The following is a 72,089-nucleotide window of genomic DNA, read 5'->3' on the forward strand; positions in this document are numbered from 1 at the left end:
ATCTTTTATTAATGAAAATATCGTACCTATGGTTGAAAACGAGAGCCCGAGAGTAACGAACTTTCGAGTGCAAGTAGATGACAATGCGAACTGCAGCTATGAGCTTACGGTATCCGATACTCCCGCGCATAAATGCATCATTCAGAAAAGAAGAAAAAGGAAAAAGCTGGATATAACGACGATACGGCAACGAGACAGCTGGCAAGACACACGAGAGGCTCTCTAACTTACGAGGGGAGAGAAAAAAAGAATCGTTGACGTGAACAAAGTCGTCGGGAACAGCATAGGCACGTAACGAGAAACTCGCGAAGTAGGTAGCAGAAAACGCTGAGTACTTTAGGATGAGGGTAGCGACCGTCGCGAATAAAAATGTTTAATTGATATTTCTCAATGGAAATTTCTTTATTGTCTCTTTTTAAAGGAAAAGTCAAAGTTTTGCTGGTGAATTGAATACTGCATTTGATAATCTGTTTCACGATAATCGTTTAAGAACGTAAATTCGCATTTGTAATCACTATTGAAGGTGAGTTTAAGACAAATGTACCATTGGATTGAAGAAGCAAAACGAGATAATTTTGGTTTTGATGGATTCTCATTGCAATTATTATCGTAGATAATTTTTGGAATAATTACCACACATCCAACAAAGTTTCCCTATTTTTCTTCTGTAACAGTTTTATTTACCCAATTAAATATGTTCTCATTAAAGACAGAATTATTTTCAACAATTATTTTTTCAGGCTAGCTTCAGTTGTTTAAGGCAATTATATGCGAAATTCTAAAAAAGTCTCACGGAGTAATGAGTGCTTGGACATTGATTCGACTTGCTGTAAAAAAAGAAACGTCGGTTCTATTAAAATGTAGAAAAAACAGACATTACATAGATTAAAAGTAAAATGAAACATATGCTGCATAAAGAACAAGCGCCGTATGAATCGTAAATTGCTAGATCGACATATAGCTGATCACGTGTGTTTGCAATCAAAATGAAAACCGATTGCTTCCGCATTCTAATGATTTTTTCTACTTGAATAATTTTTCGATCAGAAATTGTTCTCTAGCATTTGAATTCTCATCACGAGAACACTTTATATGCAATGATTAAAACTTCATGGTTAAAACTGGCTACAAATGAATCTATTAATAACTTGTTATGTCAAACTCTTGTAAAAACGTTTTCCATTATTTTCTTTTAATTAAGGTAGCCATTTACAAATATCAAAACAATAATTATAAAGCTCACCCTTCAAGTGAAAACGTTCGTCATTGATTTTATCGATTCAATCGAGTAGCACTAAATAACTGGAAAACTTTAACGAACTATCCGAGACTTTTATTAGACAAACTCCCTGTCTCGCTCGCGAAAGACATTTATTAAGCCGGCACATCGTGACAAAAGATTTATTCCTTCGAGCAGCTTGCCTCCTTCCTCTGCAATGGAATTAAAACACAAACGATGCTTAGTTTCGCGTCGCATTGCCTCAAGGCAGCGTGAGCAAGATGACAAATCAGCGAGGAAGAGGCTTTCTCTCTCTCTCTCTCGCTCTCTTTCTCTTTCTCTCTCTCTCTCTCTCTCTCTCTCTCTCTCTCTCTCTTTCTTCTGTTGTTTTTTTTTTCTTGGTCTTCCTTTTCGTCGAATACGTGCTTTCGCATCGGATATTCGGGCTGAACGCCCTGGCGATAAATCCATCGGTAGAAAATAAGGTTGCCACCGCGATTTTCTCTCTTTGCCCGAACGCCGCTCTTCCGTCTTTTGTCCCCTTTTCCGGCGCGACGTGGCTGCTTTCGTTCGCTCGAGGGATGTTTTTTTCTCCCCGTTTGAAGGGAATGTTCGGGAAGTGACAATTTTAATCTGTGGTGATAATCGAATTTGCGATTGACAACATTGCTAAAAGATGTAGATATCATAGGGGAAACGAATCAATTTGGTTGATTAAATTATTAGGTAAATCTAGAACCAATTTTCAAGTGATTTTCCGAAGTAAGAGAATGCATAAATATAAAGTCCAATATCTGCATAAAAATAAGATTTAATCGATTCTTCCATTAGGGACATTGGTGTAATTTGATCTCGCAAAGTCCTCTTAATTAACTGCTTCGATGATCTCTTAAAATACTGTTCTCAGTTCTTGGTAAGATCCTTTAATATACAGCATGTCAGATTGATGTATAACTTAATCTTATAATCAGGAAAATCAAAGTGATGACCATTAATAAATTAAATATTCACTTGCTTTACTTGAGAAGGTAATATTTGCTTTATTCTTATTTAATATAATTTAGCTATACTCGATTTGTTTATAATTTAATAGTTTCTCTGCAATATTATTAGTTAATTTTCATCTACTTTACATTTCGCTCATAATAAGACTTACACTTATTCTCTAGTATTTTCCTACCTTTATCCAACATCTTCGACAACCGATCGTACAGTTCAGAAACGCAATGAATACTTGCATAGAATAAAGATGATTAAAAGGTATTTCTTACGTAGCTTACAGATTATTTCTTATGCAAAAAGCAATAGAATTTCAATAGAAATGTAAATAAATTATTCAATAAGTGTATTTGAATAATTAAATGAATCTGAAGTACAAAAATATAATAATTATATTTCCGAATGCTTCAGTTAAACGTAAATGATCAAGAGTTATTCAGCATTAAAATCAAAGTTTTTCAACTTGTTAAAATAATTACGACTCATGCTCGAACTTCAAAAATAGCACTTTCATTCCTTTCTAAAAGTTAATTCCTTTTCAAATAATTCTCCAAGTACTATAAAAAAGGAAAAGAGTAATCTTCAGAAATCACGCTCTATTAAACTTTCACAGGCAGTCCATCTTTGGATATTAAAAAAAATCGTAATAATCCAAGGGAAAGAGCCGATAAGTGCTTCGAGACAATGATAGTAGAATCTAAGTGTGCATGTGTGTGTCGTGAAAATCGACTCTCGAGACGCCCCAGCGTATCGCTTGCGATTTATGGCCTATAAAACTCGCAACATTAAGTAGCGATCGTAAAATGGTAACACGGGCAACGTTTAGTACATTAAAACCATACGGGAAATCCAGGTGTACTCATGTGAGTGCACTTGTGTGTGTGTTTTCCCTCCGGGGATTTCAGCACTCGTGCAACCAGAGAAAGTATTTCTACGGTGAATTTATTACATTCGCCCATTCTTTTACATTTTCTAGATAATATATTATTCTTTCAATAACCCGTATCTGTATTCATTCATCTAAATGTTTTTCTAATAAAAGATGTAATTCGTGATTTTTCCAGTTACTCTATAATATCAACTTCGTCTCTGAGATTGGAAATATATATCAAGTGGTTTATCGAGGAAAAATTTGCACGCCAACCATTCCGTAAGCTATAGAACTAACAACGTTTACAGAGCCGCAAAACAAGCACGATCCCTTCGCTTTTCCCCGCTTGTCGTCACTGTTATTGAACGTGATAGTAGCTAAACGTTATGGCTTGTTAAACGGCGTCACATCTGATAAAGCATAATGGCCAGACTTGTAATTGAGTTATACTCTTTCCAAGCACTTTACTCAAAATTAACACTGATCGATGAAAAAGCAATGCTCTCGTGTATTTCAAAATACAATTTTTATTAAGTTAATCTCCTCGTAGAGAAACACAAAGCACCAAGCAGTATTTTTTCGATGCTTAACGTCAAATTATTGATTCCCTATTCCCTATTATCATATCATCTCCAGCTATACGTATTCATGAATTATACATAAGAAGAAAACTACTTAATCGTCATCTATAAATCTTTCATGATAACAAAATATATGCAGCTTCAGTCATACGAGTGCATTCCTAAGGAGTAATAATTGGATTAATAAATTGCAAGTTTTTGTTAAAATAAATGCAGTTTCGAAAAGGCACCAATAATTGTGATAAATTCATTTCTTCACCTGCATGATGATACAGTTTATAAGAAAGTGAGTTGTTTTTAAAATGCTTTTATTATCCTTTTCAAAATAATAATTAATCCTATTTGAAGGATTTGATATCCAGATCACTTAATAGATAATTAATATATATTTTTATAAAGTAACACTATTCAATTGTGACATTAGAATGGATTTTTTATCATGATGCAACATTGATATAATAATATTTTATTATTTCCAACTATAGATGATATTTCTCAAGCATCGTAATATCACTATGCAATTATATAAATTTTGTGTAATAATTAAAAAATAAAATATCATAATAAGATTTACTGATATTAAGTTCCTAACGAACGACCGTTGAGATTTGCTAAACGAATCTATGCAATAATAATAAATATTTACTTTTTATACAATAATATGCTATAATCAAAATGTCAAGATTAATATAATAAAACTTTACCCTTCGTGCTGAAGTTCATAAACTGAATAAAAGCCTATATCAAAATCCTCTTGAAAAGCAGTGAAAGGAACTAACGAACCGTATGGTTTTTCACGTGCGAAAAAGTAAGTAACTCAGAGAAAAAAAAGACATAAGAAAGGGCGGGAAACAATAAAAATGAAAGATAATACATAAAATCAAGCGTATTTACTTTTTCATGCCTATGCCATCTTCTCTTTGTCGTTTTTTCCTGCGAAAACGGCACAAAGAAAGAGAAAGACACCTCTTCAGCGACAGTGAAAAATGAACGTGACGGATGAATACATACGACAAGATCAAAGACTTCCTTACGTATTTTCTCGCTGGTTTTCCTTTCCTTGCACAAACCGAATGAATCATTCACAGCCTTTATGCCCTTTGCATCTTTCGCGATATTTATTATTAATATATCTAATGTCATCAGAGAATCTCTCGGAGATACGATTGGCTATTACTTTTTAGGTGGTATGAAAGTTGGTTTTATAATGTATCATACATCTCAAAAAGTGTGTCGATTGAAACGTTATAACCCAGAATTGAATTTTCAAAAAGCCCTTCAGTTAGTGTTTTACAATATAGTATTTACACTTTTAATAAATTATGACCCAATTATTTATCAATGAGAAAAAAACAATTTCTTTCTTTTAACAGTTACTGATACTTTGAAAGATTGATAGTCTCAAAAACGTTCGCTTTTAGTATTTTCTCTAGAAAAAAAAATTAATTAAAAGAATCAAAACTTTATCCTGGAACTCATTTGCCCCAATTTGCATTCGTCGAATTCTCCTTCTCCCTCCCTCTCGCCCATTCTGTGCCCTTTAAGATAAGGTAACCTCACGGAAACTTCGATTTTCCGATACATCAAGCAAGCCTTTCACTCAGCAAGAAAGTCTTTTGAAAATTCTTGTGAGTGTATTTTAGTCTCATGGAATAAGGTTAAAAATCACTGAAACGTGAAACACGTGTTCGATCAAGATTTTAGGTCATTTTATTAACTTAAATTCTTTGAATTCCGTACGTATGTTTGCTTTTAAGTTTACAAATCTGTCAATTACTCCCGGGCATGACTTAGTACGAGTATCCCTTCTGATATTTACTATTGAAATTTTCGACGGCTTGAATAATTTTTTTTTATTACCAGACAATATTAATTGGTAGTCAAACTGTTAAGCATGAATTTAGATTTATTAAATACTAATACCACTCCATCTCTATTAAAGTACAGTTGAAAATCTCGTATAAATTTTAGTATAATTTATTAAAAATATTTAAATGTGATATCGCAATGAAAATTTTATGAAAAAAATGAATTATTGCTTTATTAATTCGTAGACGAACATACGTTTAATATAAAGTTATAAAGATCCATAAAAAAAACGTTACTGCTGCAATAAAGCTCTTGTGCGACATAAAATGAAGAAGGTACATCCATATTTAAATTTTAGTTATTAAAACGAGAAAAAAAATATTGCTTCCAGGGCTCACAGGTTGTTCTCTGAAATTTTTCATCCCTGCTTGAAAAAGAGGTCTTTGTGAAATATATGAAAAAAAATTTCAAATGCCTTTTTTTAAATAAAATTAATGCTCCTTTAGGAAAAAACTATTAATGCTTGAATATCCTAGAAATACAATTGTAAAAAATCATATCTGACCTGTATAATTGAAATTCTCGCACGTATCCGTACAACAAAGCTAAAACACCATTCCACAATGCAAACACGTAACAAAGCAAATGGTGAGGTCAAAGTTCTCTATCCGTAGAGGAAATACTCATCAAAGAACGAAGCTCGCATAAACCTAAACTGAAGGGCTTGTGAGCTTTGGCTTGCGATCAATTGCAGCAGCACGAAATCAGGGTGGACGTAATAAGACGCCAACGTTGGTTATTGTTAGCGCTTGCAGTATCGTTCGTCTCGGAGAGTTAGAGAAATAGAAACGGAAAGAGAGAGAGAGAGAGACAAAAGGTAATACGACTTTGAAGATACGTGACAGATGCGAGGGTCGTTGTGTGATAGCGAGATGAGGGTTTCAGCTTTTGGCATGGGATTAATCTTGAAATTTCGAATGGTCTTGCTCGACAAAGCTGGCACAACGTGCATATCTCACTGTTGGTTGAAATGCCATTGTCATAGGTTATTAATTATATTTTATAGCAAAATTTTTTTATTTCTGGTAATGCTGTCATAAATAGCAAAGTAACTAATTTTTTTCTTCGATTTATAAATAATATAACGTCTCTTGCTAGATCATTTATTTCGAGACCAAATTGCTTTAGTCTAATGTACTAAAAGCATCAATATAAATCCATTTATCTATAGTCGGAAATGGCACTTGAGATTTTAGTCGATTCCGCGAACGTAGTTGATCTGCTAATATTACACTAGATGACGAGAAATTCGAAATTGATCGACAAAAAAAACTTTGTTTGAGAAACTCATTCGATTCAGTCTTTGATTTAACCTAAACGTAAATATGTATTGAAATCGAGCAAGGTTGGTATAGATCTGTTGGAAATCGATCGACAATTGTTGACCACATTCTCACGGCACTTCATTTCTCAGTCCATTGTATCAGTTGAATTGAGTCGCTATCGATGCCACGTTTTATGTTGATTTATTATAATGTCCACATGCACTCTCCCGTGACTTTAATATCATACGACATTTGTTAATCGAATACAATGAAATTTCTGTTCATTCGATCGGTGCGTTCTTATCTTTTCGGATCGTTTTTTACGAAAAAAGAGAACTCTATCTGACAGTGTCGATGTAAATGGGTATTTATGTTTAAAAAGTGTTCAAATTAATTTAGAGTAAGTAAACAATTGTTTATTAAATTAAATAAGATTATATTAAAACATTTCTTTCAATCATGTTAAAATTAAGTATGAATCCTAACGTTTTATCGACGTTTACGAACAGCACAAACATACAGTCAATGACCTCTTTAACTCATAACTCACCGTCTACGTGAATACCCGTCTGCATGCAGTCGTTTATAGAATAGAATAGATAATGTGGTCTAACGTCGGTGCGATGCAAATCAATATTACACAATGCATATGGGAATTAATTAACATTTTTATTGCAATATTATGAAAATTCAATGATACAAACATTTTATTTTTGCATTTATAAAGTGATAAGGTAAGATAACTCAATGTACATAGATCAATGAGCTACTGAAGATGGAAAGCAACGAACGTAGTAATGAGTGTAGCAATGTTGCGGAATTCTTTAGTGGTTGCAACGTATTAATCACTGATGCATCTGACTTTATTAATAAACTTATAATTGAGAAACTACTTCGGTAAAAGTACTCTATATGAATAACTTTAACCTTCAGAATATAAATTTATTTTACTTTCTTAAATTAATTCATCAGGTGTTGTCCAAAAATCGGAAAATTATACATAATAGTAAAGCCGAGATTGGGAATAACATACAAAGACAGATTAAAATCAATGTTCGCCGATCAGGCAAGTGTATATGCGTCAACAAAAAGAAAATGGATAAAAAACGTAACAAATCGTTTATACACGTACAGTTGTACGAGCGACTTGAGCGAGAGCAGCCTGATTTAAAAAACCATGTGACATTGATCGAAGGCGATACAACTGAGAGCCAGTTGGGCTTGTCTTCGACGTCGCGAGACTTCCTACAGAAAAATACCAACGTCGTGATTCACAAGCCAGCTGCCATTCGTTGTGACGAGAGCCTTCGTCGGGCCGTCAACATCAACGTCAAGGCCGCCAAACTGATATTGCAACTTGCCGCTGAAATGCCAAATCTCAAGGTATACTACTTGGCGTAACGTCATCATATTTTCTTTTTACATCATTGTCATTAAATTAATTTCAATTGGTATCTCATTGCAACGATATTTATGAGGTAATATTAGAAAAAATAATGGGTGTTGAAGATGTAACGGTATTTTATTTTTATTTATATGTTTAGGAATTTATACTACGAAATAAATTTCGTTTTCTTTAGGCATTTGTATACGTTTCCTCGGCATTTTCACACTATACAAACCAGTACATAAACGAAAGATTCTACAAGCCGAGAGCGAGCGTGGAAAAAGTTTTACCGCTCATCGAAATTCTCGCCGATAATATACTGGACGATCTCTCACACAAGTAATGAAAAGAGCATCATTCTATTCAAACCCATATCAAAAATAATTATAACAATGTTTCTCTCAAGCATCATTAGCAGATTTCCCAATGCAAACACATTCTCTCAATCTCTAGCTGAAGAAGTAGTACAAATCTACGGTAGAAGATTGCCAACTTGCATCGTTCGATCGCCCATTACTTTATCGACCTATAAAGAACCTTTGTGCGGATACATTGACGACTCGCACGAAATTACAAAATCTTTAGCTAGCGTTGCACTTGGTATAGTTCACGTTTTGCATATCAATGGGCAATGTACTGCTGAAGTTATGCCTGCTGATTACGTCGTTAATAATATTCTGGCTGCTGCTTGGAATATTCATAAAACCTGGTATGATTAGATTAGTTTCTAATTATCTGAAAGCAATAATTTATCATGATTTCTTGTAGGAGTAATTTTAATTTCGAAAAGCTAATAGACGAAGTAGATCCAGTAATATATAATTGCGTGTCGTCTTGTCAAAATGCAATAAATTGGAATTCCTTTATAAGCATCAACAATAATTTGGCTAGTGTAGAACCAACTATAATGACTCTTTGGTATAATTATTTGGTTCTTGTTAACCATAAATGGTTATACAAAACTTACAAAATATTACTACATTTGTTGCCGGCGACTATCATTGATGCACTTATCCAACCAATATATCCAAATCTCAAGTAAGGAAATTGTAATTAAAGTAAAGCCACGGTGAGCAATAGTTCTTATTGCAATTTCCAGATTTTGTACGGTCTATGAAAAAATTCATAAAGTAAACGATACGCTTACTTATTACGGTGCAAAACAGTGGATTTTTAGTAACAATAATGTATTAAAACTGTGGAACGAAATGAATCTTGTCGATAGAGAAAAATTTAACTTTAACATTACCGACTTCGACTGGAAAGAGTACATGAGGTACTATACTAGAAGTCAACGTGTCTATCTTTTTAAAGATACAATGTCTTCATTGAAAAAAGCTCGTAGAAAACATAGCAAGTAAGAGGAAACTTCTCATTAAATGTATTTTGAATTGACAATTGTAAAAGTTGTGGTTATTATTTCAGATTGAAATTTGTTCATTACACATTGATGGCTTCCCTTTGTTTTTTCTTCGCTTATATTTTTCAAGCGCTAATTAACAAATCATTTTATGGTATACTATAACAATTTATTATAGTTAATATATAATGTTATTAATTATCATTTACACTTTATCATTGATTAATAAAAAATACAGAGCATGAAAAGAATACAAACTAATTTCGTCATTGAAAAGAATAAATGTTTTTAAATATATATTATCACTAAAATTCTGTAACAGTGCAAATACCATGAAAACTTTAATAAATATTATGATTATGAATATTACAGATTGAGTCATCAATTATCTGCGTTTTTTCCACTGACAGTGTTGCTCAATCCTCCGATATATTCGTTCATATTTCGTACTTTATTATCTTGGCTTCAAAGTATTTTACGACATCGACCACAACAGATCTGCTGCTGCTCGTCGAGAAAAGTTATTCAAATACGTAAGAACATACATTTTATTGTGCAGTATAATATTATGTGTTAATCAGAATTTTTTCAAAAGTTTTTACAATCTTTACTCGTTGAGTACAAAAATATTTTATAAAATTTATTAAGTAAATTAAATATCATAATTTTTATTAGGTTCTTCATGAAAATAAAACAATGAAAAAATTAATTATAATTTTTCATATATTGTGTATACGAATACTACAAGTAACAGCTAGGAAACATCGTTTACCTCCGAATTATTACGAACAATTCAGAATAAATTATACAGATCACGATAGAAACTACACTCAAGAAGTAGATTACAAATCATCAGATGGGCATAAAACGTATATATTATCGAAAAATGAGTCGCATGTATTCGTCAACTCGACCGATGAATATTTCACCCCGTGCGTTATGCCATTCAAAAATCTCAGTTATGGTTTCCAAACAACTTTATTGAACAATAAAACAATCATTCTTTGGGATTTACAAACTGAATCATTCAATGTCGTCGGGATGACATTATTATTAATAAATCCCCAAGATTGTAATTACAAAAGTTTGGATGTACCTGCAGATGTGATACCCAAGAATCAGTCTCCCTATAAACCACAAGTGTTGACGTACAATAGTAAAGATCACTTTGATATATTCTACGGTGGTCGACAAGCTTGTATGCCATGCAGATTTACAAATCAGGGAGAGAAGATAATAATGGATCACCAGCTCACAACTATAACCAATCAGATTGCACGCCCTTATTTGATTCAGCGATACGGTGAAAAAGGTTTAAACATCACTTATTTACTTATTTATAGCTTTTACAATGGATCGCTTCGAACTGCCGTCAATAAACTTGATGATCATTTCAACGTTCTGGAAAAAAAATTGGTTGACCATCCCATCGATGCAATCGCGACTGTAAGTATTTCCTCGTATAAAATAAAGGAAAGGTCCAAGTGGAATGTTGTAAGCATTTTTCAATCAACAGGGTCAACATGGCGTCGCAGTGTGCTATAAACTGGAATATCATAAAAAGCATGCACAAGAGACTGATGTTTATTGTGACCATTATCTGACCGATTTTAGACGCATTAGACACACGAAATTGGATATACCAAGATATGAATACGTCAATGAAATCGCCATTAAAGTGAATAGTCTAGGATCCTTATGCGTCGCCGTACCTCACATATCATATGAACGTCAAGGAAATAAGTATTCATTGACTTTCTTTCAATATGCCAATTGGGATTCAAAAGACAGATATGGTCCAAATTCTCATTTAGAAAATAACGTCGATGATGAGAGTGGTAGCCATTTGAAAACGAGAACCTTAAAATCCATTCGCGAGCACTGCGGTTAATAATGTTTTCACTTATGCTTACGATACATCAAGATGTAAATACTATGTACATAATCTTTATGAAGAGCTGGAAAAATACATTATAAGTGATATAATACATTTCTACTTTTGTCTAATAATTCGAGTACCCAACACAAAATGATGTAGAATTAATATTTCAATGATATTTTTAGTTTCAGGCACTTATAATCGCCTTTTTTGTTTTGTAATCCGCATAATTAATTTAATAGAGACCTGCAATGACTCGGTCAGTTCGATTCCTAGTCCCTGCTGATTGATACAAGCACCATTGAAAAGTTTCACGTGCTTTGTTCTTAAACACATTGCAAGCCTCCGTCGCTGATTAGCACTGATGGAGCATAAATAGAGCGACGTTAAATAAAAAAAAATTATATTTAATTTTCTTTGAACTTTCTATTCAAAACTGATGTACATGGGTCACGTCACATTGATATACATGTTATCTGATTCGCTAATATAAACTTATGAATAGCAATGTTACACGACATTCTAAATGGCTTTCAATGTAAATGATAATAATTGACAAGCTCAAATAGTAAAACTTTATATTAACTCGGATTATTTATAGTTTCACTTTTATTAGGTTTACTAATTTATATTTTTAACTTATATAAACCAAATAAAAGTCCATCGTTGACCCTTTCAGTAATTTCTTACTATATTCCGTACGATAAGTCGATATAATTGGTTTTCGTACTTTTTATTGCTTTTTCTTTAATGAGTTCAAATAGGTATGAATCTTAGCAGTCACGAATGTTTTATAAATATTTAATAAAGTATATGCGTGACGATTTCAGGATATTGGAAATTATTGAGAAAATTGAAAAAATTATAATTTAATAAAAGCATGTTCCATATTAGAGCCAGATGTTTTTACAACGGTGATGTTTTTCCAACCTTTCTTGAGAGTTTTTAATTTGCCTTGTTTGTTAAAAACTATAAGTTAACACCGAAATAGAATTCATAGATTTTCTTTTTCACTTCTAAAATGAGAACGCGATAAAATCTCGATACGAAGGTCAAGTTATTGTTAGACTGAAAAAATCATAGCTAAGTTCATTGATATTTCAATTATACATTTCTATTCAATTGTTTTAACAACAAAAGACGCTTATCGTTTGCGCGCGAAAGCAAAAAAATATTTGTCATCGCGTCTCTTTTCATTCGTGCAACGTAAATCTCCATCCGAGCTTCGCACTGTATGCGTACTGGCCTTTCAATCAACGTACACACTCGATTTTATTTTTTCCTCTCTTACAGTCAAACCAAACCAACGATTTGAATATTTGATGGGCATCGTTAAACATTGAAATAAGCTTGCGGGGCGTTTGGCCACCACCACCGCGAAAATGTTGTCGGCTAAATACACAAGGATCCATGGCATGCGTAATGAGCGCTGGACTACACGCGAGAAGATACTTCAGTACCGCAGCATTCTTAAACTTCATGGTTAGTTTTGTACTAACTCTTCTTTTTATCGAGGTTATTTTACCCAAGGAAAATGCTTTTTTCATATATGAGTGTTTTGCGTGGACGTTAGTTTTTGTTTTTTAAATTGAAAGGGTGTTTTTACGATGCCACTATAAATTATTTATCCGTTGATTTAAGTTGAAATGTTTGAAATATTCATATTTACTTGAGTGAGAATAGAGAAGCGTAACATCTATTTGATATTCAATATTGGAAAAGGCAAAACAGGATACTTTTTAATTTATTATTTTGGCTCTATGAATCGTCAATTGCTTTTGTCTGTATTTGCAAATCAATTTAGCCACATAAATGATGTCAGGTTGGCATCTAAAAATAATATTGTTTTTTTTTAACAGCTCGCGACAAAAATTTACAAGGGATCAACGGAGAAAAATTCAAGCGAAAAAATCATCGTGATCTGAAAGAATTAACGAAAGACACAAGTAGCTACCGTGAAATTTTGAAAGATGTCATATTCGGAGATAAGCGATTACTCCGATCGATATTTCAAACTGAAAAAGATTTCAAAATTCTATTACAAGACGCCGTTCCATTGGTAATGTGAATCAATTCGCTTTTCTTTTCACACTGCAGTTATTAACAACAAATTAGGAGGCTTACAGAGCGGTGTTTCAAGATTATAACTTCCATCGTAAACAACTGGATAAACTGCAGTATCTCAAAGCAAAAAAACGAAAGGATTACTGCTTCTGGCAGGTAATTCAGCTGGAACAAAAACGTTCATTTTTGTCTTATTTGTTAACCGGAAAACTTGATGCTCGCAAAGTCAGAGTACGCAAGGCTGAGTGACGCGCTCGAGCATAAAGACGAGATCACTAAAAGTGAGGAACAACAGCTTAAACGTCAGCAGCAACTATTTGCTCGCTATCAAGTTGCACTTGCCAAGCGACATGCTGCTAAAGCCATCTCCGATACTTATCAAGAGATTCTTGATATTTTGAAAAAGGTAGGACGATTTTTTTGAGATCCATCAAAGATGAAATTTAAATCAAGTTACCGACGGTATTCAATTTTAATTAAAAGTTAAAAACGTCCCTGATATATTTTAATAAAACTTTGTAACTAACGACTGGTCCTCATTATCCTTTTTTTTAATTAACGTCGCATCGATAGTCATTAGTAGATTCAAGCGTATCACGGATATTCCTCGTTAACGAGTAAGATTATAACGTTGATTAAACAAACACTTTCTCTTCCTTAGATTTCATATAACAAAGTTTGCGTACTTCGCTCCATCACTGTAAAGTAAATGTGTAAAGTACGAAGTTTATCATCTGGCAACTTCTGCACTTGTAAAACGAAGTTGAACGGTCAGACTGACGAATACATTTTAATTATCCTTGTACGTATATACTTTGCAGAAAGTTCTTTTCTTCGACAAGCTACAGTTTTAGTTTTGCAAAGTAAAGAGATAAAAATGTGTCAGTTAGTGCAGCTTCTTCTATATAAAAGCATTCAATCGCGACGATATCACGATTGGTTGATCATTCCATTACCGGACATCAAATCACGACTACAGACACTACCCCCTTCGCCGTAATCCGACTAATTTCGGGGCTAGCCGCGATCCAATCGCTGTTTAATCATGCGCCCATTAACGAAATTAGAGGCGAGTCTCTCATCAACGTTTAATTATTTTGTCGCATCGGGCGTGTTGTTGAAAACTTTGCGTGACTGCAGTTGAATTTAACTTTTTGTTCGGTGGTAAACCAATTATTTTCCTGCAGTACCGTGGAAAATTTTAGCGAGGGAGTCGAAGAAAGTGGGTCATAACCATTTTCGTGACGATATGTAAATATTATCGTCCAAAAATTATGATTTTTACTCAGAGTTGGAAAACAAATAGAAAGCACGCAAAAAAAATAGGTAAATAATTAAAAGCATCCGAATAAAGTGAAAAAATAAGGAGCGTAATTAAAAGCGAGAGTAAGCAACAATAAAAGTGGATAATTTACTGTTCGGGAATCGATAAAAACCCAAGGATTCGATGTACTTCGACGGTGTGCTGAACGCTTTACGCGCAGACCAACGTGACCAATGTCGAGTGATTTATAAGACGACTCTGATGGGTCAACTTGCCATTGAGAACCTCGACGACATACGGCAGAAGTACAAGGCCATTGCAAAGGACGTCTGGATTAACATGAAGGAACGCGAAAAGGATCTCGAGCTCGCTAGGAACAGAGCTGAGGACGTTTGGGAATATGCAAAGTCACTTGTTAGAATGGAGGTAAACGCTGTTGATAAGACAATCGAAAAAGTTTTCTACAGCCGTTTCTATTTCAGAGTGATCCTAATCTAACAACGAAAAAGGATACTTCGGCAGAAGAAGCCAAGCTGAAACAACAAATTGAGAACCTCGAGAAAATTTTCGACAAAATGAAAGATGCAATGCTGATACGATCCTACAAAGAATTGTTTACTAGGTACAAAAAATAAACCGAACTATACTTCCGCAGCATTTAAAAATTAAAACATTTTTACATTGCAGATTGGAAGACCAGGTGAAGCATAGAGAGAGTTTGTCGAATCTTTATCAGCGCAGCGTGAAAGAGAGAAATTGGATAATGAACAAAAAAAATCACGCCGAGTTGGTTTTACAAAATTTAGAGCACTCGGTCGTCTCGACCACTACCAAGTAATAATTATTTCTTTACCTTTCCTATACAGAATTAGCAGTGTTTAGTTTTTTAATTATTTTCGAGACATCACTGTGTGTGTGAAAACTCTGAATATTTTGTAGATACAGATCAGAAAAGAAAGGAATGCTTGATAAAATCAAAGAAGAGAAAAAGCGTTTGAAAGATAACAACGAAATGATCAAATCGCGAGGTGAATTGTTGATGAACATAAGAGTGGCGTTACAAAGTATGTCGTCAATGTTGATTTGCGTGAATCCTGCGACTGCGAAACCATATGGAAAAGTTAAAGAGAAGAGAACTGCTAAAGAAGCTAGAGAAGCTAAAGAGAGAGAGGCTAAAGAAGCCGAAGAGCAGTTGGAAGCGAATAGCGAGGATGATAAGTCGAAAAAAGTTTGCGGTGATACTATTGAAACTGAAGGTACGAAAGAAATATTTGGGCAATTGCCAAGTGAACAATTATAATCAAATGGTTAATGTAGGATTGGCAGTGCTTACGCAAGTGTCTCGTAAAGCAAATGCTTTGTTCATGATGACAAACTTCCCGATGAACAAAGCGAGAGAAGAAAAATCTAGAAATGAATACGCTGATTATATCACTGAGTGTCGTGCGAGAATGAAATTCGGTGATGGAGATGTTGAACAATCGGGTAACGTATTCTATTAGTAGTATTCATTTCGTGTGTAAATCGGCAGTTACATACATTTTTTATTTTTAATTTATTGCATAGGCATATTCTTTGAACATGAAGCAGTAGATCCAACTGTACCAACCCGAGCTCAAATCAAAATGCAAAGTAAAAATCTGGTCGAAGCGCATGCCAGTAAGGACGACTAATATGAGTCACGACTCATCATGAAGAACAAAGATTTTTAACAACGATTCTGTATTTTATTTGTACAATAATTATTTTTTTAAAATGTCTACAAAAATCACACAAAGTCGAATACTCGAATATAAATAAGCTATGTAGTATGTTTATTTACAATCAAGTATTCGACCTTGATTAAGCCGTTCCTTTTGAATCTCTGTTTTTAACCACGACGGAACATATCCTCTAATAGGATGGGCATTGGGATATTTTAGTGGTGGATCTGGAAATTTGAATGGATGTTCTTTCTTCAGTTTTTTCAGTAAAAACTCTTTGTTGATCTGTTTTGGATCTCTGTATCTGTCCAGATATTTATTGAATGCTTCTTTGAGAGGAAACCATACTTGAGGTTTGACGAAAGGTTTAGGAAAATCATATTCATATATTGGTAATTCCATTTCTGTACAAAAGACCAGAATAAATAGTGAGTCATAGACTAATAATATGAACCTAAAAGAAATTTATAAATGAACAACTTGAAACATTACTTACCTAGTGTTTTATGATAGAATTCTTTTAAAGAGGGATCATAATCAGTTTGGAAAAATGCAAGACCACTTGGTGTAACATAATCTTGATGCTTACGAATAAAATCATACGTTTTCCAATTACGATCAACAAGGTTTAAACTATAACAAAAATGGATCATTGAGTTGCAAAGATAAAGAGAAAAAAAGTATACATTTTACTATGTAGAAAATTACCATGGTTTGTCTTTTTTATATTCTGAAAAGTCTATCTTCTTATCTTGCTTATATAATACAAATATGTATCTACAAAAGCCTATACCCTTTGCTGGAATTGGCCTTAAATAATCTATTATTTCTTCTCCTTTGCTAACATCATTTCCTGGTATGTTACCACTAATAAACACAAGATATCTTTAGTACTCATTCACATCTCAATGCAAAAATTATTCAACTTGAAAACAAACATTCTACTTACATAAACCAATGGCAATACTCAAATTCTGGATTGGAGTAATTACCATCAGGTGTTGTTAGAAGAAGCGTATAAAAAGAATTGGAATCTGCCTCATATGAAACATTTGGAGCTTTTTCAGCTTCGAATGATTTAATTAGATTTCCTGTATAAACTCTTGCTAAAAGTTCTTCGTGTCCAAAATCATAATCTATGGTTAAGGGAATAACAGGATAAAAATATGCATCTTCATATAAATCATCAAATATTCCATAATGCTTGGCTACCCTATGAATATCATAGGGAGCATCTGTTAATAACCAAACTTCTCTAATTTTGTCCATGTCAATGGATACTAAAATTATTAAAAGAAAAAATTTATTATGGTCGTATACATTTGTATCACTTTTATGACAGTATATCAATACTAAATCTTCCTTGAAAATAACTATTCATTTGTATCCACTAATTGTATTGTTACTTACGTTGATTGAGCAAAGCTTTCTTTTCTAATTCAGGATTTTCTCTACAGGCTTTAACTTCTTCGATCCACTGTTTTCTTAGATTGGATATTTGATTTTTTTGTAATGGGAAGCCAATATCTACTTTGTAATATAGGTTTGGATCTTTGTATTCCATTTCTAAAAACGAACAACGTACATTTAATAGTTAATAATAATTTTTCAAGTAATGTTTCATGTGAAAAATAGTGATGATAACCTGCAATCCTTTGCTCCAAATTGCGAGCAATTAGTGGTGGCTTTCCTCTAGAAAATTTATACCGAACCTGTGTCGTGATCACAGAATCAGCTGATAAGAGTTTAAAAATCCGACTTGTCATTTTTGACAATCCTTATTTACTAAATTAAACAAATATTTTTTAATAAATAGTACATTAAAGAATGCAAATTAAATTGTGACTTTCATGCTGATAGCCGCATCAAGCCATATCCAGTCGCACAGCAGTAAGAGACAGTCAACAGAGAATCATAAAAACGAACAATGCCGATAAATTAGGAAATGATTGATCAGTTGAAAAAGCGACATCTTATTGAATAACTATGTACTATCCATTTTCATGATAATTATCATTGCAAGGTATCGAGAATGTAACACGACGCGATGACGAAATTTTAAATCGGTAAAAATCGTTTGAGCAGAGAAAAAAGCATAAATTATTGAGTAATATAAAGTAATGATTACTTTTACAGTGCATTTGATTGTTATACTATCATAATTAATATTAGATCGGATTTTGTCAACATTTCAGATTAAAAAAAATGCCATTTCTTACAAGTTAAATATTTGAATAGTAAAATAATGAAAAAAAAAGATAGTGAACTACTTAAGTATATAAATGTGAGAAAAAGAATTCCTAATTCATTCTTTTAATTTGAAAGAAGATATATTTCTATATAAATATGTTACTTATACAAATTGATATTTTTGATGAACTAAAACAATTAACAAGCAATCGCTTAAGTTGAATGATTTGTGTACGTTACAACGAAGCGTCTATATTAAATTATCAACTGAAGAAGTATCCAAGTATAAATTTGACCTTTAATATTGTCAGCAGCCTTGTGATAAGATAAATGTCATTAGAAATCGTTGATAAATGTCATACCAGGGTATAAAAATAAATTGACCAAAATAACTGCACATATTTTATTGAAAATACCGTTATATGAACGTGTAAACAAAATTATTGATATCAATACATTTATACGGCATTTCCCCCTTTCACCATATAAAGTCATTTAAAAATCAAAAACTTCGTACCATTCTTAAAATTATCATTTTAGCGAAAAGAATGAGGTATTTTATAAAAGCACTCTCACTGAGTAACAAACCCCACAGTTTTAGAAAATATCTGATTCAATGAAACTCCAAAGAAAAACACGGTTTTTATTGCCAAACACGCGAAAGCAAATTGCCAGACAAATCTACCAGTGGCAGATAGTATATGTCATGTCAAAGCAATAAACAGTTTCCTCTTGCGGTACATGACCGTCACAGATGGTGGTTATAACCGAACAAGGAACAAATAATAAAGAAACTATTTTCTCCCTTGTTTATCCAAATCTTTTTCCGGGAACATCTTAAGAAAAAACAGGTTATTTACAGTAAAATTTTCGAAAATTTGACCTACGCTCGCACGGTTTTTTAGGAAAAACCATTTATTGTAGTTAACAAAATATATTAATAAAAATTAATTTATCGAAAAGAATTCGTTTATCAAGTGAAAGTCACTTTTTTACCAAGAATATTCGTTATCATAATTAACTGGTTCGTCAATCGCTGATATCGCGACTTAATGAGACAAACAGGTTTTAGCGCTTCTTATCATAATTGTAAAATATTTATACATTGATCGAGAGAGAGAAAAATCAATTATCGATGTACTCCATTTTCAATAAACTTTAATTTTTAAGTCTCTAACTTTCTCCTGTCAATAAGAAAAACGTTCAACCTCATAATTATTTAAAACTGAAACTTAACCTACACAATTAACTAATTAAAGCTTACCAAAAAAAACCAAGAAAATTAGCAATTGAATGTGCATCAGCCTTAACATACTCGTTGAGAGGCCAAACAACGGGCGAGAAAAAGACAAGAGACGCGCGGTAGGTATCGGCATGGCAGCACAGACACTGTCGAGCGATTGTTGACGCGGCCTCTCACTCCCTCCGCTTCGTTCTAGCACGCGGCAGTTGTCAGGTAGGCACCGACCAAGTCGGAGCTTCTGCGTGATAAGAGCGACAACATTCGATCGCGTTCTTGCCAGAAAGAGCGAGCGAGAGCACTTTAGTGCGCGTGTCTGCCCAGGGAGTACTGTTTATCGACCGCTACGGTGATCCTTTATTTGCGAAAAGGGCGTCGGTTATTTCTAATTGAATAGTGGCTTTTATATTAATAGAAATATATATATATATATATATATATATATATATATATATATATATATACACACACACACACATCATATCAATCCCAAGTACTGGTGCCAGCAAAACAGACCGAAAGTGGTAAATTTGGGAGCGGAGGAGAGTCAGTGAACATAACCTCCGATGCACCAAGGATACTAAGGAGGCCATAAATAACACCATCAATCATGACAGACCTACTGATAGGCTTATCAACATCACCGACGTTTAGTCCTAAAACAGAAGTAGTATTTCGTGCTCCCGGTGGCGCCGGTCAGCTGTTTCGTAATTCCGAAATGAGACATTCGCGTAGCGAGGATTTGCTCGGGCCGCCAACTCGTACGCCTTCTCCGCCAGCTACGATACTTGCTGCTGCAGCTTCGGAAGATGATCTCGTTGCCGCGAGTGCATTGAGTGCTGGTGCAAGTGCGAATAGCAAACCAAGCTATAGCTTGTTAACGCCAAGACCTCCTGGCTCGCCTCACATGAATCCTGACAGAGTCGACCCTGAAGATTCTATCAGAGATATCGTCACGGAGAATGACCTTTATAGGTAAGCCTTAGTGTGTGTTTGTATTCAAATGCTTTCTCTCTCTCACTCTCCCTCTAGGTCACAGGGTCATTCAAATTTATTCCAGTTAATGCTTCCAAATATTATTATTTTGTATTGAAATATTTTTCTTTCTGAAATAGGATAACATCTATTTTGGACATACGTCTGAACGTAAAATGGCCATTTAATGCAAGTTTACATAACAGTAAGAGCTAGAAAGATATTTTATTTTGCATTACGCAATGAAATTCATTACGCTTGATAGATAACAAACCAGCAATTCTCTGCTCTACAATATATATGTATAAGCGTTTATATCGAATTCATACATCATCGTTTATGCAAACGATAGTTATGCCAGGGCACGTGTACACGCAATATGTACACGACCGTTTAATTAAACTTAGATCAAATTTATATTTCGCTACAGCGATGTTGCGAGCGATTTGATTCAAACTGAACCTATGCGGTGATGATGACGCAATCACATCGATTGTATAAAACTTCTCCGCAACTATCGTGAATTTTGCAAAGGTCATCGAACGGCTCGCCATAGCGTCGAGCAAGAAAGACTGCACTTTTTGCACTTCTATTCTGCGCTTAGACGCGACTGATGGCGGCATATTAAAAAAAACGCGAGAGAGACAAAAGCCTCTTTATTTTTTTTAGAATGGATTATGACGAAAACACAAAGCGTGACGTCAAAGGAATGTGTAGCATGCATTAGAAAGTTTGATCGACGATGAATGCGTGTTCTTTATGTTCAAGCGAGCTTGCCGACGATTCGTTTGCATTGATTGAAAATTCCCCTCCAAGAATGGTGTCTTATCGACAGATTCATCCACGCGCACACGTAAATATAAACTCTCGAGATAAATATTGCAACATCGCTAGGAATTTCGCGATTCCTTCAGAAGAATTTTTTTTCGCTTTAAGACATTCAACGGAATTTCATTCTTCTTTATCATAGCCTTTGTAAACAGATAGATAGATAGATAAGTAGATGGATAGATAGATAGAGGGAGAGAAAGAGAGAGAGAGAGAGAGAGAGTAAAAGAGTTGACTGCGTGAGAATGTTATTTTGCGTTTGGTGAAGTCCTGAGATATTTTACAATCCATAAACTTTTACTTGATAAACGCTTTGAATTTTTATTGCGTTGAAAGTGTTTTACCAAAGTATTACACAGAAAATTAATAGACTATTAATTAAAAAAAAGTGTTAAAATATAGTATTTGAAAATTTAATCAAAGTATATAACAAAACAATATTGACAAAACTTTATGAGACTTACAATATATCTATTATATTTTCAAGTGGATAAAAGTGCTATAAAAACGTGTCTTACATTTTGTTTCAAATACGATTGATTGGTTTGCTCAATCTTAATTTAAAAAGAAACATTCTTTCTACGGATAAATAGTAATAATGAATCGAGTCAGAACTTATGAAAAATTATCTCATCGTATAGTTCACTTGAAAGAGAAGACTTGATCGTATTTTTTTCGACATTATTTATTTTTCATTATCAAAATACAAAAAACAGCATCATGCTCAGTCTCAATACAAATCATCAATTCAAAACAATCGATCATAATAATTACCTTGGAGTATAACCAACGTCTTTGTCTCTTACTCTCGAATTGCAAACACATGTTCTTGCCTTGAAAAAGTATGAATTAAAAACCCGCATATATGTTTCAAAAGGCTTTCACAAAATTTCTCGACTTACAAGAAATTTTTTGCGAAACTCGTTTTTATGACGTAAGCGTTGGCTGTAGCATATGTACATGTGCGTATTTTTATTTGCAGGTTTGTCCTGTTCAAAAGGCACTACGACAAATATGTGGCGCTGGCCGCCAGATACGAAGAGGCAAGGGGTTTGGCATACTACCTCGAAGAACGCTATCACGAAGTCAAGGTAAGGCTTTTTGCATGCCTTTGTTGTGCGCTGAAAACCGGATCTATATGCAGGCGGAAATCCGGAATTTGTACGCATAGTGTGGCTGACTTTTCGATTTGAAAAACTTTTACTTTTTCTTATGAAAGTGGCGTAAATTTCATGCGCTTGCTATCGCAATTTTAGCGCGTCGGGTTTTCTAGCCGAGTTAAAACTAATGTGCCTTGCAAGAGATAAAAATGCGCATATATGTGTATGTGTGGAATGATTTTTCCTCGTTCATTATGTACCATATGGATAAAATATCCTTTCAAGAATTTTTTTTTCCTTAAAAATAAAAAAATAATATAAAAGAACGAAAGTCATGAAATTAAGTACCAAGAAAGTTCTGCAGGCAACGCAAACGTGATACAAATGTATTTCAAGATTTCATGAGAACAAATAACGTTAAAAGAATTAGTTTGCTGACAGATCAAATTAATCCTCATCATACATGTCGTTACATAAATTTGAGAAATTAGCATATACATATTCAAAAGAGAAAAAAAGCCCGACGTCAACAGCACATTGAAGCATTGAAAAGCCAGTGGTGCATAGAGCCCGAACGCATTACTTACACTTTTCTCTCTTGTTCGTCATGACACAAACAACGAAGCAACATACGAACACTGTTTGAACAAGGATAGCATGTAAATAACAAAAGTGAATATCAATCCTTGTAATAATACTTTCATCAGTGAAAACCGATTTAGATATCGAAGATGAAGTGTTTTTAAAGGCTTCGCACACAGGTGTATCACGCGCATGGCACACCTACGTACCTTTGTATTAAAACTTCAAGGCGCACAGTGCGCTGATTACACGGTTGTTAAGAGTTCATTCGCCACGCGGCCAGTCCTTGAGAAAATCGTTGCCTTAGACACAGTGGGAGTCGCGTGGTTTTGATGAGATAGAGAACTTTTAACAATCTCTTTTTCCTGACTAAGACGACGCATTCGATGTGAATAGCCGGCTCTGGCTCATTGTGCGCGGGAAAGTGAAAGAGGCTAGTCCTTCATATGACTCATTGCTCGGTAAAGAACGTTGTGTTACACTCGTCAGTCAGGTAGATATGTAAAAAGCTTCATGGCAGTCGGCTGTGTATTTTTCATAATAAGCTAGGAAATACGGCGCATTCTCAAAACAATAGCCGAAGCTCTTGTCCGATCAATTGTATGGCGCTCGAATTTCATGCTCCAGTAAGCGCTGAAGGTGTTATTAATAAATTTTAACGTTGCATAACGAATTTGGCCTAGAACATAGAAAGAGCCGGATTTTATTTTTCGCTAATGAAGGTATTGTGAGAGGGACTTTTCTATAGCTTACGTGGGAGGATGCAGCTAATGATGATGATGTGTGTTGCTAATTGCGAATATCCTTTCTGATGCGAATATTGAATTTGGTTAATGGGGTCACATGTAAATGTTTGCCTCTGCTGCGTCTTAGGCGCTATGAAATTTATGGCAAATCGATGAAAACTTATACACGCGGGCTTTCACGGTACACAGACGCGCGAGTTGGTTCTTTGAAAACTAGTTTTCGAATAAAACCTTTACGACTGTCCTCAGTCAGCATTCAAGTTTCAAGAAATTTAATTGGATATCTAATATGCGCGTTCGATCTTTGTTGAAGCAACTTTGAAATACTTTTGATAAAGCGAGCCAATGCCGGGAGTTGGTTAAAAACAATCTTGAAAACTAATCTATCGGCAAATTACTGCCGTCCGAAACTCTTAAAAAAGTCATTATAAAGAAAGTTTAATTTCAGCGTAGAGAGAATCTATAGGTAAGCACAGAGAGAAGAAATCGAAAATGCGAGCTTTCAATGAAGGGGGTCGAATTGATAAAAGATGCATGAGAGACACTCCCGGTTTAATTTGCAGAGAAAGTATTTCGATATACACATTGGCAACCGAAACTACTGCAATCGAACTTTTCTAAAATTCAACGTACGTCGCTTGTGTTATTTGGCCGCGGCGTTCCAAAGTGAAAACTGTTGGAATTATTGCAAGTCAAAAGACTTGAATATTTCGAATGCAAATATACTCGAAAGTTGGTTTCCGAACACCTTCATTTCATCCCTGGTGTACATTGATCTTTCCTCTTCAGTTTTAGAGAGCGCACCTCTTGTCGTTCGTATACCTCAAAGAGATTTCTAGTCACGAGTGCTTGGCGTTTAAAAATATGCCTCTGTTTAGTTTTCGCCGAACCAAAACATTGCATGTATACAGCGATCGATCAAACGGGCAATAAAAAAAAAGACCATGTCCTTTTCAACGATCTATCAAATATATCACGCGAGCAAAAAAAGGAAGAAGTCACATGCAAATAAATCAATCGTCCACATTATCCTCGTCATCTGGTCTCGTTCATTCCTAGAATAGACGCACCATAGTGCGTGCGTTGATGATTAATCATGCGGTTGGCGACTTCGCGTCTACAAAACCGGGTCGTAGACTCTCTCATTCGCGAGTATCGGTGGCAAGGCCGTTGGCTCGCCGCATATATGTATAGCTACTGCTGGTGCTGCTGCTGGAGAAGACACAGAGAAAAAAAATGGAGACGTTTGAGATTCTACTCGTGAGTCGCCTGGTTTCACGAGAAATTGGATTTGACGGGTTAGAGATTTTCTAGAGAGATAGATGATTTTCACGAAATTATATTTCGTCTGCGCGTGACTTGGCATTTGCCCCTGGATGGCTATGCGTTAACTAAATAAGAACTTTCGATACAAATCATTATTTGTACGCATATTCTTTGCATACATGAATCGATATATTTCTGATCTTAGAATGTTATTCTAAGAATTTCGCATCATCCAATATCTTTTGATTAATCAGTTTGATTATACGTATTCTGTCAAGAACAGCAATCTATCCATTATAATTCTTATTATTAACTGATTAGATAACATTCAAACGAAATTTTGTAGAACTCCTCAATACGTGCAAACATATTATCAACAACTCTCGCAGAATTTTGCTAACAATACGTGAAATCCTGCAGCGCACACGCGAAAAGCCTTCGAAGTCTTCTTATCTTATCAAATAATAAAGAGGCAGCGACCGACTCTTAATATAATCTTGCAAGACTTTGAAGAAAAAAAAAAGTGGTATACGAAGCCGTATATCAGATCGTATGTTGTGCACCGGCCGGCGCAACTTTCTTGCACGTGCGGAGAATTTTTTTTCCATTGAACCTGATTAATTTCGCGAGCACGGATCGTATTCATTCTGTATTAATATATCGACACGTTTTAGCCGCGGGTTTTGCGTGATTGTTTTTTCGCGTTTGTTGAGGAGGAATTTGACTGGTTAATTGCGCGTTATTATCTCGTGTGTATATTCAAGTGGGTCTATCGCGTTGCGGTTTTGATAAGAGTTTGCCGCAGGTTTTATTTATAAATGAGGTAATACTTAGAAAATATTTCCTTGCATGATGAATTGTCAACGAGTCTGTATTACACGTATTTTTTTAATTTAAATTGGTGTCATGAGGCGTAGTTTTGTCGTGGAACACGTGTTTTTACAAAGATTTTTTATTTTCATTACAGCTCACGTCGACAGTAACATTAATTCGAACAACTATTTCACAAACTAATCAAAGTATCACTAAACAAAATCGAAAAATCCAACCATCATTTATCATCATTTATATGTACCCATAAGCATTCTTCCAATACGCAAATATTCATTTATAAAAACATAAAACGATAGCCAGAAATACCAATCTCATCACTTCTCGTTTCTCTTCCATTTATATATATCTTGCAAGCGTTGTGCATTACGATAAACACAATGGGTGCCTTTCATCCGCGAAAACTCGCGCGCGAACGTTGGTTCAATTTCTCTTTAGGTGGGTTCGATGGCCGTTGACCCCGAACGAGATCTCTTACAACAGCAACAGCAGCCTCGCGCATATTATAACTGTGAGCGTGCGAATTTAAAACGCAACCGAGAAAGTTGTACACCGGAGGATTGGATTTAATTGAATTATAATGCCGCGCGGTGACGCACAGTTTTATCTTATCTTATCACAGCACTCTATAAAATGTTTTTTCTTCTTTTTTGGCAGCAGTATTAAAGTGTATTTATCGCTAAGTAAAAGATCTTGCGATATTTAAACGTCGAAATTGCCACGATCGTAAGGTATACCGAAAAATATTGCACAACAAAGCATCGCTTAAATCAGCTTCACGTGTCCGACCAAGTTTATTGCCAAGCCTACAGCATTACAAAGTTGATAAACGTCAGTGGATGCTGGATTTTCACTCTCGCACACCCGTCAATCCATCGAGAGAGAAAGAAGGATTAACGCAACAACGAAGCGTGTTTTTAAGAAACCGAAAAATAGGAAATACGTTATTTCCCGCGCGTTGTAACTAGGTCATGGCGTTTAGCATGCTAATGCTTCTCTCTCGCCGGTCTCTTGAACAGAAAGACTATCAATCCTCGCGAATGATATTTACGAGGCTGCGCGTACGCAGTCAAGACTTTCGAATCTTCGTATTGCATTGCCCCGGAAAAGCGCTGATGTAATTCTCAATGATATCTTTCGTTCGTTATTGATGATGAGAATGAGAGGTGATCATTTAGAAGCTTCAACTTATAGTCTTGCAGTTTTCAGACGAGCAGATGAGAAACTTTTGTCGACAGAGATTTTCAGATTACGTGGTCAATTGATAAATATTTTTTTATTGAATTTTGTATAAATGAAAACTATAACGTACTTTTCTGCATTATTTTGCGCGCCCTGTACATCGAATCTTGAAAGTAGCCCGTTTTACACAAAATAATTTTTCTAATGTGATAGAGATAATTTAAATTTAATTTAGGTAAACAACTATCTGAATTACATTTTCTCATAATTAGTGTAGAGCTGGTTATGAGTGGGCATCATTAAATAGATTATATAGATTTTCTTCAAAGAGCCGCAGTAACTCAATTAATAGAACACAGCACATTATGGTGGTGAGATAGGTAACCTAAAAGCCCGAGAAGGAAAAAAAGAGTCCAGAAAAATAAAACAACAAATAGAATATAACATGAAATGTAAATTTTCTTCACTAAACTTATAATATATATCACAAAATTGACAATATTATCGAAATCAAAACATTATATCAAACATCACTTAAGGAATAATGAAAATCTGAAAAATAAGAAGCTGCATAACATCATGAACTGCTTAAACTTAATTTTCATAGAGCAACCAGTTGCAAGCAAGAAATCCGTAATCGCGTGACTCGTGGTAGCTGCGATGACTTTCGAAGTTACGTGTTTATATATATATACACACACACACACACACACATATACACATATATGCATAGAGGTGAGCAGAAGGAGGCGTCAGGTAATTGCAGCAACATTCTCAGTTATATGCAGACGTGGAAGAGAGCACATTTTAATATTTTTTGCGAAAAGAAAGGGAGAGGCAACAGACCAGACAGAAGCTGCAACAGCTGTTAAATGGAGACGCGCTTCTCTGCTGTGTCGTTGGTTTTTTTTACATTTTCTAGGCAACTCTGGGCGAATGTTTTATGTGTCATTGCGAACATTATTGTGAATTTAGCATCGTAGCTTTAATCCATTCGTATACATGCTTAATTTTCGTTTGACGTTTATGACTTTATTAAATCTATAAATTTTTCGTTTTTATTAACGGACACAAGTCACGCCACGCAGTCATATCATTCTTTCGACTTCTCCATATTAAAAGTTTTCTTACAAATCAATAGGCTTAATAGGCTATAGCTTTTAAAGTCAAAACATTCAGTACGTCTTATGCAGAAATTGATCGATTAATCACATGCCGTTGAAAAAATGCATCCACCGAAGAAAAGGAGGTCGCGATCGTCATCGCAACTGAGCGAATTTTCAATGCGCTGAGGTGTAGTCACGAAGGAACGGCATTAAAATTGCCCTATAAATTCACGAGGTCGCTTTATCGTAATTATAAGCTTTAGTGTTCGAATGTTTACACGCGAATTGATCGATTAAAAGAAGAAGCTCAGAGTTTAGTTTTTCCCTCCTTCATCCTCGATAAGTTTCGGGGCTCAATTTCTAGAATTGTAGATAAGAAAAAATGAATGATCAAATGTATTTTTTTTTAAATCCATTTATATTTTTAGCGGTCTGTAGTATATGGAATCGATCTTTATGTATACCCCACCAGATTGAATGACACAATAAAAAATTATAAACGGAAGTTAAAAAAACTTGTAATTAGCCTAGCTATTGTAGAGAAAAGAGCTTGTAGTTTTGTCCTCATTGCTAGCCTCACAATGAAGCAGCCAGTCGGGCGGAATATTTATCGCCAATCAAAAAAAAAGAAAAAAAGAAGATTTTGTTTCAATTTTTCACAGCTTGTATATAATAGCCACACAAGACGCAAAAGTATCACATGTAGCACGAAGCATTGAATAAAACGTTCGGCGCTCGTATGCATATATAATTTGCGCAACTCGCGATTAACCTGCACGCCTGCAGGTTATAAATTCTCGTGTATACCTCTTCAATCAGACAATTTCATGCTCCATTCAATTTTTCATGATTTTTCTTTTTGAGAAGTACAGCCCACGCATTAATCGATAATCAATGGCGAAAGGAAGGGAAAAGAAAAGAAAAAATCGATCGTGCTCGTTCCATTTTCTCGTGAAAAACACGAAGTTCGAGCCAAGTGCAATCTTTATAATCGGTTCTCGCACGCACGCGTCAAAGAGGCCTTTTTCTACGAAGTTTTGTAAGCTTATTTCTTCATTTCTCACGATTGTATGTCGATGATTTAAAGATTCTATGTACTGTGAGAGGAAGTACTTGATGGTTAATTGTTTATAAAGTTTTCCGATTACGACAGCGAATGGAAAACGCTTGATGCCGTGCATGTCTAAAATGCGATTAGAAGTTCGCTGTATCGACTAGGATTTTTGTTGGTAGAGTTTTTTTTCTGTATTGCTTATGCAGAATAATAATCATTCACAGATAATTTGAACAAGTGTAATGAATTTCACGAGGTTTCGACATCGACTAACAGATGGACGCTGTTACAGTAATATCCGTGCAACAGTGTGTCTGTTTTCAAAGCATATATTTCAGTACAACTAAAGATTGTTGAAAATTAGTATTTTGCAAACTATTCAATTCTAAAAGTAAAGCTTTGTGAAATGCAGTAGAAGTACTAAACATCTTTATAATAATAATTCGTTAGAATTTATTTATAGACACTAAATATATTATATATGCTCTTTAAATCATTCCATACAGGAAGGAAAGACTTGTCAAACATGTAACGAAAAGAAAATTTTATATAAAATATGTCCTGATGTCATATCTCAAAAATGAGAAAAAATGAAATCCAGGTTGCTAATTTCTCTACTTCTCAATTGCGGCACTGAACGACGTACAACATTGTACATCTCCACGGATCGCGCAACTATTGGACGACGAACGAAATAATTAGCAGAGAGCAGTTTGCGCGTCTAACGGAATCACGTGAAATTATCACTGCACCAATTGCCTGCCGTCATCCACGAATCGTCATAAACACAAAACCTCTTGCCCTGCAATCGGAAAAAACAAGGTGTAGGAATTTGCGAGATCAATTTTCCCGGGAGCATTTTTCCCTCGTCGTTAAAGTCTTCGATCGATCGTACCCTCTGCTTCTTTTCTTCTTTGATACGAAGAATCGACGATATAGTTTTTGCGCGCTTTTACGATCGAAGAGAGGTTCCGCCTTCGTACGTGATCTTATGCTCGACATCCGCAAGACTTGAGTTGCGTTCTTGAAGGCCAATGCCGTGGGATAAGCGTAATTTATGAGCATTTTTCTCTACGTGGGTGATTTATCCTCGTTCATGTTGTCGGAAATTGTGTTTTTTATAAAATATATACAGTTTTATCTTTCCTTGAATTTGCTCAACAATCAATCCAAATAACAATAAAAAACACTTCCATGCCTAATTCAGACGCGCTCAGGTAGCCGTATATTTTTTCACTCGTTCCACGTCTAATTCGAAATCGAATCGTAAGTTGCTTTGCCAATTACACGAAAAGAAAGAGCAACGAATCAAAGCCTTGAGTGTTCATATAATAACCTCGGAAACGCCTGGCATCTCCGCATCGTGAATTTTTACGCTTAAAAGGGTTCGACGTGAACTTTCTAAACTGATGTTTGATGAAATTTCACTCGCAGACTTTCGATGCATCGATGATTAGTCGATTTAATATCGCGAGTGACCATCCGCATGTTTACGTATAGCACGCTTAATACCGTTATATCTAGAGAAGGATTTCAAACGTAACACCAGGCTAAAATATCGTCGTAACAGCTTACACGATCGAAATCAATTCAATGCAAAATTACACGTTGAAAAGCAAGGTCGGTACACAATATAAGAGATGTACTTTACTGAATTACGATGAGTGGATGAAAACGATAAACGTCGATATCAGAGAATACGTTAGTCGTGCTTCCAGTAATGCTGACATCGATTTTCGAAACATAAACGCCAGCCATAGTATTCAATTAACATTTTATTGTGAAATGGATTATATTTCAAAAATAAAAGTAATCTAATCTCGAGTAAAGGGATTACTCGCGTGCAATCACGTCTAACGGCTACACCAAGTGTTGGAAGAAGGTTTCCGAGGGATTAGATAAGACACTAACTTTTGTGAAGTAATTGATCTTTTTCTAATGTTTGCACCTACGATGATGAACTGCTTTTGATGCAATATAATAATTACATTTTTTCGATCTCGCAGTGTATTTCGCTTTTTCTTTTTTTTAATAGAGATAGAAAGTGTTTGTAGAGTTTTATTAGGTCGTTTGCTGAAAGAGAAATTCGATGGTTCTTGTTTTCTCTCGTATGTTGTACGAAACATGACTACAGCACGTTGTTCCTAAATGCAAAAACAAATTTTTTTAATTAAAGCGTTTAGTTTTACAAGGTGTACTGTAACTGCATGAATCGTAACTTGTTTTCCTTCAGAATGATCCGAGTATTTTTAATTTTTTCCTTCGCCTAACAGCACTCTCTAACGCACTTTTTTCACGGTTCAACCTAGAATTAAATCCACACGTCAAATAACAAGAGGATTATTCCAAAAAACGACTGTAATATCTAAGCATTGTGTCCGACTTCGGAAAAACTCGCTTGTAGCCTTGTCATAGACGGGTTTGAAAAAAAGTTACATACGTGCGGTAGTCTCGAGAGCGTTAATTACTCACTTCTTTTGTGAAGCGAGGAATGTAAAAAAGAAAAAAAGAAACGTAGAAATTAAAACGGATAACACGAATTAAGTTCTGATAACGTGAGATTTTCCAGGAAATTGGACTTGAAATTCAACCGTAGGTATGTGACAAGAACAAGAGGGCCAAAGTTATAAGTAAAGTAATCTCCAGAAAACTAATTTACGTAACTAAATGGAAGCAAGCGCTCGTATCTTCAAACATAAACGGTTATGAGTCAAGATACTAAACTTCATAAAACGTGTGGAAAATGCAACGAAAAAATGTGTAACGCTAGACCTTTTTCTCACGACTCGTTGTATAGCATCCGTTTAATTAAAATGCAACGAAAGAAACAGCAGAGAGCACACGTTCGTTTGCGTGTCCATTATGTACCAGCGGACATGTAATTTTTTTACGCATGCGCTTGTTAACATACTTGGATATGACGAGAGAGTCAAGTGCGTTAATTTACGGACTTTGTTTTTGATGATCCGATGAGAGAACACATATTCCTAATTATTCAGGATAATTTGTAGGAAAAACCTCGTGATATCGTAAAATGACATAGATAATTCATGAAAAAAAGAAACCCACGAGCAAAACCATTTGATGCCAACCGCAGTAACGTGCACACAAAAAAGAACTTCGAATCACGTTGTTCGCGGCTCGTTCCATGTAAGTCACTGAGCTACTTCTCTCTGGACAACTTCTCGCGCATCAAACAAAAAAGAAGAGTCAACGTCGCCCTCGCCACCTACATATGTACCGCAAGAGAGATATCCTAGTAGACGATCTTATGCACCTTGCCTCGCGAGCCTCCTCTCGTCAAGAGCGAAAGAGAGAGAGAGAGAGAGAGAGAGAGAGAGAGACCGCGATTGCGCTCTCCTTTTTTCTTTTCGCACAATATAGTAACCGTGGGACGCACCACTGCTACGTTTCGAGGTCGTTGCTACAGTTAGTGTATATATGAGTCATTTCCTATAAGAAACGCAGCCAATGTTTTTTTCAACTAACGAATATTTTAGAAAAAAATGAATAAGGAAAACGAGCTCGCAGCGAATGTAGATCAGAAAACTGTACATATATATATTCATTTATCAAATTTACCTTTATGAGCGATTATTGATTTTTAATTGCTCGCGCAAACTTTCTCGCCTTGAGTTTAAAGTTTTTAAGGTTAACTGCATTTCTTTGATTCCGTTAATAATGCACATCGCTCATTAGGACCAAAAAACGGTTCGAACATCATAAAAATTGAAAAAAGAGCGAAGTTTTCAGCAAAATGCTAATTGAGCTCGAATTGCGGACCCTGTAATTTCAGTTGCGGTACATACGTCTGAAAAGAATGCTTCTTTAAATTCAGAGTGAACGAGAGTACAAAATGTTTAACGGAATACTTCGAAAGCGTCTGGTTTTTTTTTTGTTTTCCTCAGAAGGTAATCGTGATTGTGAAACTTATGGTGAGAAAAAAAAAATCAAGCGAATGTCTCAATAGACAAGAACCAGTTTTGCCCAACTTCCTCGATGTATGTTCCAGAGTCCAGAAACAATGCAATCTGTGCGTGTATAAAAAGCGCGAAATAGTAGAACGTGCGAGAGACGCATAAATCTACGGGAGCAGCGTATATCAAACGGGACAAGTCAGGAGAGTATCGAGAGCATTCTGCGAACCGGTTCTCTTTCGAGGCGTCGCGAATTTCAATATCCCCGTATCTTCCGAAGTTTTAGGGGCACAAACGCGCGCGTGGGAGTTGATTGATCAAACAAGTCGCTCGCCATTGATTTTAAGCTAACTGTGCTGTGTCGACGTGACTGGCTTTTTTCTTATTTCTTTTGAAAACAAATTGCGGCATATTGTATTGATCTTCAAATGATACGAATTTAGAGAAATGTGTCACTAATGTTTATTTCTAACAATAACTTGTTGATGCAATCGTTGGCGCGCGCGGACACACACAGATGTCTGTTTAAATTACATCCTGCGATTTAACTTTTAGACGTTTTATTCTACTCTACAATAAAACCCACGGCGTTAATGACGTTCTAAGGATTTCAAAATAAAGATCATTCATTAATTTCGACTTTGCGAAAAGAAGTAGTAACATGTTTCTCAGACGTTTCGAATACACAATAGCTTTTTTTATAAAAATATCAATTCTTTGGTCGATCTTCGGCAAAGGAAACTTTGTTCTTCATGAACATTTTCGCACAACCAAGAACGCAATCCTGTTATTTTTGCAAAAACAAAAGCCAGCTTCGTACTAAGCGTTTGTACTTATGCATCACTCGAGCTAAACGATATTTCTAACAATATTGGCATTTCCGCTTGCTGAATTTTTTACGATCTACTATGACGTCAACTTGCGACGCTGAAGGAATCCAAAGATACTTGACGAAGATCGATCAGCTCTGGACTGCACAATTGTCGCATTGCGCTGACCGTGATAGGAATAAAAAAATAAAGAAAATCACTGCGTAATTGTAAGCGATACACGTGCGCTTGAAACGTTTTCCGTTTCGAAAGTAATAAGCCGCGACCTAGACAAGATCGCACGTATGAATATAAAGTGCTAACGTAATTGCAATCGGTTCCGTTGGAGATAAGACATTGACATTGCGAATATATTTGAAGCTGAAAATAATTTAAACGTCATTTTATTCAGCTATGAATTTTCTGCACGCAAACGCGATAAAAAAATGCGAGGCGCGACAGAGAACGTTCAATGCAATCGCAGCGCCAAGTTTCTCCTCTCTAACGAGCTCATCATCGTCTTGCGATTAAATAATAAAGACAAGTGGCTCGTTATCGGTGAAAACAGAAGAAGCCAGATGTATGAAGACAAAGGAAAAATCAACACACATACGCAAAGAGGCTCTATCTTCCGTCACGCGAATTCCCCCATTGAGAGCTTTACTTCAATTAAGGTCGATCCGCGCGCCTGCGTTCAATTCTTTTTCTACGCGCGCTCGCAAATTGACCGTACAGCGCGCGTCTGGTTCTTTCTGCTTTGACGGTATTGTTGTCGTGATTATATATACAATTGGATTAAATCGCGGAATATCCTAATATCGTTGACAATTCACATCATTTGTTGTTTCGAGTGTGCTTTTAAAAATCTGACCGTCGTAACTCAAGACTTTAACATTCAGCTTCAAAGCCCAACAAGCAAATTTAACATGTAAATATAAGTCAGAACTTGCATCATCTCATTGTGCATTCCCTAGATTTATTACACATCGATGGCGAATGAGTCATCCGTACATCCACAGGTAGCCGACGCATAATTGATGAATCATCGAAAACTCACACAATAACGAGTTAAACAAACCATCGAAAAAAGGCCTCGCGCGGAAACGAACCAGCAGTCAATATATAAGAAATCGATACCCAACATATCGTAACTCGATTCCCTGCGAGAACGATATTGTAAGACGAGTAATTCAGTTGTCTTGTTTAATACTTCTTTTTGCATGCACGCGTGAGAATCGCTTGGGAACGTATCGATGTATCCGAGTGCAGTCTGACTGTGAACTTCACCTTAAGAACGTCTTTTGTAGATAGATCTCAACCGCAGCTGTAATAATGGTTCGATGTAACATCAATCAAACAAATAAAAAGTTGTACCGATTTTCATTTCGGCATTTTTCATTCGTTTCAGTGAAAGTGCAGTGTAAATTTTTTATCCATAAATCACACGTCTTGCATCGAAACTCTCAATCAAAAATGAAAGGCTTTCACATTCCTTTGATACTGAAAAAAATTTGAATACTCGTGCATTATACACAAAGTTGCTATACCGGCGATTCTTGGATGACACTGATTAATTTTTCTCTTTTGACAGAGTGTTACTTTTGAAAGTAACACTCTTTGAATATGAATTATACGTTGTCAGATAGATCGTGTATAGCTGTCTTTTCAACATTTACATATAATTAACACCTACGTTTAATCTGTCAATATTTTACGCGACTCATAAAAGTTTTCGACTTCCAATGCAAATGAGTAATTAGTGGTTAGTCCCAATGAGCCACCAGAAGACATACTGTCAGTTTTACAACCTCAATTGAAATTCAACACTCGATTCACTCTTCATCTCCTTTTGTCGATACAAGTATATATTAGAAACTCAATAGTACACACACCTGCTATACACCTGGTGATATACGATCTATGAATTTCGCAAATAGCTCATTGCGAAACTTACTCAATCACTCGTGAAAATTTGCACAGCTTACAAAATTAGCAGCAGCTTGCCTCCCCCATACACATTACGAAACGCGTAGTCTCATAACAAAAGACCTCGTTCGCAAACCTAATGAATTTTCAATATGTAAGACGACACTCGGCGCAAGAATGACTCGTAAGCTTTCTTTTATTTATATACGTCGAAGAATTGAATAATAGAGTTCTCTGCTTGTTACTTTTTCTTTCTTGTTTTAAATAAAGCACAGCTGCAATCTGTGACCTTGATCTGTTGTATTTGCGAGAACCTATAACGAAGTGATCTTGCGTATGAAAAACTTTCTTCTAAATACCTATATACAATCTGAATCATATTCTAAGGTTGCCTATGTCGGGAAAATCTCATTAACGTGGACTACTTCTACTCTCATTTTTCACTTTTTTATGCTGTTCTTCCCCATGGGAAAAAGAAAAATACAGCATCAGCGTGTGCTTTTGGAGATAAATTAATTTAATAACATTCGCATACCAAATGTATATCAAAATTCCAAGTTAACGTTTACAAATCTAATAGTTATTGTTTTTAATTTCTGTTCGCAGGTGAGTGTTACTAAGTAAAAGTCGGCTAAAATTGGCATATCCAAATCTAGCGCACGGGGGAAACTTTTCGCAAGTATATACCGTATGATAACAAGCAATTAAAATATTCAGCAACCGTTCGCCTCGTAAAAAAGGTAAATCGTAAAATTGGATAAGCTCGTTAAAGCTATTGATTTACGACGACACTAAGGGCTTTATTGGCACACATGATAATCCAGTTCCTGTCTTTTAGCAAAGCCAAATGAAAACCACGCTGCTGCTCGTAATTAGAACGCAAAGTGATTCCCGTCAATACGAGTAGGGGATCGTTATCATCTTATCGCACAAACTGACCGCTAATAACCTTTTGCCAACGGAATGCCCATCCTCTACTCGAGCAATTATATTCGCAAAGGATTATCATTTACTCTTCTCTCTCGCACGCGTGGCAATCACATGTTTTCTTTTTTAAATTATTGATTCTATTGGGAAAAAGTTTTAATTGAAGAAGCTATATCGTCGCTTTTGATTAAACGTTTTATACGGTTCGTTAACGTTGAACCGCGGTACAATCGTTCATTTGCCGTTCGTTCAATTTTACCACTTGAATTCAAGGAGCGATGTTTAATTTCGAATATTTCAAAATAACCCATGCATAAACGACCTATAAATAATTTCAGTTTTCCCATAATGAGTTAGGGATATTAATTTTCGGAAATGAACTGCAAATTATCATATACGGCAAAATAATGATACGCGAATCAATATTCCTGCATTTAATACGATACACAGGAGTCGGATTTACACAAGCCGTTTGGAATTCGAACCATAAAAAGTTGAGTGATGAACGTTCAAAGATTTTCTTTAAAATTTACGTACATAGTTTGCTTTTTCGCCAAACTCTTACATAAAACACTGTCGAGTCATCTAACAACAACATCCATCTTCTTTCTCGTCTCTTCTAATTCGATTTCACTCGGACTTACGCAATTACAGTCAACTTGCACTTCTTTCATTCCATTGCAGTGGTGATTTTCAAACAACGACCTTTCACTTGGATTAATTACGGGAGAGAAAAAAATCTTATTCATTTGTCAGAGACACGCGCAGAAAAAGCTACGGTACGCGGGACGCATTGATTTTTCCAATAGGCGATTATGTGTAACGGCGCCGCGACATGTTATTACAGAACGCTAATTTTCGTCGATCTCCCATGGCACGAGTGCACTTTCTGCTGATTTTACTCTGGATGAGTAGCTATGTTTGATAGTTATACGTTAGAGCTACTTTATACAGACTTTTTCTGTTATACGTAAGGACAATTATACGATATTCGTAAGTAAAAAACATAAAAAAGGGACACGCACGTAGGTTATTACCATATAAATATAATCGCGAGTTGTTTAATCAAATAATTTATCATTGTGCGACATTTATAGATTAGCATAAATAATTATTCCATGTGTAAGCTTGAATATTACTTGAATATTTTCACCTTTCATAATTAATACTTATTTAATTTAAATCAATACGATATTGTACAAATATCGATTCGATGAGAAATAACACAATAAGCAAAAGTTGGCGCAAAAAATGATGAGAAAGAAAAGCACTGATTTCAGCGTAGATGTTAGTTTTCTTTGTCGAGACAGAGCTAATTGCTATGTCTGCTTTGGAAGAACGTGCAGGGATCTGCTCGCGTAAAAAATTTGAACATAGAGAAATATGATGGAGAGGATAATAATTCTCGAGATAGTTAAGATCTTCTACCAGGAATTTTCTACGAACTGAGAGATAGCCAATGTCCTCCCTGGATAAAATAGGTGTATGAAAATACTAATCGAGGTCTAATGCTCTCCTATTGGTTCCTTCTCATATTAATTTCTCACAAACTACTCGCAAAGCTCGGCATTGAATTGCATCTTATAGGATTTATTAAGAGATTACTGAAGAAAAATTGTTTTTTTTATCAATTATAGCAACTGTTGAAACAACAAATTTAATCAGAACAATTTTTACTCAATACATCGATACGTGTCAGATGCAGCAATTTTTCTGAATAAGTAAAAATATTTAATTATTTCACAATTGCTTTAGCAGTCATTAGAATTGATCATAGCAATATTTAATGCATTTTCAGTGCACGCGCGCGTGAGTGTGTTTTGATATTATTTACATAAGCAAAAATGGTATTACTCCTTGTAATATAATCGCTTTCTATTCTGAAGCTTGTAGTAATCGATTTACCGTGTAATGATCATGTTATTTTCATGATTCATATAATACAAAAGAAATGTAATCAAGATTGTAAGATATTATCGACAGTCATATTATTTATTAATTTTAATTTTGAGATTAAATTATTTTATGGCATCAAAACCAAAAAAAGAAGAAAAATTTATTACTTTATTTTACTTCTTACGCTGAGTATCGTCAGGGTGAATGAGGATTTATTTGCAAGAGAAATTATCTAATAAAGAATATAAATTTATAATAGTTTCGGAAATTTTATGAAAATGTATTACTTTTTATTGAATAGTCTTTATACCTTGCCATTAGATTCTTAACGCAACTTATTTATATATAAATAAAAAATAATTTTTATTCATTCCGGAATAATTTCTAAAACAAATTTATATGATTACGAATTCTAATGCGGTGTTAAGTTATTTCTATTCTTTACTGTATTTGTTAATGGTAAATACATTTCTATAAAATATATCAAGATAAAATTTCTCCATCACTCTTATCGAAATTTTCAACGAATATTTCATTCCTTGCCAAAATCGACAGTTCTTTCAAAACTCTTCTCTAGAATATTAAAAAATGAAATACAACTTGAACCTTCTTTTTCTTCACTTCACTCAAATACTGTCGATAAAATTCTGATATACCAGTCATTCTATAAATAACATTCATTATGATTATTATAACCTACACGCATTAATCCCCTAAATCCAAGCCAAATCTAGTTTAGATAGAATAAACTCACTATGCCATCAATTGTATAAATAAAATAACTATTTGTGTTTTTTCTTTTTTCATTTTTAATTATTTTAAAAACATTGCTTGAAGAACTTACTAGAAATTTAAAAGTTTGTAAAAGCGATAATCGGTTCCAAGTGAAACATCAGGAAGAGAACCTATTTGGCCTTTTTTCACACAACACTCTGTTGGTGTAAAATCCTTATTATAAACGATTGGAAATTTTCAAAAGCTTCATTATTTCAATTGACAAAAACATCAGAGGTATTCATCTTGATTTTTCTCGTAAAATTGATTAACATGATTAGTTTTTCGGCATTCATCTGATTTTCCATTTTTAACATTCATCGGCCCGAAATATTACAGAATTAATAAAATAATATCGATATTTTCCCCACTCATCACCGCAAAATACTTTAGAACAAGCTGATTAGATTCCATAAAAGCAATGGACTTCATTAAAGAAAACGGAGTCGCGCCATATTTGTCAGTGGCGTTTAAATTAACACCTCTTTGTAAGAGAAACCTTATATTATCTTTTGATCCGCATGAGCATGTACAGTGAATAGAATGCTGTCCATCATTTTTATTGCATTCATGTACGCTGGCACTCTTTTCAATGAGTATCTTCCTAATATAATACTTTCTATGACCAGTTACGGTACATAAAGGTGTTACTCCGGTTATTCCTAATTTTCTATTCATGACTGCTTTATACTCTACTACAAAATTAACTTACAGAAAAATTTAGATACGTCAAAAAATATGTTCAATTATGCTACGAAAAAATGAAATTACCAAATTGATATTTTCCGTCGTAATAGCATAATTAAGAAGAGTGGGATCGCTTTCTCACTCCCATAAGATCAACGTGTGAGATACTTTAGCTCAGTTATAGCACGTTTATTTTTCGTTTTCATATCTGGCACGTCATAGTTCAAAAGTAACGGTAATAATTCATGTCTTCGACAATTTTTTATTACATCGAAAAGTACATCGACGCCGAGCTTGTTACTAACGACAACTTTGGCATTACGGATCAGAAGTTTCTTAACGAGTTCAATCGAGTTATCCTGAATGCTAGAATGAAGTACACCAATCGCGCCTACTGCGTTAAATTTTACACCGTATTCTAGTTGTAAGAGAGCTAGAGTTTTGTGTTGTTTATGGAATAGATTCTTTTTGCGAGAATATGGAAAATAGGTTGATTTTTTTCTTTGTCAGAATTGGAAAGTTTCAATTAGTCATTATCGATATTACTTTACTGTACTTTCAATTCAATACAACGCGTCGTCACACTTAAGTGCATTTGAAATATAACATGTTTGAACTGCGTAAGTTTATTTTGTAAAGTCGTATGATACGGTCGTCATCGCCTTTCGTTGCATCTATTTGTTATCCATTTATTTCAGTTCGTTCGTGTAACGCAATGAAATGTTTACTAGAAATAAAATAAAATTATATGTCTCGACTATTTTCATTTTATGTGATGAAAGAACAGTAAATTGATTCGAATACTTACGAATATATTTTAGAAAATGCATATAAAAGCCGATCGCTTGAACAGTTATAACATACATTTCCCCATTTTTCAAAAGTAAAATTCATTGCTGATATAATATTCAGTTTTGTAATATATACATAAAATAAAGTATCCATACGATACAATGTACAAAATTATCATCAAACCATCGGCACAAAATTTTTTTTTCAAACGCAAGCAGCAACATTAACAGTGTGAGAGAGACAATAGGGTACTAGGCATTTTCCAACTATCGCGCCAAGCATCTCCTATTGCGTCTAACAAAAAAAATGATGTTGTGAAAGTGGGGGCAAAACAACATCGGAAGCCCCCTAACGGCGTGTTTCTAGTATGCAGCAACCTCTGTATAAGTCTCTCTCTCTCTCTCTCTCTCTTTTGTGCGCACACAATACAATCCAGGAATTTTTACTTACACAACGGTTATTTTTTAAGAAAAGGCAGATTTTCTGAATACCAATATAGTTTTGTAGAAAACTATAAATGCTTATTAGAAAAAACTCAAAAATTATGAATTCTATTTATTTTTATGAAGAACAAATATTTTTTTTAAGTAGTCAAATGAAAAATAGGTTAATCGTATGAATCGTAAATGGTTTATTTATATTATTTGTGTACAAAACTTATGAATATAAAAATGACTTAGCTTAAAACTTAATAAACGTATCTTTTTTATTAGTAATAAGTATGAATTAAAGTAAAGAGTATAGATAACTGATAGATATGATATTGTTATTATTATTGTTATTATTACTTAAAGAACTACGTTCATGTGAAACGCTGTAAAGCATGATCATTGTAAAGGTGCATTAAGTACCTGTATGTATTAGTCTTGGTTCCCTATAATCACTAGCATGTAGAGTTACTTCCTCTACCATTTTTGGAATAGTAAGAGCGAAGTTTTACATGCAGTGTGATCGGACCTATAGTTTAAGGTGGAATGCGCACCATCATAGTCATAAACATTATAATTTAGTATTCGTGTTATTCTACATTTATAAAGATAATTAGTTAAAGTATAGCAAAAAAGATGTTTGATAAATTTCAGTAATAATCCCGTCGAGCAGTTGTTCATTTGCTTCGTTTTTTTGCCTTTTAGCTAGTATATAAGAGTTTTACAAACAACAAAAATAGCCAAGGAACAAATCCTTCAACCTTAACAGATTTTCAAAGAAAATTTGTAAAATGCTCTCTTCTTGACAACCTCGAAGCCCTGTCGACAATTCCAATTAAGAGTGTAATAACGAATACCATTATCAGCATCAAGTCTCTGGATTCATTGAAGCTGACTCTTTATAGCTCGGGAAATCTGGCAAAGTTTTCAATCGATCTTATAACATCAGTATTAGATTCTACATCTTCGAAAGCTGTGAAAGCCAATTGTCTCACGATAAACACATTGTCAACACTCGTTCTAACGTTCATATTTAATGACGATGATTGTAATTGACCAAACAACGGTGCAAACGGTGTTAGACCATTTTTATCAGTAACATTAGCGACAACGCTCGAACGAATCAATAAAAACATTTTGTCTATGGACTCAGCTTTCAAGCACTATGAATTAAACACTAGTCTTTCGAAATTGTGACAAAGAGATCGCAGCTTTTATCACGGCATTGTGAAGTGTCTTAATAATCCAGCACGGCCACAGAAATACTATACTTAAAAAGTTCTTCAGTCGCGTCAATCTTAACTGGATGGGAGTTGGCGAGGCAAACAATTGCACGATGCGCTCCGTTCCTTCTCACAACATTATCTTTTACACTAGTCGTAATGATCAAGGGTATAAAATCAGCAGTTCTACCGCAATCAGCAATAGTAACAGTACCTTTCCCGAAGTCATCTATATTTTCACACAAAAGCTTCTAAATAAAATCATTCGAGACTTCAGCTTTGCTGGCACATTGACAGTTAATACACATTATAACTTTACATGCAGTTTTCTCATCGTAAGTATGTTACGATCTAATCTAACGAATCTCTTATCGGACAAAATTTATTGAATGACCCATTAAAATAAAGAAAAAAAGAGTAGCGCGCGCAAAGGAATTGCGGAAAGTTAACACTGAAGGTGTCGAATGAAAACATCGACTCACACAATGTGAGCTAAGGAGAAAAGTTTGAATGCATTTAATGCTTTCCTCGTTAGCGCGAAATAGAAAGTGCTCATGGGCGCGCGCGGAAATTTCACCAAACTGCGAGTTCAACAGGAAGGAGAGCGCGTATGGAATAAATTTATTATGATGTGCTAAGTTTAAAAAAAAAAGAAACACTTATCGTCAGAGAAATGTTATTAAAATATATATATATATATATATAAAGAGGCATGCACATATGGTTCGAAAGTGATTACATCACTATAGGTGAGTAGGAAAAAGCTGTGATACAAGCTACATTGTACGTGGAAGAAAATATTAGGCTACTTCTTTTGCTGATGAAGGTGCGTAACTTTCCTTAATTGGTAGGTTGATTATGAACTTGCCAAGATAGCGAAGCTTTTTAGCCTCTTTTAAGATGTGGCTAAGTGGAAAAATGCCTATAAAACAGTTGAATAGACGAGAAAAGAAAATTTTTCAATTTACTCTATGTGTAACGTTTGCAAGACAACTTTCAAATATTTATGCGTTAAAAATCGAACTTTTCCCGCAGATAACGAGATCACATAAATATTGCACAGACATAATACTTTTAACAACAAAAATTCTCACAAGCAAGATCTGCACTGTAGTAAATAAAACTTTATATTTACGATAAATTTCTATCGAGTTTTCGCCGCCGTCCGCCACCTCAATTAAATACAATTTTCTACAATACCCTGCTTAAAAATAAAGCAAATCTTACATCAAATTCAATCAAGAAAACTACAACTTTCCCCGATAATCTAAAGTTTCCCCCAACATATGTATAAACTCGGAAATCTTAATATCTAACAATTCATATATACATTAATACTTAAACGTCCGCAAACAAAAATTAAAATCATTACGTAGAAAAAAAAGCTTTCGTCGCTACACACCTCGACAAGCCAATTAAATGAGAGCGTGAAAGAAAGACACATCCGCGTCGATGATGACGATTCTCACGTATTTTGCGTTGGACGCGCTCATAGTGCGAAGCATTTAGTGCGTATAGCCGCGTTTGCCCGCTCGCCTCATTGTTACACGCTTTTTACATTTGCATAGGCAGGTAATGAATTGCAGCGAGCTTTTCTTTTCTTTCGTTTGTGCGATGAATTGTCTTGCTTGAATTATTGTTATTTGTTGTAGTTTGCGTTATGGCAAGTTGGAACGTAGATTTTTTACTAAAATAATTTTTCTTGATTGCTCATGTTCGTCCCTCTTTCTTCAATGGCAATATTTTTTATAAATTATTTGAAAACATTTGAACGTACATTTCAAATCAAACTTATAAATCGCTTCAATTTAATTTTACACGCTTGAACTGTCGAAATTAGCCTTGAAGTGACAAAGTTTTATTAAATCACCGACTAATTCTTCTCTGTGGTATTTCCTTTTTAAACAGCTATATCGCAGCAGTATCATCAACTCCGTAATGGTATATTTCCTAATAATTTTATGGGTTTTTTTTTTGACCCATCTCCTATCGACAACTTTTTCTCACATACCGCAGATGTGAAGTTAACAAAATTATTTATGCAAACTCATTAAGCCTTACAACTAAACCCCACTTTAAGGAATAATAAACGATGAAAGAGTGCGAGAGAAGAAAATGAGAAGACAAGAGAGTGTTGCGCAGCAGAGCGCTTCTTCTTTAGCGCATTCTTCCATATGCCCCTTTCGCTCGCTTGCAGGATGCCGCCAATTAAAAGTGGACTCCGTACTCGCGCGCGCGAGAATATATGCGCAGGGAGAGCCGCAACGAAGCCCTTCACCTGTTTTATGCTTTTACACATATATACAGCAGCGAGTCTAATGTACTTTGTCAGGTGGTGAATGCTATATGAAAGAATTTCTCGTGTGCCCAAGTATTTTCTTTTTCACTTCTTTTACTAAGGCATTGAAAAAAGATCTTTTAGGTTTGATGGGATGGGAAATATTATATTTACCCGTTTTTTTTTTCATGGGATTCACATTTTACATTTTAAAATATGACTGTTTACATGTACGATCTTGTACTTTCATTTTGTAGAAATCTCACATATCCCATTAAAATTAAAAAGTAAATTACTTATTTAATATTGCGTCATCATTATTCATTTTAAGAAATAAATAGCTTCTTGGAGTAATCGTCCAAATCCATTATTGTGATAATCGTAAGATAAACTAACCCTTAAAAAGGAACTTACCAGTTCGATCTAATTTCTTTTATTTTATTTCAAAAGTACACGTACATCGAAATATACCGCCTTATGGGAATTAATTTGAGCAGTTTTGCCGGATAGCCAGAAAACAAATAATGTACGATATATTAAGATCGCACCAATTCAAAATATAGCAGGAGAAGCTAACATCCTTCCAATCACTTGAAAAAACAACACCACATGCCGTCGCGTTGTAAGAAAGAAAATGAAAAATCACGTATGCGAATGCGATCAAAACCGTTAATTAGAGCTCAATGAAAATGAAGTTCCTCTCGGGATATAAATGCGCGTCGAACCACAAGCTGCTCTTCCTTCAGTGTAAATTAACTTGGCTCTATCACGCGATGTAAAGCTCCCATTAAAAGGCATTCAGATTGAATATTTCTTTATCACAGCTGATGATGTTCACCGTCCGTCCGTCCGTCCGTTAATTGAATTCCGATGTCAATTGCGTCAATAACAGCAGATGGGAAATTCTGCTTTTGCAATTCGACACGGATATATATACGTGTTGAAAACTTGGTGAAAGAGTAGACACGAGTCTTTCTTGCGGTAAAGTTCGATGCACCAGACATGAGAGGGAAGGTTTAAAGCTCGTTAGTGTGTATGACGTTAATCCGTATAGAAGACATGCGAAACTGACACTTCAGGGATGCGATCGAAGCTTTAATTTAATAATACTATTAAGATGTAACGACCATTTCTATAACGTGATTGCGACGGCTTATTCTGTTCTCTTTTCAAGATCATTTTCCCCGAGTGCCCGAAAAGAAATAAAAGAAACAACAATTCATACATTATCTATTAGAAAGTATATTCGCCGAAAAGTCTTTAAAAAAAAAACTGTGCAGCTGTACTTACCATCATTCTTGAACTGTCTTTTAATCTGTCATTAGACAACTTCTTGCGAAGCTGATACTTTCCCCCGTTTACATTCACATTTGTCTAAGATGACTCATGATGACTCGTGCAGCAGCAGCCTTTTAAGTCCAACATTAGAATGAAAACTTACGAACGATATACATAGTTTATACTTTTATTCCGCGAACAACCTAAAAATCTGAATTTCCGTGGAGAAAATCCGTATTTAGATCTCCATAATCCGGTAGAATGCAGTTCCTTGCAGTCTGTAATAATTGGCTGGTGCTCGGTTTTACGAAGGGAAGTGGTATTGTAACGGACAGCATTCAATTTTTTTTTCTCTATTTAAGGATCGTTCTTTGGCTTTTCCTTCGCCGATGCTCGCTCGACTGGAAATTTTGCCCAGTTTTTTTACAACAATTATTTCCATACGCTATCAACTTTAAAAACAGAAGATGACGCTTAACTGATTTCCGGCCTGGCAAACTGAAACTCGATCATGCATTCACATCCTCCGCAAAAAAGAGAGAGAAAAGTCGAGCAATCAGTCCGAATGAATGAACCCTTTTATTTGAAACTCCCTTCAAGCATGGAAAAAAGAGGAGAAGTCGAATGAGAGAGGTCAATGCACACACTTCCACACACGTGCAAACCTTTCCCCTTTTTTTGGCCGGCGCTCCCGTATATCTTCGCAGGCGTGGCTTCCGATGTGTCAAATTAATCGCGTTGTGGAATATAGTCTTAATGATAATAATCCTTCATGCTGCGCGTTAATGCGCATCACACCCAGATGCATTGTTATCCTTTGTGTGTGTTGACCGCAACTTTCAATTTGAATAAGTATTATAGAAACGTCTATTGCATAGCCTTTTAATTGAACTGCATTCGTGAGCTCAATAATGTAACGAATAGAAATGGACGAAGAAAGAAACGTTGTATTTATTATAGCGAGTAGTTTCCACGTGGACGAGGAAAAGAAAAAGCAAAACTACGATGTGTATAAAACCATCGGGGCTTCCGTAAAAGAATCCGTATAGAGTTTCTCTCAGCAGTAAAACTATCGCGTAGTTTATTCAATACTCGACAGATTAAGAACTTAAATGTATAATATTTTAATCCTGTGCAACTTCTAAAAAAGTATATTTCTATTTTGACTGATAATTTACAGGCGGAACGAGATAAATTGGAAGAAACTCGGCAGAAACTGGAACGTCGTTTGGAAGGTTGCGAAGCTGAATTGAAAGACAAAGAAGAAGAACTATTTCTTCAATTGGAACGTAGTTTACGTTTGGAAGACGAAGTCGAACGTACAAAACAAGACCGTGAAGCTTGTATAGCTGCACGCGAACGTTTGGAGAGAGAGCAAGAATCGGCGCTGAGACAGTTGCAAATGCAAGCGGCGCAGAATGAAATCACACGTAGATCACTGGAGAGAGCAAGGCAAGAAGTCGTCAGGCAAGCTACTGCCATTCGCGCTGAACGCGATGCTTTGGAAAGAGAGGTGAACAAACTTTCGAAATTCGATACAATTTTTCTCTCGATATCAATTTTTAATCGGTAATGGTAATCGGAGAATGACATCCGAAAAGATCCAGGTGAACGCGTGTATCACCGAACATGTTAATTTGACACGTTTTTTTCTTTCTTTCTTTTTTTTTCGAGCGTCGTCAAATGCCATGTTGCAGCTTATCGCGAGCGAAGATCATACAAGTTGCCGACAAAAAACATGCTTTATAAATCGTTTTGGAATGATATCCTAGTCGTCAATTACAAAAAATTTCTTTTATATGAAAGGTTTCAACCATAAAATCAAGCGATAAAAAGAGAAAAAATCTTCATTTCCCTTTGGACTTTTTTTTTCTCAACCACAAGAGAGTAACGTAAACATGCAACTGTTTCTTTTACTCGGGCGCAAGCACGCGATTTTCTTTTCCGGATGCCCCGATACTTTAAAGACAAAGCCAATACTTTAATCCCGATCCTGTCTTTTATTTCCAATAGAACGAGTGAGAAAGACAAGCTTGAAAATCGTGACCTTACATTTCGAATTATTAAATTAATCGTGCCTCTCGAGGCTATATTCTTCCAAGCGTATCCATTTCAAGATTGATGTGCTTTCTGTGAGAGCTTATGTAGCTAGAGGCTATCATGATGAATTTTCACTTTTGTTCGAGTGAGTTGTCGAACGAAATTGACGAGATATCATTCTCAATTCGGCTATGCAAACGAAATTAAATATTTGCAATACAATTTCTTATGACTGTTAAATAAACAGCAAATGAAACTGTGTCTTTTTATGATATTTTTCAGATTGAATAAAAATATTTCTTAAATGTTGAAAAAATATACTAATGTTATAGCATTTTCCAATTTTCAAATGTTAAAAAAATATCTTAAAGTTAGAAAAAAGTGCTAGTCGCCAAGATCGATAATCATAAGATAATTACCATATAATTATTGACCTTAGAAACTAGCTCTTAAACTAAAAAGTATTGTTGATTATCAAAATGAATGTCTTACTTTTAATTTAACTTCTCAGTATAAAATCTTTTTTCTTAAATTGACTTAAATAATAAAAAAACCATTCCTTATTTTCAATAGACTATTTGGTTTTCCGTGTTTGCTTATCACATTTTGAAGTCGAAAAATTCTCGCTTCAAGATGTCTAGTGTATATGAGAATTAAAAAAAAAATGTTGATAAACTCATTTCAAAGGCAATTTCATCGCTGTTCATAGCAAAGGAAGTATCCAGGCCAAGAGTTGACCAAAAAACTACGTAATCTGTATACACGTGAATTGCCTAGTATATAATTAAAAAACATTTGTTCATAGAACGAAGAGTTGAAGGAAAAATTGCGCTTGGAGCAGGACGAACTTGGCGAGGAAAGACGACGTAACGAGGAAGGCGTTGCAGCATTAACACATGAAGCTGCGACTCTGAGACACGCTGCCAGACACCTTCGTGCCGCTGCTCTACACGCGACATCGTGCCGCAGGCGACGCAGGTGCTCGATTTGCCTCTACGCTAGACGCACTTTCCAGGATGTCGATGACTACCGCGACGAGTGAGTTTACTACTACTTTGCGAGTTGATGAGCTGCGTAATAAGAGGAGATTCAGTTGTTGAAAATTTGTGTCATTTTTTATTTGGTAAAATATACAAAAGAAAGACAAATTATAAGTAAAATTCGATAAAGTAATCTTTGTTCTTGAAATAAGCATACACTAAATTTAACAATTTTTTCTCCACTGATGACCTACAAACAAATGAATCTGAGAACATACGATCAACCAAAAGTAATTAAATTCGCTGGTTACTCAAAATAAAACCATTTTTGCTGTAAATGATCGTTCACTCTTTGCAGAACTATTTTTCGTTCAGTATACAGAAAACTGGTTATTTTCCTAATAGCATTGCATGATGAGTTTTCAAGTAACTGAGCTCCAGGAAAACTATAACGTGCTTATTGCTTCAAAAACGCTTGAGAGTAATTTATAACAGACAGGACGAGTGTAATTAACGTGCTGTTATGACTTTGATAGTCACGACCTTAATAACATGTTTTTTTTAAAAACAAAAGAATGTCTTTTAATAATATCGAATTATTAAGCAACATTACGTTATTACTTTCTCAGAGCGTGCTAATGATAAGGTATACAAACTATTACAGTGTTTTTCACAATTGGATCCTTTTCACCATTACGCGAGACTACCTTGCGTTAGTTTGTATAACGAAAATCTGTTTCTTCTGCAGTAGCAAATTATTCAAGTGCCTGCAAGCTCCACTACAAGATCTACGCACATGGCTAAGACCAGCAACACCAGCAGCATTACCACCTTTACGTACGAGTTCACCACTGGAACGCGGAGTTGATGGTTATATTGATGACTCGGACGAGTGCTCCGAGGATGAAGCGTACTCCAACAATCAACACAACGAGGTTTCTCTCTCGTCTACTGCCTCGAGTGCGCCGCCTACTGCTCGAGCTTTCTCCTCTGACTCTGGGTAGGTTACTGCAGGCTGCCTTAATTTTCATAATTTGTCTGATTTTGAGAAATGTGTCTTCGTATTGCTGGTTGCTGTAGAATAAGTGTTTCAAGAGTCTGGCGAAGTAGATTTATCAATGAAAGTGTAGATATTACCTTTATCTTTTGTAGAAGTGACTTACATATTTTTGTCAAATTGACGTTTTTAATTTTACTTCACATGTTTAAATTAACATTTCTTCCAATTTCATTGATTTCAACACGGAACACGTGATTAATGACATTTCCAAGTGGCATGATTCTCTGCAGTTACATTTGGTAGGCTAATAAAATAAAATGTTTCATAAACTAGTCGACTTAACGCAGTGGTAGATTCTAAAACAAAAGTTTAAGCTTGTCGTTTAAAAATTACTGATAGTTTCCAGTAAAATGTAGAATCTTCACCATCGAGGTATTTTCGTTATCGATTTTTTTAATAATAATACATACATTCATTTTATCAGGTTCTCCTCGGAAACAGGCGACCGTCGCTCGCGCTCCTACGAATGTGGCAGTCGAAAGATCAGCGAGTCGTCGAACAGCGAACCTGGTGACGCAGCAATCCAACGCAACGGTACCTTCGTACGATCAAGGTGGACTTCATCTTTCCGCAAGCTCCTTGGTCGCAAACCTAAGTCAAAATCAGAACAGGCTTGAAAAATGGCATTGTAGAGATTGTCTATCTAGTTTTTCTTTCGTGGAGAGACATTTAAATTTGATGCGAGACGATTGGATCTTACTTCGTGCCTTCGATAACTTTATTCATGTGGCCAAATGCGAGACTTTTGGTTTGTACGAAAAATGATCTTTCTTTTTTAATCTAGAGGTGCGAAGTTTCTTGTTTAGATGAAGATACGTTTCTTGTTTCAACTTTTATTTTCAAATTTTTCGTGTCGTTATTCAACTGTATTACTTAGTACCATAAGACGGTTCATTCACGAACATATCGACAATGTTTGGAAGAGTTCAAATAAAAATGTTTATTGAATAACATATACCGACGTAAATATGTTACATTAGGTTATAAGAATTTTATTTTTTAAAGTTGTTCTCTGTGAAAATGACACATGAATTTATAAATAAGATAAATTAATATATCATTTATAATCGAAACCTATATATAAACTTTCTGTAAGATGAAATTACTAAAAAATTGTGTAACAATGATATTTAACATTTACAGTATTTAAAAAGTGTAGTTTTGAATAAGTAAGATGTAGGCATCGTCTCGCATCAGTTTACTTAATATCTCGTAATATAATAGGTCAAATTAAATTAAAAAATCTAACTAGACATAAAGCATTCCTATTAGATTCGTTTCAAAAACGAAAAATATGAAAGTTCAATTATCCAAAAGACCTGCTTTCATTTACTCTGTTTCAATGTTTGACTACTAACGTTTTATGTTCTGAAGCAACTGTGATAACATACGAGATCGCTGTGCCGAAAGAAAACTTATCAAGAGATTTTGTAAATGAGATCTTTCATAAAAACGGTGATTACGAACGTGATCTTATGATTGTATGAAGTTTCAAAAGAAAATAGATCGAGATAAACGACACAATTTCATGCATTTCACAAGATGTTGAATAAGACTTATTAAGAAATCGTTCAAAATGTGTACGGAAAAAAAATTGATTTCCAAAAATCAATGTGACGTGTTGATGAAGACAATTTCTTTACAGTTTTGGCAATTGTTTATTTTATTATTGCTCAATAAACCTCGCACAGTATCTAGTTTTGTGTTAAAAAACAATAAAAACTAAATTTCTCCAAAGCACATCATAAACTAAACTGCCAGCTACCTTTTTATGAAAACTAGGTCAATTGAATTTTTCTTTTCGTTGACGAATATTGATGTGAAAATATATTAGCAAAATTGTAGAAAAATAGTTTACGTAAATGAATCAATCAAAAGATTGCAATTTGAGAAATAGCAAAATATAAATCTTATAGTGTAGTGTAAATCATAATAAGTGTATTCATAAGAAGACTGTTATGTTCAGAGTAAATCACGACGAAGAAGTACTTAAAACATAGTTTTACTTATAAATACTTATATACATATATATTTATTGAAATGATATCGTCATTTTTTACTTGAAACATTTTCCATTTAAATTGCTTTCTTTTCATCTACCATTAACATTATCATTTAAAAAAATGATGGTACCACAAATATCAATGACTTAAGAAATTTAAGAAAACGTGAGCTTTTCACATCGACTATAGTTTACCTGTTACAATTAAATTACTATACTTATGGTAACTAAAATCACCAGAGCCTTGAACAGCAAAGAATACGATCATAAGACAACTTTCAAACTCGTGCCTTATTGCGAGCACTTGTTGATTACAGTTTTTAAACCCTCGTTTTTAAGATTTTCAACATTACTCAACGAATTAAAAAAAAGATCAATATATCACTGTATTCTATTTATGTTAAAATGTGCCTAGAAGATAAAATTTATCAATGAAGAATGACTTGTCTATGACATAATTATCAAATTAAGAGCAATAAAGTCATGGATCATTCATGAATCAATATGAATACGTAATTTTCAAAAGTTCATTATTATATTATTCATTGCTATAAACAATCAATTAAATAATTATGTAACTATAATAAAATATTTTTAAATATTTTTATCGAACAATCAAGAAACTACTCAGTAATAAGTTAAATCTTAACCGAAACATATAATTACATTTATGTATTTGTCATGTTATAAAAAATTGGAATCATAATAACCATAAACTTGTTACAATTTTAGAAAATTTGTAATATTAATTTGGTATAAATAAAATTTGAATTTATGTAATAAGTTAAAATCAATCCAAAAAATGTTGTCTCTTAAATGGATCTACTGTACGGATCTACGACTATTTGTTATTAATTAATATTATTGAAAGGCTTAAATTGCTATCCAACTATCGGCTCTTTGCTGTTTACGCTTCAATAAATTCATAAATTGATAATTATCGGTAGGGTGTACAAGGTATAACAAGGTTTAATTGCTATAAATCGTAGATTTTCTTTCAAAATATTGAACTTCATCGTAATAATATTAAGATAAGGTTATTATTATAAGTTAATCTCTAAGCATAAATATTGTGTCAAAGCTACATACTTCTTTTAAGTTATAGATTTGGGAAAACTTGGCGTCGAGTAGATATTATTACTATATAATATAAGTTATAACCCATAAGTAAACATTAACAAATGCATTTTTTCTTTTCGTTTATCTTTTTACTTTTAGACTGTAACACAATGATGAATTTTTCTACGATGTACAAAGCCTTTTTATTTATTAATTTTTGTCTAATATACGAAACAACCAGAGATGACATTCTATACCTGCTAATCGAATAAATAATGTTATATTTTTGTCAAATGTTAACTATTTGTAACTTGAAAGGAACGGTATCTATGGAAAACTTATTTTTATTTTGTAGATCTTAAAAATCAATTTTAAAACTATTGTAATGAGAAGCTTTTCAAAGATTAGTGAAAAAGGTATAGAATTTCATTATGAATAATGAAGTAGAAAAAAACGAACGAAAAGACACTTGTGTCCAAAAATTACGGAGCAAGAACGGGAACGAGCTACGTCTCTGCCTCCTCGTGCCAGGACGAGGGCGATAAAGAGGATTGTTGCCGAATTGTTTTGTATTCAATGGGCCTCGCAATAATTGAAGAGTTATGCTTAAAAATGTAAAAGCAGATATTTTTAATTCAAAAATTATTTGTGGTTCTCACTCGAATCAAATGATTCTCAAGTATAAGTAACAAAAATATGCATAGAATATTAGCTCAGCACTCTGACGAATACGAATTTAATTTAATTTTAATTCAAAATACAACATTTTTACAATACAATTTTTAGTTCAAAACATAATTGTAGTTCAATCAGGGCAAATTTTGAAAAGATTTCCAGTTGTTCCAATTTAAAAAATTATAGAAAATATAATGTATTAATAACATTTTTAATAGAATTAATTTTTTGAATATTTTGTAACTATCTAATTAAACTTTAACAATGGAAGAGTGACGTGAGTTGTATTTTTGATTAAAGAACTTTCTCTATATTTTAGCTTTAAACATTTTTTTACATTTTTTAATCAGCTTTTACGTTTTTTAACCTTGTTTAACTCTTCGACTGTTGTAACAGATTGAAGCAAGAAATATAATTCTACGACTGTGTATGAAAATCGCAGTTTGAAAAGTATACTCAACGTTGCTGTATTATCAAATCGAAGATATTTAGTATTGTGGAAATGTTTTTCGGAATTAAATGTAAAGATATGAACGATAGCATTTCAAATGAGTATTTATATTGTAATAAGGAAAATAAAATAATTATCTATATTATTTACAGAATTTAGTTAATCTATGCTCAAACTTTAGAATGCGTTTGTGAATTTATTCGCATTTAAAAAAGATCCCGACAAAACAAAAAATTAAATCTCAACGCAATAACAAATAGTAAATTACATACGTAGGCCGAGAAAGTAATGGTAAGTCCATAGCACGTGAGAATTAAGGCAAGTCCATAGCGCATATAAACTGAGAAACGAACGTTATGGACTTGCTAATATAGCCTCCTTGGGTAGTATACTATTTGTTTGATCAGCAAGGCCGGAATTAGCGTGTTAATTTCGGTTTCGCTGGTCAAAAAAAAAGTATATGTACAACGGCTGGTAAACTCATAGATTATGATTAAGAACTGAGGCGTGCTATGGGTTTTCCAGTCGTGGTACATATACATACTATTTTTTTAACGTGTTTAACAACGGAGGCGAGAAAAAAAATAAAATAAACAACCGAGGCAAAGCCGAGGTAAAACAAACCTACCTAGCCACAAAGTAATGCTTGAAGACGCGGAGGTAACCAAAGAATTTTCTTTAAATATATATCAAATCACTCGCGCGTTCAATTACTATGATGATCTTGCGAAAACCATTGGAATTAAACTTTTAATTATACTATTCAAAAAAGTCCAAATTATTTATCTTAATAAGACTTTATTACAATTTATTACAAGGCTGATTGCTTTATTACAATGATGATGAGCTGACCGTTGATTTCACGATGATGATTGCTTTACAAAGCCTAATAATACGACTAACAATAAGATGAGTAAGATATTGTAAAATTTATATAGGTTAAAAAAGACAACTTGTAAATAAAATGGCTTTTCACAGTCAGTAGAACATGAATTCCTTAAGCTCCCGAATCACACGACGAGAAGGAAAGATTATTGAAATAATAAACACAGTATTTCTTTTGGCCACAATACATTATTTTCAATAGTTAAAACTTCTTAAAACTAAATACATTCATACGTGATCACAACTACATTCATACAATATTCACACATTATCATATCTGCATTCACACACTATTCACACATATTTACGTATCCGCATTTCAATTGCCAATAAATTTAATTCTTTTTCTTTGGCGTAGAGTGATGATGGTAAATTTATGATAGATTTACTATCATAATTCGTTAGAATAATTAATACAATGTAATTGAGCTCAATTCGATTAATGCTTACGTTTGTCAACAAAGTCCGCTGGTATTCGTAATACCGTTGTTATTTATTGTATCACTAACAAATTCTATGACGTAGTGAATGTTGAGGATTCCTTGAGATCAACGAATTCAAAAGCCTCGACGAAACTAGATACATAACCACCGATGTCAGTCATTGATGATTTGTTCCGTGGCGATGATTTCCAGTCTCGTTAGATCACAGGGGTGGCAATTTCGGCGTTGACCTTGCCTTGCATCCCGCTTCGGAGACGGCAGCAAGCGCGACGATATGCAGTCACGCTGGCGGGACGGCAGTTCGAACAAAAGCGAGCGAGCTATGATGTTCGTTAATTTTATTTAACTCTCGCTCATGCGCAGTGATCCGCAACGAATCTACACACGCACACACACAAATGTGAAAAGGCGCGAGGTTCAAATCGACTCGTTACATTCCTCCCCTGGACTTATGAGGGTTGAGAAGAAGTCCATATAGGCTTGGGTAGACTGACATTCATGATCTGCTTTAGTCAGTATTAAGCGTCGTCTTCCTCAATTCCATGATTCACACATTTCAAATTAAATATAAATTTAGATCATCAATTCTACAATACATACATTTCATTCTCAAATTAAAGTCATTTTCCATATATGATTTTTTAGATATTCTATGTACATCTTTACAAATAATTCATAAGTATTCGTGGTTTTCGGTTTAGCACATCGTCAAAACAATTATCCTATCTTAAATGTACTCATTCATTCTCCTCACTCATTCCATACCTTAAATCTATCTATACATGTTTTGAAGTTTACATTTTGAATAATCACTAAGATTTTATTTACATGTTTGAAAATTATATTTCGTCATCATTTGGATCTAAAAAGGTTACGAATCGGATCTATTTTTATACTTTCTCAAGTTAGCGCGATTGTAAGTACCAATAATCGCACTGGAATCTTCAGACTCAGTTATTTCAAATGCATTTTCACTGATTATTTTAGAAATACGATACGGTCCTTCGAATATATCGAAAAACTTCTGCGTGACCTTGTCTAACGCTTTTGATAAATGTCTTACACGTAACATCACTAAGTCACCTATATTAAGTTTTACTTTAGATATTATTTTTTGTTTTTCACAACGTTTTTTGAAACTTTTTTGAATATTCTCTCTAGCAAGAGTTATAATTATTTTATGATCAATTCTCGGTTGCATTGGAAACTTAACCAACTTTTGTATTTCATCTTGTATCGATTTTCCAAAATGTAATTCGTTTGGCGCGAAACCTGTAGTAAAGTGAGTAGTTACATTTAGAAGGTTTTCAATAGTATTTATATGATTCACCCAAGTAGTATGCTTCGTCTTACACAAGGTCCTAAACATTCTACCCAATTCACGCATAACTCTCTCAGTGGGATTAGATTGTGGATGCCTTACACTACTAAACAGGACTTTGACACCTATGTTTTCTAGCGAATCTCTCCATTTATGTGAGGTGAACTGAGTACCATTGTCGCTTAATATTCTCTCGAACTTTCCGCATTCTGGAATGTATTTATTCAAGATTTTATCGAGTGAACTTATTGTGGTAGCTTTTCTCAATGGGTATAAACGTACCAATTTTGAAAACACGTTTAAGACGACAAATACATACTCCATTCCTCCCCTGGCGCGAGGGAGGGGTCCATAATAATCGACTGTGACCAAATCTGAAGGTGAATTTGATGCAACCTGATTATATGGTCCCTCCATCGCGACTGATAAATACTTAACCCTCTGACACAAATCACATGTTAATACAAACTTTTTTATTTGCTTATGCATGAATTTCCAGTAATAAAATCGCTTGATATAAGTTAAGGTTTTAAAAACACCCGGATGGGCTAATTTGTTATGAACGTAGTTTATTATTTTATTTGTTAATGTAATTGGAATAACAATACGATAATAATGACTTTTATTTTCGCGGTGAAATAAGGTTTGTTGATATATTTCAAAGTTTTCTGTTTGTTTTTTGTTATTGTTGGCAAGAAGTTTATTCGTGATTGATGTACAATAACTGTCCTGTGATTGCAATTGATTTAAGTTCTTTAACATATGCTTTAAAGACGGTTTTTCCTCATTTACTGCCATAATTACCAAAGGAGAAACTTCATTAATTTGAGAAGGAAAAATAAATGTATTGAGTAAACCAATCATTAATTTTTTATCCGTTTCTCTATGAAATCTTCCCATAGGATTACGACTGAAAAAATCAGCAACTACATTGTCCGTACCCTTACAATAAGATATATCATAACAATATTGTTGCAATAACAGGGACCATCTAATTAAGCGCGAATTATGGTAAACGGTGTTTTGTAAAAATGTCAGACCTTTATGATCAGTTATTATTTCGAACTTGACACCTATCAAATAATACCGAAACTTTGTAACACAATATATAATAGCTAGTAATTCTATTTCGGTAGTAGTATATCGAGTTTCTTCAGATGTTAAGCATCTACTCGCTACCGAAATTATACATTGATTTTCCTCTTGGTCAATTTGATATAATGTGCCGCCTATACCAATCAAGCTACCATCACACTGCAACTTAAATGGGCTATTAGGTATGATGTGACTCAAGCAAACTGCACGAGCGAAATTTTGTTTTAAGGCCTCAAAATTTCTCTCATGCTCATTTGTCCAATGCCAAACCGCATCCCCAGCCAACAAATCTCGAAATGGCGAAATGTAATCACTATGTCGCATAACAAACCTGCGGTAGTAATTACATACACCTAAAAATTGCTGTAAATGTGCTTGATTTTTTGGATGTTCAAACTTAATTATTTCATCAATTCTCTTCGGGTCTGGCTCTATGCCTTTATTCGACAAAATATATCCAAGAAATAAGATTTTATTTTTGAAAAATTCTGATTTTGAAATTTTTATTGTGAAATTATTTTGCAATAGTTTTTGAAAAATTATTTGTAACGACTGAATATGACGTTCAAAAGTGTTAGACGCAATAGCAGTATCATCTACATAGGTTATCAAATTTTTCTCTATATTAGAAAGTTGTAGAGGTATTTTCTTTTCTATTTTTTCTTCGTTATTTTCTTCAACTAAAAATTTAAAATTAATTGGAAGAGAGGTTTGAAGTGAGATGGCAAAAGCTCTAATGAGCGCGCTGCCAGCTGTTTTGATGCCAAAAGGCACGCGAATCCATTGATATGGTTTTGAGTCAAATTTAAATGCGGTTAAAGGTCTTGACTCTTTGTGTAATTTTACCTGCCAGTAACTATTTCGTAAATCTATTTTTGAAAAATGTTTGCATTCATAAAACTTTTGCATTATTTCTGCTATAACAGGGGGGGATTCCAAATCATCTTCAATGTTATCATTTATTTGTCTTGCATCCAAACAAACCCTTAATGAATCATCTTCCTTAACCACTATACGTAAAGGACTACAGTAAGGACTAATTGAAGGTTCTATTATACCTGCTTCTAACATTTCATTAATGACCCTACGTACCGGTTCCTGTAAGGCTGATGGTACGGGATACGAGCGATTAATTTTTGGATTATTATTTTTCAATACCAATTTATGCTCATAACCCAGTGCACATCCCGTTTTATTCTCAAACAATTTTTTATATTTAATTAAAAGATCATGAAAAATTTGTTTCTCCCCGTCACTTAGATTTTCAGTTGAAAACGCAATTGAGTAAAGTTGATCATCAAGACTTTTTTCATTTTCTTTTTCTTTATGCATTACTCTTGTATTCATGTTATTCATATATATGCGATTAATATTAACACAATTATTATAAGTATCTAATAACTCAATATCTAGATCCATAAGATCATCGTAAACATCAGACAAATTGTCAATATATTCTATATTATTTTTCCTAATAATATTTTCCGTTGGATTTTGATTAATTTCACAATTGTTCATATTTATACCATTATTTTTATTTCTCTCAACGGTTCTTAAATCCTGATAATCATTCAGTTCATTATTTTGCGTTTCGCATATATTATCAATTTTAATATTTTCATTTTTAATTATATGAATACAAGTTACTTTTTCTTTATTTCTTATTATTAATCTTTCTAAATCTCCTCTCTCAAACAAAACCAAATGAGTAGGGATCACTTCATCTTTCAATCTCAATTGAGTCTTCCAATAATCTATGATCATACCAAATTTCAAGTTGAAATCATTTCCCAGAATTATATCTGTCGACAAAAAGGGCACCACTAAGAAATAAAACGACAATATTTTTGTATTAATTTTTAAATCTAATGCTACTTGTCTTTTAACTGTTGTAGATTTTTTTCCTATAGCTGTTGATACTATTACGTTTGCTACTGGTAATTCTAATATGCGTATTGTATTTTTTATTTTGTTATAAAAGTTTTCTGATATTGCTGTTATTTGACTACCACTATCCACAAGACTCCACACCTTATATTTGTCAACTTCAAGTAAAACTCTGGGGGATGAAGGTATTTTATTTATTTCTGACTGTGTGTGACTCTCACTATTTATTACGTCATGAGATAAATCTCTAATTACGTCATAATATTGACGCACTGATGAGCCATAATTCAATGCGTCATTTTTCAGTTTAAATTATTAAAGTTTGAATTGTTTTGTTGGCTATCATCAATAATTGTACCATTTGAATGAGACCTATTATTTATGTTTGGAGGTGGAATCGTTAAATCAGGCAATTGAAATTTGTTTTGACTAAAATTTTGAGAAGGTTTATTATTTGAATAACGTCTACTGTTATGATATCGTTGGGGATTATAATTATTTCGTACTCTATTAAATCTACCTCGACCTCTATTAGTATAAGTATTTATTTGCCCGATTTGAGCTTGTGTATTGTTATGATTACTATGTGAATTGTATTTATTTTCAAAATTTCTTTTATTTTCTGCGAATAGAAGATCTAAATTTGTTAAAGTTTTAACAATCAAATCACTCTGGTTACAATCTATTGAAGCCAACGCAAGTTTTGCTGATTTAGGTAACTGTTGAATAATTGAATAATTTTTTTCGTAAATTGACATAGTTGGTCTAATAAAATTTGCTTTTCTCAACTGAGAATAATAAAATGATTGTAAGTTCTCATGATTTTGAGGGCTAAATTTCCCTTGCAACCACCGATTCTTAGTTTTAACTTGTACTTCTACTGTGTAAAAATTTTCCATGAAGGCAACTTTAAATTGATCATAATTCTCAAATGGATTTTGTAATTCCATCCATGCTCTAACTTTATTTTTAAGTAACATAGTAACCACGTGTAGCTTTCTCTCACATTGAATTTGTTTTAAACGGAAATATCTCTCCACTTCATCTAAAAATTCCAGAGGATTTGCACTATTTTCATCAGAAAATGACGGGACCGTTATATCAATTTGATTTACTTGTACGTTTCCGATCAATGATAGAAAGTCATTTACGAAATTTCGCTGTACGGCAACCGACTCTACCTGGATATTATTTTGTTGAGGTTGAACACTTTCTTGAACTTGGCGTAGTTGTTCTCTTGATTGTTGTAATTCTTCCTGAAGTTTGTTGCCATTATTCGTTTGCTCATTCAATTGTTGAGTGAGTCGCCGTATTTCAGCTTCTTGCCTCTCTAGATCCGCCTGATGACGTCTCGCCTCATTTCTCGGATCGTCAGGAATGACATTCATGTTGTTGTTTCGTGACCTCGTACTCGTACCAAACAAATTAGTAACGATTTTGTGTGATGTTCTTCCTGATCTCGTCACGTAAGTCGAGGACTCATTGGAATTAGCCATGCATTTTTTAATTTAGGAGTTAGGTTACCGCGTGGTCGGGCGCCAATGTAAAATTTATATAGGTTAAAAAAGACAACTTGTAAATAAAATGGCTTTTCACAGTCAGTAGAACATGAATTCCTTAAGCTCCCGAATCACACGACGAGAAGGAAAGATTATTGAAATAATAAACACAGTATTTCTTTTGGCCACAATACATTATTTTCAATAGTTAAAACTTCTTAAAACTAAATACATTCATACGTGATCACAACTACATTCATACAATATTCACACATTATCATATCTGCATTCACACACTATTCACACATATTTACGTATCCGCATTTCAATTGCCAATAAATTTAATTCTTTTTCTTTGGCGTAGAGTGATGATGGTAAATTTATGATAGATTTACTATCATAATTCGTTAGAATAATTAATACAATGTAATTGAGCTCAATTCGATTAATGCTTACGTTTGTCAACAAAGTCCGCTGGTATTCGTAATACCGTTGTTATTTATTGTATCACTAACAAATTCTATGACGTAGTGAATGTTGAGGATTCCTTGAGATCAACGAATTCAAAAGCCTCGACGAAACTAGATACATAACCACCGATGTCAGTCATTGATGATTTGTTCCGTGGCGATGATTTCCAGTCTCGTTAGATCACAGGGGTGGCAATTTCGGCGTTGACCTTGCCTTGCATCCCGCTTCGGAGACGGCAGCAAGCGCGACGATATGCAGTCACGCTGGCGGGACGGCAGTTCGAACAAAAGCGAGCGAGCTATGATGTTCGTTAATTTTATTTAACTCTCGCTCATGCGCAGTGATCCGCAACGAATCTACACACGCACACACACAAATGTGAAAAGGCGCGAGGTTCAAATCGACTCGTTACAATATATTAAAAAATATTAGGCAGAATTTTGTTTCTATAGAAATAAATAAATTATGAAACTGACATATGTCTTTATTTTACTTTGTTATACAAATTAAACAGGAATATGACAAAAATGGCCAAAAAATCTATTGGAATATCATTATCACCTTCAGATTAATCTGTACGGCCATTTTCTTACAAAAAATGAAAAATCCAACGATGCCTTCTAAATATCAGTTTCATTATGATACATGCTAGCAATTTGTTTTTGTTATAAACATAAAAATAAGTGACAGCTGCATTAATTAAGGTATTAAGTAAGTCCAGTGATGATGCGTATAAAACTGTTTTCCTTCTGTACCATTTCAAAAAAATGAGGTGAGGGAGATGGGTCTATATGTGAATGGACGTAATTCTTGAAGTTACAATAATAACAAAAATATTAACAATTTAAATAAGAAACTTGAAATAATATATTTGATTGCCTATATATCCATTTATTAATTGCTAAACAATTCTTTCTCAAGTTTCAGGAGTATTATGTTACGGCGCAAGGATAATAATCAAAAAACTAATCAAAGAAATAGTTCACAAAAGAAAGCTTATTTACAAATCTTATATTTATCCTTTACCAGTGTTTATTTGTTTAATATTACAAAATTCTACTGTCATTTGTCGACATTAATAATATGTTCGTCGTCATCGTCATCATCGGAATCACTGATCCATCCATCTTTGTCGCGGATGTATTCACTATTCCAGTCATCTTCATCGTCGTAATTGCTCAAATCTTCTACTTCATCTTCATTGTAGTCATTGTCAAAGTCTTCGTTATTTCCAGTGAGCATAGATGTTAAACGTCTATATACGTCATTGGAGCGCACGTTTTCCGAATCATCTGACGATGTTAGAAGTTTATCAAGTCTATTAGAATTGTCAGGATCAGTTAAGATTTTTAAATCATTATATTTGAAATATTTGAAAATAGTTTCTAGACAAAAATCTGGTAGGCTGATTTTACACTCTGAGGTGATGACGTGTTTTGCCAATTTAATCAATCTAGCTCGATCACGAGCTCTTCTGTACTGCATCATTAGTATACCACAGAATATCGGAAATTCATTACGTAAATAATGAATATCGATTAAATAATTGTCTATTAGTTTGCGATGTGCAACTGGCATCGCTAAATACTCGGCTCCATAATCTGACAACATATTTCTTACCGGCACTACGTGACCAATTGTCGAGTATTTTATTATTATCAATTCGTGGTTACAATCACGTACAAAGCTTCTACTGAGGCGCCTATATTGTTTTAATTGTATAATGGGATTTAAGACATTGAGTGGAATTTGTTTCATTTTCCAAGCATGTCTTAAGAGAATCGCGACGACATTCTGGCAGTCTTTTTTACTCGTACAGGCCATTTTTAAAGTGAATACTGGCTGCCCTTTTTTGTCAATAACATTGATATCAGCTCCAAGCATTAGCAGAGCTTCAACCGCTGCATCGACACATTCAGAGCAAGCTCTATGAAGGGCAGTTTGACCTAAAATGTAAAAAGAACATTAACATGACTTAATCATAAAATCTAGTAAATGCATCATTTTTTTATCTACATGGTTTGAAATTACAAAAAGCACGCGCCTAATAAAATAACATTTTAAATACAATAATATTTAATACCCAACTGACACACCGGGCATCATATATATTTATAGCGCGCGCGACGATCCCTAACATGTGGCTATATAAACTAATTCAAAAAATAATGTGTTAACTCTAACAAATATCAACTTGTTACTTAAATGTTTTCCCTAATATTCTCATCTTTTGTCTACGGAAATCATTGTAACCAACTTTTTTTTAAATACCGATACTATTTGAAGATTAATAAAATTAGTTGCGACAGAAATTACTCCCTGGTTAATTTATATGAACATAGGAATCGTGCACAACAATATTTAAAAATTGCAATTTCATACGTTATAAATAAATGATTAACCTTATTTTAGAAATTAACTTTTTAATTACCATATGCGTCTTGCCAATCAAGTTCATAGCCCACCTCTAAAAAATCACTGATAGCAATCAAATAAAAATCCAACGAATAATCCTCACGCTTAACAGCTACAAGGCTATGTATAATATTGAATTTCGTTCGGATATCATCTTCTGCGTAATAAGTCTGCAGTAGTATTTGACATGCTGGCATGACGTCCTTAAATATGACATTTTTTAGTACAGTGTCGAATATTTTCGTAATCAATTCTCCGTCTGAGGCATCAATTATAGCTCCTTTATCAATAAAATATTTAAGCCTTTCTATAGTTACATTTTTATTTTTCACAAAACAATCCATCGGCGTTTCACGTGCTATGTTTTTGGCATTGATATTTGCACCCTTTCTGTAAAAGTTTATTTTTCAAAGTAGCTATTTTGGAAATATTCTTGTTGTTTGTTAACATTTACTCGCTCAGTATTGAATGCGAATGGCTAATTTTCTATTACTGACAAAATGTAATATAATTGAAATTAAAGTTTTACGCAATATGGAATTAAAGATCCTAGATCAAATGCACACTAAATTGTTTAAGCCGATTATAAAAGTTTTTTGTGTTTATATTTTTTGTTGTTTTTTTTAAATATTTATATTTATATAAAAGTCAAAGCAGTAAAAAATCAGAACATCTTTTACATACCTTATCAACTTGTCAAACAACATAAAATTGAGGAAGTTGTGAATAATAGCAATGTGGAGTGGTGTATTGCCGTAGGCATCCCCGTCGTTGGCATTAGCTCCGTTTTCAAGCAGTATGTTAATTACTTCTTCAGCGCGGTAAATGAAAGCAAAGTGGAGCGGTGAGAAACCGGCATCATTTATAATAAAAATAGATGTCTTTTGATTTACATCAACGCCGTTATCTAAAAATTGGTATACAATATCTACGTTGTTTCTCAAGCATGCATAATGAAAATGCGAGAAACCATCCGGATCCGCAGCGTTGAAGTTGTAAGATGATTGACTTGTCAATAGCAAATCAGCGATTTTACAGAAAAGTAATGCTGTTGAACCAACGTGAAAATCAGTACCATATCCTGAAATGATATATAATATAACGTCATGATAAACTGTCAAGTTTAAAATGGTGTGTATAGTCGTGAAATATACATATACAAGTACTTACGTGCATCTTCGATTAAATCGTTACTTAGATTGCTAGAATACCAATAATCATCATTAAATCTTCTAAAGCGCTGACTGTTGCTATCCAATAGTTGGTGATATTCTGATCGAAATCGCCGGTAAGCCAAATGTAATGGAGTGATCCCATTGTGAGCAATAGTAACATCGGCACCTTGTTGAATTAAGAGTTGCAGCAATCCCATCAAATTCGCAGGAGTGTCTCTCCGCGCAACGGATTGAAAGACGACGATTAACGGTGTTGCTTCCGAGTAAGTCTTGTCATCTTTATTCGTGGATTGTAACATAACAGCGTTCACATTGGCTCCCATTTCCAATAGCTCTTTTGCCCATTCGAGGTGACAAATGCTACAGGCCATGTGCAATTGAGTCAATCCGCTGGAATCGAGTGCAGTTAGCGACGTTCCGGAAAGCCTCATTTTATCCACAAAGTATTCGGGAAACATACGTTTTCTAAACATCCTTTGTAAAGGGCTGTCATGCTCGCGATTGGGATTCTCTATAAAAATATTGGCGCCGCCTTCGATTAAGGCACGCACGGCTTTCTCGGAATCCGAGTCGATGGCCAGGTGTAATGGCGTCAATCCTTGCAGTTTGGAGGATAAATTCGAGCCCGAGTCTATGGGCCAGGAAACGTCGACTTGTGCACCACTTTGAAGTAGTCTTACGATGGCTTCGTCGTCGTCGGCATAGGCAGCAACAAAAAGATGTAAAAAACTTTCCGAGGATACGTCTTTCTTGAAAACTTTTCTTTTCTCTCGTGACGGAAAAATGTCTAAAGTCCGATCGAGGAACTCTTTGGCCCGGGACTTGTTTGAAAACATATTCAAATCTATCGGAATCCGCCCGCACTCATCCTTTGCAGAAGTCTCAGCTTCGTTTTCAAATGACATTGCGCTAATTCTTCATGATAACAATTGTCGTGAAAATGTGGATATAAACGTTACATAATATTTTTATGAGAATCCCCTTAGAAAAAAATGATGAATGCCAACGCGAGACATTTTATTCGTAATCTGATCGGCTGAGATATCGTCACGAGATATATACTATTGTGTAGTAGCAAATGATCGGGTATGTATGGTTTCTAGTGAAAATGTTAGTATTAGAAATTCAATTTATATCATTTTCAAATTTTATTTTCTCGGAAAATATACCTATCGGAAAACACCAACCGAAAATTTTTTTCTACAACTAATTTTCAAGCACTACAATCCTTCTGAATCACCCTGCATATAGCTATTGCAAATAAGAAAAAATTTTACATACCTAGATATCTGTGTTATAATAAGCTATTAGTATCCAGTTTGTTTACTGGACTACGGCGTCGCTGCTGCCAGCTTAACGACTAACGAAAGTAGGCGCTCAGCGCTCAACGTCTACCTCTATCTTTGTCGCCTAAACCGAACTATTGACAGAGATTGTATTCTCTGGAAAGTATAAAAGTATTCTATACTTATAAGACATATACAAGAATCACGAGGACTACAAGAGTAGATTACAGAGTACTACTACTACTTTGTTGAATCGTGTGGCTCTGTATACTCAGGATTGCAGCTGCACAGAGTAATATAGCTGCATTTAAACTGCACGAAATGATAACAGTAAATTCGCAATAACAATTATACCATTCCAGAGCAATGATACAATTGAATAATATTAAACTTCTCCGTGCAATGAATTTTATTTGGAATTCAAAATCATCAACAGACAGTTATTATTGCCCTTGTATCTAAAATTTAATATCCTTGATAAAAGCAATGAATGATTTTAAAAAAGAAACTTAGTTTTTTTTAATTTTATAATGATATATATTTTTTTACAATCAATTTAAAAATATAATTATGCGAAAAATAAGATTTAATATCTATATTTATTATTCTGGCGCTGCGATCAATCAAAAAATACATTTAGACCATTGAGAACAGACGTGGACCTCTCGTGGCGTAAAATAAAACTGAAAGAATCAATTTTGCGCTCTTACCACATCAACTTGTTTATTGTTTATAGCTCGTAAAAGGACCAAAAGAAACATCGGTTCATTTTCACAGATTTGTTGCTCGACTGATAAATCAAATTTCAACAACTTCTCAACAGTAATCGGATTATCAAGGAACATTGAGCTTCTAAATCACACAAAGTATTTGTAATCTCTTCGTATAATTGCTGGGATCACCGTAGTTAACAAGCGTTGATACTAATCTGGTATCTCTGCTTTTGTGTAATTTTTTGGCAAAATGTAAGTCGCCATCTTCCACGATATCCAAGAACAATTTTAACTTGACTGCTGTTAACAACTGTTAAATTGAAATGTTTATCAAGAATATATTTGTGGAATATCTAGTCATTTTATTATAAATTTTACAATTTCTTGAGATACATATTGTAATGACGGCATAAAATGCAGATCAAATAAAATTTGAAAATTACAGTATAAATGTGTTCAAAAAGTCAATGAAATTTCAAAATTGAAAAACGGCGCACTGAAGAATTTAAAGATAACCCTGTACCAAAAATGAAATCTTATTTCTATAAACAATCACGTTGATTTTTCAAATATTAATGAAATAAGAATCTACCGTTTATTTTCCGCGAACAATCTATAAATATTTTACGCCAAGAGATGGTTGGCATTGAGATCCTTACAGTAAGCGGAAACAATGACGCGCTCATCTAGCAATGTTTTACCTGATCGAATAAATTAATCGTTAAAGTAGGTCGTGATGTTGATAAAAAGAATTACTCCGAAGATATTTAAACTCCCTACTGCGGGTTCCCGCTTAGTCGTTGAAAGTACTTGAGCGCATGCTTTCGTCGAAGGAGCTTCGATTTATTTATAGTTGTTTCAAATTATACATGTTAACATATGAAAATAATGAATTCAATCATGATTAGTCACATGTGAGTGCCCGATCGTTACATCTTAATTTATACATTTCTGAATAATGTGACGTAAGTAAATGTAATTTTACAATTTACAGGAATCCGAAAGTCCAGTTACTCTTATTATTAATCGTTGGTGTCTACGGGAAAGCTCAATTAAAAAAAAAAGTATGCATAATTGGCGGTGGAGTATCCGGCTTAATTTCAGTGAAACAATTATCAAGAAATCTGAACAATATAGAAACTATTGTATTTGAACAAGCCAGTGACATAGGTGGTCAATGGAAATATACGGATAGTACTGATGTAGATGAACATGGTTTACCAGTGCATAGCAGTGTGTACAAAAATTTGCGGTATTGACTCATTTTGTGCTCTTAGCGTATAATTGTTATGAACTGGTATTTGATAAATATGCAGTTATTTACTGTCTAATTAAAGTTGCTTAAAATAACGGCTTTTGTGTTGTAGAGCCAACGGCCCTAAGGTACTAATGTCCTTTCCGGATTATCAAGAATTCCACGGAGAAAATCGCAGTTATGTAAAACATGAAACTGTTTTGGAATACTTAAAAAATTATACTGCACATTTCAATCTCCGACAATATATTAAGGTGAAACATTATTTGCAACATCACAGATTCTCTGTACTATTATCATCATTTATATCATCATTTATATCATCATTTATATTTTATAGTTTGATACTTTTGTGAAAAAAGTAAGTTACACGGATGATAAAAAATGGCGTGTTGAAACGCAAGACTTAAATCTCGATAAAAGCGAGGACTACACTTGCGACGCTGTTGTGGTTTGCAATGGGTCAGTCGAAACATCTTCATAACACTGTTGTGTATTTAACTAATCAATACATTTTTCAGACACTTTACCAGACCCTACTCGCCTATCATTCCTGGGCTTAGCAATTTCACTGGACGTACTTTACACAGTCATTTGTATCGCAAACCAGAAGAATTTACAAATAAAACGATAGTGATCTTAGGGGCTTCGTACTCGGGCATTGACATTGGCATTGAGTTATCAAATTTTGCCAAAACAGTTTACCTTAGCCACCGACATAGCAGGTGAATATTTAAAATATGTTATCATGCAAATATTTATATAGAAAATAAGCAGTTTATTTTCATTTTATTATATAACTATTTTATTTCATGATATTAGGATAACGAGTGAGCTACCTGAAAACATGATCCAAATACCAGGTGTTGTAGCAGTAAACGGCACTGATCTTATTCTTAACGAAGGTTCGCGGATAAAAGCTGATGCTTTTATTATTTGTACTGGCTACTTGTACGACTATCCATTCCTGGACGAAAGCACTGGCATTACTGTAACAAAAGGCAAATATGTTCATCCGCTCTACAAACATTTCATAAATATAAATCATCCAACAATGGTGTTTGTCGGATTACCGCATCCCGGTTTTCCTTTTCTAGTACCTTACATTCAGGTAAATTTACATATTTCATTTATAATTGATGTAATCATTTTAGAAGACTTCGATGATTGCGAAAGTCTTTCGAAAATTTAAACAGCAAAAATTGTTAGTATATTGTTTAAATGCCATATCAGACGCAGTACTTCGTGTCCTTACTCCGCGGGAAAGCGAAACTGCCAGCTCGCGCGGAAATGTTAAAAGAGTCGCAGCTTCCACCAGGAACTCCCGCAACCAAAGCACATTTCATGGAAGAGGAAGTGCTCGATTACTACGATGATCTCGCAAAAGCCGCTGACATTGAGCCTCTATCTGATTCATTGAAAAGAGCAGCGTTGATTTACGTCGATGATAAAAACAAAGATGTGCTGCACTTCAAGGAAAATGAACTCATTATTCGAGGTGACGGCCACGTTGCGCTTATCAGACCTAGCAACGCTACGACAAAGATCGACTATGGATACTGAATCATCTGGTATTTTGATTTTGTTATTTTGCATCTTTGAAGGCGAAACGATGTTTCGGCAATTCTCACACTATTTCTTTTCTAATTTGTTCTTTTTCATCATTATTTGATCAATTTTATTTTTCTGTTGTTGTATCTACATGTACAATATGAAATTTTAATAATATTTAAAAATATTATTATTTCGATTGAAATAAAGATAAGTCTACAAAGTTATTCTTTCGTGCTGTAGTTTGTAGTTTGTTTCTCTTACTACTTTTCTGCGCGTTCAGACACCGGCTGGTTTTTTTAATTATTTTAAGATTATCCTACTCAAACTTTGTGTTTGTGCTTAGTCTAACACAATCTATTTAATATTTCAACCACGTAACTGTGAAATGTAATGAAAAATTTGACTTTCAGCAATTGTCAATTTTTTGCTTTTTATACGTACGATAGCACTTGATTTTGCCAATTTAATGTGCTATTGAAATTTAATTGCTCAAACTAGGTCTGAGAATTAAGTTAACTTTTTCATTTTTACGTGCGCTCACACCTACAATTTCCACATTGCTAAAAATAATTGTATACGAAACTAAACATATATATTCGTCATTATAAATTAGTGTGGCACTTCTTTTATAATACGATCAGATTTTTAGTGGATTTTTATGGGGAAAATTGTCTTGCGCGCTCGAAAAAACAGAAAGCGTGCTTTCAAATCAAGACGGTCGGAAAAATTTAACATAATTTGGTACCTACTGCACTAATTTAAATCATTTTTTTTAACCTGGGGTAGCTTTACTAATTATTAACAATGGTGCTTTTACTGTCAATAAATTATTCTTTATACATATCACATCACTTAAACAAGTTACTCTTTTTACATTCAATTGTGTCTAAACAATTAAATTTTAAGGTGTAATATAACATTGTTCAGTTCCTAATGATTTTAATAATATAATTAGAATAACATTCAGATATACAAGTAATTTGACAATCGGTTCCGATAAAGATCAGACTTGCAGATAAAATATTGTGTTATATAACTTTAAAAATGTAACGTCAAATTTTACTGAGTGAAATACGACGCCCTAGCGACGACCAGCAGAGAGTAGAGAAAATCTCTTCACGCTCCGCACGAGTGTAAAAATTTGACTACGCTGTTTTGCCGTTGAAACAGGCAAATCCTGCTTTCTTCACGAAAGCGCCGAGAAAAGCTGTTTTAACGACAGCGGGACATCCGAGTAAAGCACAAAATAAAGAAAAAGTCTGTCCGCTGGCGGTTGAAAAAGATGAGTAATTATTGAGACAAAGGGACCCAGCACTCCGCCACAGCG

At 34.2% G+C, this 72,089-nt stretch overlaps 5 protein-coding genes across 7 annotated transcripts in view; 3 read left to right on the plus strand and 2 right to left on the minus strand.

The window, feature by feature from the left end:
• Positions 1-12,592: 12,592 nt before the first annotated feature.
• On the plus strand, positions 12,593-16,548 carry LOC131665347 (uncharacterized). Its single transcript, XM_058937196.1, has 10 exons — positions 12,593-12,912; positions 13,290-13,489; positions 13,546-13,650; positions 13,721-13,900; positions 14,936-15,184; positions 15,241-15,380; positions 15,446-15,592; positions 15,698-16,014; positions 16,076-16,243; positions 16,325-16,548. Exons 1-10 carry the CDS (start codon positions 12,813-12,815, stop codon positions 16,429-16,431), a joined length of 1,713 nt encoding a protein of 570 aa, XP_058793179.1. The 5' UTR covers positions 12,593-12,812; the 3' UTR covers positions 16,432-16,548.
• LOC131665348 (large ribosomal subunit protein mL38) lies at positions 16,463-18,340 on the minus strand. The gene is made up of 6 exons (XM_058937197.1): positions 18,107-18,340; positions 17,872-18,027; positions 17,411-17,741; positions 17,170-17,328; positions 16,958-17,094; positions 16,463-16,865 (listed from the first exon to the last, which is right to left on the minus strand). Exons 1-6 carry the CDS (start codon positions 18,225-18,227, stop codon positions 16,573-16,575), a joined length of 1,197 nt encoding a protein of 398 aa, XP_058793180.1. The 5' UTR covers positions 18,228-18,340; the 3' UTR covers positions 16,463-16,572.
• A 1,753-nt stretch (positions 18,341-20,093) lies between these two features.
• LOC131665433 (uncharacterized) lies at positions 20,094-53,197 on the plus strand. Of its 3 annotated transcripts, XM_058937310.1 has the most exons (7): positions 20,094-20,107; positions 20,386-20,866; positions 22,677-22,785; positions 47,677-48,009; positions 49,342-49,574; positions 50,265-50,516; positions 51,001-53,197. In XM_058937310.1, the coding sequence occupies exons 2-7, from the start codon at positions 20,502-20,504 to the stop codon at positions 51,191-51,193; spliced, it is 1,485 nt and encodes a 494-aa protein (XP_058793293.1). In that variant the 5' UTR covers positions 20,094-20,107; positions 20,386-20,501; the 3' UTR covers positions 51,194-53,197. The 3 variants fall into 3 exon arrangements, with proteins under 3 accessions (XP_058793293.1, XP_058793294.1, XP_058793292.1); XM_058937311.1 differs by lacking the exon at positions 20,094-20,107 and having other exon boundaries at positions 20,343-20,866; positions 50,268-50,516; positions 51,001-51,197; XM_058937309.1 differs by lacking the exon at positions 20,094-20,107 and having other exon boundaries at positions 20,344-20,866.
• A 9,759-nt stretch (positions 53,198-62,956) lies between these two features.
• On the minus strand, positions 62,957-67,375 carry LOC131665320 (ankyrin-1-like). The gene is made up of 5 exons (XM_058937144.1): positions 67,236-67,375; positions 65,950-66,869; positions 65,464-65,860; positions 64,796-65,169; positions 62,957-64,310 (listed from the first exon to the last, which is right to left on the minus strand). The coding sequence occupies exons 2-5, from the start codon at positions 66,857-66,859 to the stop codon at positions 63,427-63,429; spliced, it is 2,565 nt and encodes an 854-aa protein (XP_058793127.1). The 5' UTR covers positions 66,860-66,869; positions 67,236-67,375; the 3' UTR covers positions 62,957-63,426.
• Positions 67,376-68,853: 1,478 nt separating this feature from the next.
• Positions 68,854-72,089, plus strand: part of LOC131665417 (senecionine N-oxygenase-like) — a 3,466-nt gene continuing 230 nt past the window's right edge. Inside the window, exons 1-7 of the mRNA XM_058937294.1 lie at positions 68,854-68,867; positions 68,948-69,205; positions 69,321-69,462; positions 69,549-69,670; positions 69,730-69,933; positions 70,031-70,319; positions 70,442-70,779. Coding sequence (XP_058793277.1) covers positions 68,854-68,867; positions 68,948-69,205; positions 69,321-69,462; positions 69,549-69,670; positions 69,730-69,933; positions 70,031-70,319; positions 70,442-70,771 — 1,359 coding nt within the window. The 3' untranslated portion in view covers positions 70,772-70,779. The remainder of the gene's footprint in view (positions 68,868-68,947; positions 69,206-69,320; positions 69,463-69,548; positions 69,671-69,729; positions 69,934-70,030; positions 70,320-70,441; positions 70,780-72,089) is intronic.

Source organism: Phymastichus coffea, unplaced genomic scaffold (genome assembly GCF_024137745.1).
Source record: "Phymastichus coffea isolate CEN01 unplaced genomic scaffold, Cenicafe_Pcof_1.1 PCOF00050, whole genome shotgun sequence".
NCBI lineage: Eukaryota > Metazoa > Arthropoda > Insecta > Hymenoptera > Eulophidae > Phymastichus > Phymastichus coffea.

Coding starts and splice junctions, on each gene's coding strand:
- LOC131665433 (XM_058937310.1), top strand. CDS start 20,502: ATGACAGACCTACTGATAGGCTTATCAACATCACCGACGTTTAGTCCT. Junction 48,010..49,341: donor GCGATGCTTTGGAAAGAGAG/GTGAACAAACTT, acceptor ATTTGTTCATAG/AACGAAGAGTTGAAGGAAAA. Junction 49,575..50,264: donor GTCGATGACTACCGCGACGA/GTGAGTTTACTA, acceptor TTTCTTCTGCAG/TAGCAAATTATTCAAGTGCC.
- LOC131665320 (XM_058937144.1), bottom strand. CDS start 66,859: ATGTCATTTGAAAACGAAGCTGAGACTTCTGCAAAGGATGAGTGCGGG. Junction 65,861..65,949: donor CGATTTAATCGAAGATGCAC/GTAAGTACTTGT, acceptor ATATCATTTCAG/GATATGGTACTGATTTTCAC. Junction 65,170..65,463: donor TTGTTTGACAAGTTGATAAG/GTATGTAAAAGA, acceptor AAACTTTTACAG/AAAGGGTGCAAATATCAATG.
- LOC131665348 (XM_058937197.1), bottom strand. CDS start 18,227: ATGACAAGTCGGATTTTTAAACTCTTATCAGCTGATTCTGTGATCACG. Junction 18,028..18,106: donor TTTGGAGCAAAGGATTGCAG/GTTATCATCACT, acceptor GTTCGTTTTTAG/AAATGGAATACAAAGATCCA. Junction 17,329..17,410: donor GAGTATTGCCATTGGTTTAT/GTAAGTAGAATG, acceptor TGTGTTTATTAG/TGGTAACATACCAGGAAATG.
- LOC131665347 (XM_058937196.1), top strand. CDS start 12,813: ATGTTGTCGGCTAAATACACAAGGATCCATGGCATGCGTAATGAGCGC. Junction 12,913..13,289: donor CAGCATTCTTAAACTTCATG/GTTAGTTTTGTA, acceptor TTTTTTTAACAG/CTCGCGACAAAAATTTACAA. Junction 15,185..15,240: donor AGTCACTTGTTAGAATGGAG/GTAAACGCTGTT, acceptor TTTCTATTTCAG/AGTGATCCTAATCTAACAAC.